Here is a 72,089-nt window from a genome sequence, read left to right on the forward strand (position 1 = left end):
AAGCCATAAACGTGGAGTTAAACTCTTTCAAGAAGAGAGGTGTTTTTTGGATCAATACTCCTAACACCACATAATCTAAAACCAGTGGAATACAAATGGGTCTTTGTGAGAAAGAGAAATGAGAATGGTGAAGTCGTGAGGTATAAAGCCCGAGTTATTGCACAAGGATTCTCACAGAGACCAGAAATCGATTATGAGGAGACTTATTCTCCCGTGGTGGATGCAACAACATTCAGATTCCTTATAAGTCTGGCCGTAAGAGAAAATCTTGATTTACGGTTAATGGATGTAGTAACCGCATATCTTTATGGACCACTGGACAATGACATATACATGAAAGTACCAGAAGGTATTGAAATACCTAAGAATGCTAAAGGTTCTCGAGAACAACATTGCATTAAGCTAAACAAAGCTTTGTATGGATTGAAACAATCTGGTTGAATGTGGTACAACAGATTGAGTGAGTACTTACTGAAAGAAGGCTACAAGAATGATTAAGTAAGCCCATGTATATTCATTAAGAAATCCGGCCAAGGCTATGTGATCATAGCCGTGTATGTTGATGACCTAAACATACTTGGAACGACCAAAGAGATTTCCCAAACAGTTGAGTATCTCAAGAAAGAATTTGAGAGGAAAGATTTGGGAAAGACTAAGTTTTGTCTGGGACTACAGATTGAACATCTTAAGGATGGAATCCTTGTGCACCAAAAGACCTATACAAAAAAGGTTCTTAAAAGGTTCAATATGGATAAGTGTCATCCACTTAGTAGTCCCATGGTTGTGAGATCCCTTGGTCTAGACACTGATCCGTTTAGACCCAAGGCCGAGGATGAAGAGGTACTTGGTCCAGAGTACCCTTACCTTAGTGCCATTGGCGCCTTGATGTACTTGACTACACATACTAGGCCGGACATATGTTTTGCTGTGAGCCTATTGTCCAGATTCAGTTCATGTCCGACCATGAGGCATTGGAATGGGATCAAACACATCCTAAGATACCTACAAGGAACTAAGGATGTAGGATTGTTTTATGCTAACCAAAACAAAGAGATTTGGTTGGTTTTGCTGATGCAGGTTACCAATCCGACCCACACAGTGCTAAGTCCCAAACCGGCTATGTTTTCACATATGGAGGCACGGCCATTTCATGGAGATCAGTCAAGCAGACTATATCAGCCACATCATCCAATCACTCGGAGATATTGGCGATCCATAAAGCAAGTAGGGAGTGTGTCTGGTTGAAACTCATGACAAATCACATTCGGACAGCATGTGGGATCACGGATGGTAAGGATGGGCCGACCATTCTTTATGAAGACAATGCGGCCTGCATAGCTCAGCTCAAGGATGGATACATCAAGGGTGACAAGACTAAGCACGTTCTCCCCAAGTTCTTCTTCACCCATGATCTACATAAGGAAGGAGAGGTCAAGGTACTCCAAGTCAGATCAAGCGAGAACTCAGCCGACCTCTTCACTAAGGCATTACCAACATGCACGCTCTGGAAGCTTATGCAGCAGATTGGTATGCGATCACTGAGAAGCCTTCAGTGATGTTCACTTCAGGGGGAGTAATGCGGCTGTACTCTTTTTCCTATCCATGGCTTCCCGTTTTTACCACATTGGGTTTTTGGGTTTACCATGGAAAGGTTTTAACGAGGCAGTATTCCAAAAGCATTACAAACTCTAGACGGTTATGGCATTACAATCTCGGTTTTAAACGAGATAGCATCTTACACGCATAATGGACATCAAGGGGAAGTGTTATGAATATTGTGTGATGTCTATTATGGAATGTTCTAGATTTACTTGTTCCCTACTCCAAGTTATTAGACTTTGTCTCCAAGCTATGTAATCCTATATAAGGAACTCATTACTCATGGAATAATATAACAATTCATTCATCTCTAAGCCATACGGCTCTCTCTCTCTCTCTCTTTAGTTCGATCTGTTCTAAGACAAGAACACTAGGATTAGAACACAATATAATTAAATCAAGATCTTTTTATGGATTTGCCCTTGATTTTTCTTGCCATATTACTTTTTATGCCATCAATTTGCTTTAAAAACTAAAATTCATTAAAGGTAATTTAGGTAATGAAAAAGTGACCAACATATTAACTTAATCGACTAATAAGAATACCTGTTATCTACCATTTATTATTTCTAACTAGATCCGAATTCCGCGTGATGCGCGGAAAATGTTTGATGTTTAATAGACATACAGTATATTGTTGTTTGTTTATTTTCTTTTTATATGAACACTAAATATTTTTAAAAAGTTGCATTTGACCTAACATCTTTTTAAAAAGTTGAATAGTCAATTTGGAATTATTATGTTGTTTGTTTACTGGCTTGAATAAAAAAACAAAATTATGTTATAAATAATTGTATGAGAAAAAAGTTTTTAATAACAGTTAAATTTAAATCATGAATTTAAAAATATTGTTGAATGTCTATTTAAGACTGAAACCATTTTGAATATGTTTAATACTACAATATTGAATTGAGTAAAACAAAATTTAATAATATATAACATAACATAAATTATCATAAAAAATATAATATATATTTCATGAACATATTTTTTTTTGTTATATTGCTCTTATTTGTTTTTTTTTCGTTTGTTACGTTTCTTTTAGAATGTTCAAAAAATATATATTCTAGACGTTGTTCTCACAATAAATGTATTGTTAATTATATGAAATTAATTATTTAGTTATGTTGAATTAATATGACATATAAATAATATTGTACTTTATCTATTTATCATGACTTATTGTTGTTTTGTTGATTTTATTTTTGGCTAAATGACCATCAAACAGAAATTATAAAAATTTAATCAGATCTTACATTCATGTATCTGTAAGCTCGTATCTTTGCCATCGTTCTTGAAGACTTAAATTTGAGAATGTCGTGGAATTTATGTTAGGTACGTATCCCTTAGTATGATAATTATAAAGCAGTGTTACTATAATACTTTATAGTTGATAAGAGACAATATCTTTAAACATATAATTTAGTGTAGAAGGTTATTGAAAATGTTAAAACTTAATTTTTTTGTCTAAATGTCAAATGTAAAAACTTAATTTATTTTTCTCATTGTTGTCTCCAGTAATATAAGCGTGAGAGGCTATGAGATCACTGATGAGGCTAAGCGACATGTGAAGCTAAGAATCTTAGCCAATAGAAAGCTCGAGACTGTATCCTAGGAGTTGGCTTGGCTCATGCGCAGACATTTTATCCCTAGCCACAATGCATCATGAACGTCACCGTTCACTTTCAATCGAATTCCCAAATGGCTCTAGACTGTTCATAAAGATTTGCTATAACACTGAGAGACCGGTTAATTTTGTTTTAGACCGGTTAATTATAATATATATATAATTTTAAAACATCATATCAAACATCGAGAGACCGGTTAATTTTGTTTTTAGAAACCAGTTTTCAAGATGAATTATAGTATATAATGCTACAGAACGAACCTGCCTTTGAGCTGCTTCCATAACAGAACCAGTGGAGGGATGGTTTTGCAGAACCAGTTTCTAAGCCGTGAATGACTGAAAAAGAAACAAAAACCCAGAAATATGGTAAAGATTGAAAAGTCTAAAATAGAGAAAGCATACTTAAGAAATTGTAAAATGATTAAAGCTTTGTGGGGTTGATGGTTTGATAGCTTTGAAATCTCACTTATGGGGGCGTTTATGTCTACCTTCTTTTACCCAACTGTAGCCGTGTTATAGGCAAAAGCAAAAGTGGATGCTTTCGCCACATTTCCGTTAACAATGAATAAGTAATATTTTCTCAAAAAGTTAATGATCGACGCCCACGGTTAATGGGCCACTCACGCCTGCTCTCTCGGCTAGTGGGTCCCATCCCATCCGACGGTCGGTCGTTAATTATTCCAAAGCCCGAAAGCATTGTTTACTGGCCCTAGAATCACCACATGACCTTTTTACCGTGCTTTGACCTCATGTCGCACGGTATCCGCAAATCATTTTTCGATAGGTCACCAATTCCTTTCACTATTCTAGTCCAAGCACGCTTAACACAGGAGTTTTTAACGGATGTGTGACGGAAAAAGTAAAACAACTTTGGTGACATAGGTAGCCAAATCAATTATTTTAAGCCTTTTCGTATATCACAACTCGGTATATTACACTTTGGGTCATGGAAATAAATGAATTATCTATGAAGTTTCACTGATTTTTTCTTATAATTACTTGGTATTTTCCTGCACCATGTGCAGAACGAATTTTTTTTTTAATTTAACTTATATTTAAAAAATTTTTTAATATTATATATTTCATTTTTTTTCTCACCAGTATTTAATATAGATTTGATTTAGTTAAATATTAAATTATATCTAAGAATATTATATATTATATATATATGTATATATTTAAATTATAATTATAGATAGACTTTTCTATCGATTTATAGAGAAATTGCCAAAAATACCATTTTCATAGTACCACTTTCATGTTTACACTAACCACTTTTACCATTACTTTTAATGAAGGGTTTAGATTTGAACGTTTAGGATTTAGGGTTTAGATTTTATGTTTTAGGGTTTAAATTTGATGTTTTAGGGTTTAGGGTATAAAGTTTAAGGTTTAGAGTTGAGGATTTAGGGTTATAGTTGAGGTTTCAGGGTTTAGGGTTTAGGATATTGAATTTAGGGTATATAGTTTAGGGTTTAGGGTTTAGAGTTGAAGATTTAGGGTTTAGGGTTTAGAATTGGGGGTTTAGGATTTAGAATTTTGGATTAAAATTTTGAAAATCATATAAAAACAAAGATATAAGGGTCTTTAACATTTTAATAAATAAGGTATTTTTGAAAATGTGTACTTAGTGGTGGTAAAGATGAATAATGGTACCTTCAAAGTGGTATTTTTGAAAATTCCCCCGATTTATATTGTTTAAATATATTAAATGAGATGCCATCTGCAAGAGACAGTATTATATGATCAATATATATCAGAGTCTCACTCAAGAAGGATGATAATCAGACACATCACAACCAACTGACTCGATATCAACACATATATGATCAACTAGGCCTTGGCATTCGGGTATGGATACTATCCATTCGGGTACCGGATTTTTTGGATTTTGAAAAATGGACCCATTCAGATATTACAAAAAACCGGGTCGGATTCGAGTCGGATCTTCCCGGATCCGGGTGAGTTCGTGTATATCCGAAGTAACCAAACTATCTGATTCGACTCGAATATTTTATATCCAAACTAAATTTATCCAAAATAACTTAAAAACCTGAAAATACACAATTTGTATAGTTCAAATTGGTTATTTTAATCCGAAAATAACCATATATATAATTTTATTTGAGCATTTTTATCCAAAACATCTTTTTATCTATAAATACCTAAAATACCTAATACGTTTGATTTAAAATTTTAATTTTAGGTATTAATACTATTATTAAATATAATTTAAAGTGATATTTTATATATATAGCTATATATTTGGATATGTTCGGATACTCATTCGGTTTTCGGTACGGGTCGGATTCGGTTTCAGTTTTTCGGATTTTTAGAAAATTATCCCATTCAGATATTTAGGCAGGATCCGACCGGATCGAGCATCCTATTTTTCGGGTCGGTTCGGGTAAATACTTCGGGTATGAATATTATGCCCAGCCCTATGATCAACGCTTGATGACTCACTACACATAATCTTACAATTATAAAATATGTTTAATTCTACAATCATCATAAAAGATTTATTCATCAAGCTTCAGTTCAATAATATTAAACTCATCTCAAGCATCACACTCAATTTACCAAACTAAATAATCATATAGCAGAAGCTTTCAATGTAAGTAAATGAATTATAAAACAAAAACGGTCGGTCATAAGACATGATTACAAATTAACCAAAGTCAACAGCATATGTTAGAGGAATCGAAGAAGACGAGAAAGTGAAAAATGATTATGTTATTCATTCTGTTACAGAGATGCTCTGTTTTATATAATTACAACGACCCGGTTTATTCCGGTACACTCGGTTTACACACAAACCGTTGGTTCACATAAACCATATACAAATTATATTCTTCTACTCTAATACCCCTCCTCAAGGTGGCATGTAGATCGAAGAGAAAGCCATCTTGCTTATGAGTGAATGAAAACTAGCAGGATATAATGGCTTCGTGAAAACGTCAGCAAGCTGATTAGCTGTACGTACATGTAATGTCTTGATCAAACCCTGTAAAATCTTCTCCCGAACTATGTGACAATCAATCTCCAAGCATTTGGTTCTCTCATGAAAGACAGCATTGTTAGCAATGTGTATTGCTGCAGTAGAGTCACAAAAGAAGGCCACAGGTTGTTTCTGATCGACAGTGAACTCTCGAAGTAGGTTGACAATCCAAACTATCTCACGAACTGCAACTTCCATAGCTCGATATTCGGATTCTACAGAAGAATGTGAGACTGTCGTCTGTTTCTTGGACTTCCAAACGATCAAAGATAGTCCAAGAAAGAGGCAGAATCTTGAAGTAGATCGTCTGGTATCTTTGCAAGATCCCCAGTCAGCATCAGTGAAGGCTTTAAGTATCAAATCAGATTCAGAACTGTAGAATAAGCCCTTCCCAATGGTTCCTTTCAGGTAGTGAAGTACCTTATAAGCAGCCTTCAAATGAGATTGTGTTGGAGCAGATGTGAATTGACATAACTTGTTCACCGCAAAGGTTATATCTGGACGCGTTATAGTCAAATACATCATCTTCCCAACCAATCTCCTATATAAACCCGGATCATCAAGAAGAGGCTCGCCATTCTCAGTACAGAGCTTAATGCTTGGATCCATTGGTATCGAAGAAGGTTTGCAAGCAAGAAGACCAGTTTCATCAAGCAACTCGAGGATGTACTTGCGCTGAGAAACTGAGATTCCTTGTTGTGCTCTCGCAATCTCAAGACCAAGGAAGTATCGAAGAGGTCAAGATCTCTGAGCTTAAAACTCTTCTTCAAGTTTTCCTTGAGTTGGTCCACCGCTTCATCATTGTTGCTAGCAATGCCTATGTCATCAACGTATACGAGAACCGCCACATATCTGCCCTTCACGTTACTGATGAACAGAGTGTGATCAGAGTGAGACGGTTTGAAGCCAAGTGAGATCAAAGTAGCACTGAACTTGAGGAACCACTGTCTAGAAGCTTGCTTTAGACCATATAGTGACTTTTTCAATCTGCAAACCGGATTTGGTGGCAGAGTAGCACCTTCCTTTGGAGTATAACCAGGCGGTATTGACATATAGATTTCCTCCGTTAAATCTCCATTTAGGAAAGCGTTGGAGATGTCAAGCTGAGTGAGACTCCATCTCTTTGCAGCAGAGACGGCTAACAAGGTCTTGACTGTGGTCATTTTAGCAACAGGAGAAAACGTGTCAACGAAGTCTATCCCCTCCTGCTGTGTATAACCGTTTGCGACTAGCCGAGCCTTGTAGCGTTCCAAAGTCCCATCGGCGTTTAACTTGACCTTGTAAACCCATTTGCATCCTATAGCCCTTTTTCCATCCGGTAGAGAGCAAACTTCCCATGTATATGTACTCTCTAAGGCTATTAACTCTTCATTCATGGCTTTGATCCACTCATCAAATTTCTTTGCCTGATTGAATGAAGTGGGTTCAACGTGTTTAGTAACTGCACAGACGTAAGCTTTATAACACTCTGTCAACTTCTCATAAGACAAATGAGCCGCAAGAGGATAGGGGATGTCAGTTGCAGTCATGTTGCAGTAGTAGTCTTCTAGGTAAGCTGGTTGTTTAGAAGAACGTTTATTTGTCTTCTTTAAAACTGTAGGGATTTGACTATCAACTACAGATTCCTCGTTCTCAACCGTATGTTCTGTGTTAACAGAAACGGGAACACTCTCAGAAACTGTATGAGTCTTATCCACAACTACATGTTCAGTATTTGGATAGAGGTCATGATGAAGATCCGCTTCAGGGCAGATGAATGGAAAAATATCCTCATGAAAGACGATGTTTCTTGATACAGAGATGACATTAGTATCAAGATCAATGACCTTATACCCTTTAAACCCAGCTGGATAACCCAAGAAGAGAGATGGTCTTGATCGAGGTTGAAACTTATGTCTGTTCTTCGATGAAGTTGACACATAACATAAGCAACCGAAGACTCTTATCTCTGAATAATCAGGTTTCTTCTTGTGAAGCAACTGATACGGAGATTTGTCTTGAAGTAGTGGAGAAGGCAGTTGATTTATCAGGAAGACTGCAGTAAGCACACAGTCTGACCAAAACTGCAGAGAAAGCTTCGCTTGAAACATCAAAGCTCTAGCAACATTTAAGATATGTTGATGTTTTCTTTCCACCACTGAGTTCTGTTGAGGAGTCTCCGGACAGGAATGAAAAGATCTGATTCCTTTTGCATTATAAAGCTCAGTAAACATCAGTTCCTTCGCGTTATCTGAACGTACTCCTCTGACCTTAGCTTTGTACTGAGTTTCTACCATCGTAATTAACTCAGGAAATACTCTAAGGACTTCATCTTTGGTACGCAAGAGATAAACCCATGTTACTCTTGTATGATCGTCAACAATTGTCAGAAAATACTTGTATCCTTCAACTGATGGCACTGAGAACGGTCCCCATGTGTCTATATGGAGTAGTTCAAAAGCTTCAGTACACATGTTGTTATGTGATATAAAGGGAAAGTGTTTCTGTTTGGAAAGAGGACAGATTGCACAATGAGAAGGCATTTTATTTCTTTGAGATAATCCTAATACATTCGCTATACAATCAAGCTTTTTTATTGAAGGATGGCCTAATCTGTGATGCCAAAGAGTTGCGTCTACAACAATGTTTGTATAGAAGTGAGACTGAATAGGAGTAGAAGCTCCAAGTGAAGCTCTGTCGAGGACATACAGGTTCAATATTTCTTCACCCTGACCAATGGTCAACCCCTTGGTATGATCCTGAATCACACAAGAATCACCATCAAACGCAACTCTGTAGCCAAGATCTTTAGTCAACTGGCTGACACTGAGAAGATTCATCCGGAAGTCAGGGATATACAGAACATTGTTTAGAGTCATGGACTCATTTAATACACCTGTCCAATGCCAATGATCTGTATTCCTAAACCAGTCGGTAAGCTTACTGACTTATTCACAGTGTTAGATAGAGTTGAGAATAAACTCTTATCATGACACACATGGTGAGTTGCTCCACTATCTATAATCCATGATTCTGAAGACAGAACTTGACCTGTTTTTCTCAATATTCCAGCAAAATATAGGGTCTTAGAAGAGAAGGCCATACCGGGCAATGCGGTTATGGTTCTATGGTTCCACCCGAAGTTGAAGGAATATCAGGTACTGGATTAGAGATTTGCATCTGAGCATTGAAGTACTCGATTACTCCTTGAATCTGGTCCTTGGTTAGACTATTCATGAAACCTGTAGAATTCAAATCATTAGTATGATTTTCATTCACGGACATGTTAGCTACCAAGGGTTTTGCTTCAGAGATTTGTTCCTCTGTTCGCTTGGATTTGAATCCAGGAGGATAGCCATGAACTTTGCAGCATTTGTCCACGGTGTGACCAGAATATCCACAATGAGAACACAATGGTCTCGCTTGTCTCTGATTGTGGTGAGAGGCTTGATGCATAGCATTGATCGAAGCCTGAGAAGTAGCAGGAACATCAGCTACATTGTAAGCAGAAGCATTTGTAACTGGCATGATGCTTCGCTGACTGTAATCTTGGTCTAGCAAGTTGTATACTTCAGCAAGATCTGGGATGTGTTTCTTCATGATGATCTGACTACGAGCATTTGAATATGACTCGTTGAGACCCGCAAGAAACTTGATGATCTTCGTATGCTCCATCTTGGTGTGAGTAGCCTTGCAGCAGTCACAGTTCTGACACGTCTTAACATAATCCGCTCCATCAAGCTCATCCCAAAGAATCTTTAGTTGGGTGTAATATGCAGAGAGATCCATTGAGCCTTGTTGAAGATACCAGATTTGTTGCGTGAGATGATATGATCTTGGAAGGTTTGTGATCCTGAACCTCGTCATTAAGTCCTTCCAGATCTCCGAAGCATCATTGAAACGAAGTATACTCCCATAAATCTGCTTAGTAACAGAGTTTAACAACCAAGATTTGACCATACTATTGCATCTTGACCATATTCTATAGTGTGGATGAGTCTCAGGTGGTCTAGGTAGAGATCCATCAACAAAAGAAAGTTTGTTCTTGGCATCCAATGCAATAGTTATGGCGAGATTCCAGGTATTGTAGTTTGTACAGTCAAGCGTCTCAGAGATGATCGAAGCTCCAGGATTGTCACCATTCGTCAAGTAATATGGCGAGTACTGGATCCCGTCGAAGTTGAATGACTCTGTAGAAGATAATCCAGGAACTTGTAAATTGGTCATCGGAATAGATGTAACCGTTGGAATCGTCGGAAACGTCATCGGAACTAACGATGTATAGATCGGAGCAGGATCCACCGGAATAGATGAATCAGGAACAGACGACGTCGGAATAGATCGTTGAGCTGTTCGTCGAGCTGGATTGGTCGCCATCGTCACCGGAGTGGATACACGAGCTCCACGGCGAGTCGAACGGCGAAGAGTAACCATATCGAACGCAAAGAAACTTGATCTAATGGAATGATTAGATTCAAGTGAGAAGAAAGTAATCAATCGGAGTAGATCCAATCGATTTGAGGTCAATGAATGCGGAAGATGAAGATCGAGAACTGAGTTTCGAGCTCAGCGCTCTGATACCATGTTAGAGGAATCGAAGAAGACGAGAAAGTGAAAAATGTTTCTATTATTCATTCTGTTACCGAGATACTCTATTTTATATAATTACAACGACCCGGTTTACTCCGGTACACTCGGTTTACACACAAACCGTTGGTTCACATAAACCAGATACAAATTATATTCTTCTACTCTAATAGCATAAGCTTCTAAAAACGATTTGTGGCAGCTTAAGAACTTTCAACCAAAGTGAAGATAAGAAACAACGATGAACAATCTTTAAAGAAAAACAGAAGTTAGATTTATCGAGTCTTAAGAGTAATAAAAAAAACATGCATTAAGATTAATCAAAATCACGAGACTTAACCCAAAACCCTCAACATAAGAAAACTGAATACATCCGATTGAGTATTTGCTGATTTAGGAGACAGTTTGGTTTATAAGTTTTGAGGAACCACATAGAGATTTATATAGGAAATAGTATATAGGGTTTCAAATCTCAATCGACGATGGGAATCAGTGAAGATATTTAATTACGGGGTTAAGGAAAAGATATAGGAAACAAGATTAAGGGATGATGAGATTTCGGAAAGGTTATAGAGAGGATTTCACAGAGAATTTCGGTATTAGGTTGTGTAATCGAAATGAAAATGGAAAGGGATTAGGGGTAGGGTTAATGGATTTCGGGTTTCGGGTGGAACCAATTGGATCTCGGGTTTTACCCGACCCGAACCAACATTCATTGTACCAAGAAAACGTGATCCAGTCGGTTTATTTGTAGGATCCAGAACCTACCCGGACCGGTTTTGTCAGACCGGGTTCGGTTTGGATTTTCAGATCCGGACTTATTGCCCAGGCCTAGTGTCAATACGGAAGTTCCACCTCTCCAAGACTTCACCAGTAGCTTCGCTCATTATCACCAACACTACTCTCTGCAACTTCCCAGCTTCAAGCCACTCTTTATAAACATCACACAACAGTATATGATCAGTCTCTCTATAAGACTCATAGACAAAAAAAAAGAATATTTTTTTAATTACCGGAGATCTGTGAAGTAAGATTGGATAAGAAAGATTTGACGGATTTCTCTAGAGTAAGCAACATGGGAAGACCTTATTTCTTCACTTTCACAAAGCTTTCCTCTAGGTATACTGCTCGATTGTACTGTATACTATATACACACAAACAACTATATCAAATTCAATTTCATTTTTAATTTGGAAAGCCCCAGAATCGATTCGTAGTCTCTCTCACCTGTTGCCAGCGTAGCAGAAGAACTCGATGACGATGGCGGCAGATCTGTGCAGAGTGATGATTCTTTAGCAGCCGCGGTTTTGAAAGCCATGGTAGCGTTTTGGAGATGAATTGATTCAACAAAAGATATGTGGTTTTAAATTTGGAAGCGTCGACTGGACTTTTGATTGAGAAAAAAAAATAGCAGGATTCAATAGATCTTGTCCTTAGATCGCTTTGAAAGACGTGGAGAACCATTGTGAAAGCTACGCAGGTGAATCGGCGGAGAAGATAACATAGTGATTTATGATTGATTTTCTCGGATGAGAAGGAAGAAGAAGTAGAACGGGTCGAGAGTGGATGACGTGGACAAAAATCATGGGATTACTTGAAAGTGGAGCTGACATGTCAATTTTTTACTGGTTGATTTTTGAGTCTGACGTGGACACCTTAAACAAAAATCATGGGATTTTTTTTTTTTAAATGTTTGCTTTATTGTATGGATCATTTATGACATATTCATCCCTTTTTTTTTGACAACAATACTCTAAACTACGAGAAATTCCCGACCGGATCGGCGAGCCAAACCGAAGAAGAAGAATCGACAGAAACCATAGCTGAAGGAGAACTCCTCGCACCTCGTGCAAGCTTGTCTGCCATAGTGTTTTGTGCTCTTGGAATTTGTACGATCGAGAATATAGGGAAGAAAGTCTTACTGCGTCGAAATTCCTCCAAGTGCGTAGTAAATGCTGGCCACTCTCCAGGTGTCGACACCATCTTCACCAACTGAGAACAGTCTGTTGCAAACACTACATCTGAGAACGGCAAGGTCTTCATACACCCCATAACCCAAATTAACGCTTCACGTTCGGCAAGTAAAGGTGACAAGCTTCTTCGGAGATTCATCGCACCTAACATCTGCTCAGTCGAGTCTCTGGTTCTACAGAACTAACCCTGACCCGTCCATTTATCACCCTCCCGCCACGCCCCATCAATATAGAAAATTCTAGTGTGGCCTAGATTCTGTATACCAATGGGCGGACTAATAGATTGTTGTTGTAGGTTCACCGAGGCTTGTACCTCAGACCAAAACGTTCCTTCTATTACCGCTGTACGCAAAATTTCCTGAGGATCTCCATTTTTATTCCTGAATAATTTATCATTTCTATTTTTTCAAATGTACCAAAGAATCCATGGGAAATAACCAAAATCATAATCTTTGGGAAGTCTCCAGAAGAGAAAATCCATATTTGTAAACGTAGATAATGAAGGAAAAATTCCTGGAGGGGATGGGATCATTGAGAGAGCCCATACCTGTAAGGCTGGTGGGTATTCAAAGAGAACATGATTTACAGTTTCCTTATCTGCACCACATAAGCTACATCTTAAATCACAATCCATACCCCTAGACTTCAAATTCTTCGAAATTGGAAGAGTTCCAGACATAATTTACCAAACAAAATGTTTCAATTTCGGATTGCACTTCAATTTCCATAAGTACGCATATAATGGTTTTATATCTGGACCATAAACAACCAGTCGGGTATCATTATCGGGGAATAAAGTCTCCGTTTTGTATCCCGATTCAACAGAGTATTTACCTGATTCCGTGAGACTCCAACCATATGAGTCTGGTCGTTTTATATCTACTAATCGCCAGACCTCTAATAATTTTTACATCTTCTGGCTGGAAATAATCATTAAGCAAATCCACATTCCACGAGAATGTATCCTGATTTATTAAATGTTCAACCTTGAGAGAAGGATTTAAGAATTGATGATTGTGTTTTGGTAGTGCTAATTAACCTCGGGCGAGGAGCAGGGATCCATGGATCATTCCATACGAATATAGTTTGTCATGTTCCTACTCTTTTGATTAGCCTTTTTTAACCAGAGTTCTAGTTGAACAAATGCTCCTCCATCCAAAAGAAGATGAGTAAGATTTGTGTTGATCCATAGGATCTGAATTCTTAAAATACCTGCCTTTAAATACCCTCGAAAAAGACAGGTTGAGTTATCTATTAACCGCCATAATTGTTTCGTCAACAATGCTGTATTAAAATCCTGAAGATTCCTGAAACTTAAACCTCCATCCTCTTTATGTTTGCACACTTTATCCCATAAAAACCAATAAATCCCTTTTTTATTTCTTCCCCCTCCCCACCAAAAATGTGCCGATGTGCTTGTAATTTTCTTAGTTATCCCTTTTGGAAGTCGGAAACATGACATAACATGATTTTGCATTGAAGATGATACTGATTTAATCAGAACTTCTTTACCTCCTCTCGTGAGAAATCGAACTGTCCAGATATTAACTTTAGAATTCACACTCTCACTTAAAAAACCAAAAACTTGGATTTTGGATCCACCAAAACATTCAGGGATGCCCAAATAATTACCAATTCCTCCCAAATTAGTAATTCCTAATTGGTTTTGGAGCTGATGCCGCATTTCATCAGGGACCTTATGACCAAATTGGATTGAAGATTTGGAAAAGTTTATTTGTTGACCCGAAGCCACCTCATAATTCCGAAGCAGTTTCATAATAACATTACACTCTTCCACCGTAGCCTTACAGAAAAATAAACTATCATCTGCGAACAATAAGTGTGAAATCGCTGGGCTTCCCCGCACTATTTTCAAACCAGTAACCGTTTTTCCCTCTCTTCCTTCTTGATATTAGCAATTAGAGCCTATGTACATAAAATAAAGAGATAAGGAGATAAGGGATCTCCCTGTCTTAGACCACGTTCGGAACAATCAAACCTTTGGGTTGCCCATTTAATAGAACCTTATAACTGACCAATGATATATATTGCATCATTAGGGTCACCCAATCCCCTGAGAATCCCATTTTTAACAGTAACCGCTGTAAGAAGAACCATTCAACTCTATCATATGCTTTTCTCATATCTGTTTTTATGGGCATAATTTTTTCACGAATTGTTAGTCCTTAACCCATGGAACTTTTTCTGAGCAATAAGGATATTATCAGAAATTAATCTCCCAGAGACGAAAGATGGCTGTGTTTCTGAAATCAACTTTGGTAGTAAACCTTTAAGTCTTTGACATAACACTTTTAAAATTATCTTATACCCAACCGTACATAGGCTAATTGGTCTTAGCTCTGTCATTTAGGTCTGACCGTTTTGGGGATAAGATAGATATTTGTTAAATTAATCATGTCATCAAAAACCCCAGAAGTAATAAAATTATTAACCATGTTAACGATATCATCCTTAATAATCGACCAAGACTGTTGGTAGAACAGTGCAGTCATCCCATCTGGTCCCGGAGTTTTCTCTGGATGCATCATAACTAAAGCTTTCCTCACTTCTTCTTCTGATGCCCGATCCAGAAGCATAACATTTTGGTCCTCTGTGACCAAAGTGGGAATTTCTTCGAGAAAATCATCAAACTCTGCTGGTGATGATGACTTAAAAAAGTCCTGAAAATATTTAATAGCAACTCCCTCCACCTCAGATTCTGAGTTTACCCAATCCCCAGCTTCATTATACAAACCAATAATCTTATTCTGAGTCCGTCTTTGTTTTGTAAAAGCGTGAATTTTTTTTGTATTTCTATCTCCATACACTACAAAAAGTTGCTATTCATAGCACATTGTTATAACTCGTTTTACCGAACTGCTGTCGTTGATGAGGGTAATATTTTTTAATTATAGAACAGCATTAGATAAATGCTATGATAGAGTTTTAGTAAGTGGGAACCTAAAATTAGCTTTTCCGCGAAACACTTAGTGAAAATTAGCTTTTCCCTCACTCTCATCGGGGTTCCCTCTCATCTCTCTCATTTTTCCCTCTTTCTCTATTGAACCCTAAATGAAATTCCCATTGATTCTCTCTCGAAAAAGAAATCTGGAAACCAATTAGCTCGGGAACCAATCTCTATCAACCTCCATCTCGAAAACCCTAAACGAAATCCGCCTCATTTCCCATCTCGAAACCAATCTCCATCCTCTCAAACCATCCTCGCCGCTTCTCCCAGCCGCCACAGTTCTTCGATTCAGCTCTGGTTGTACATCTCGAAGGTATTGGAAGTCCTAATTTTGAGTTGAAATCGATTAACATAATCTCTAATTTATTATTTTACTTTTTGAGTTCTTGGTTACTTTGAGTTCTTATTTGCTTTGAATTCTTATTTGCTTTGAGTTCTTATCTGCTTTGAGTTCTTGGTTGCTTTGAGTTCTTGTTTGGTATTGTTATATGCTCTGAATTATTTTGATGATTTTTGATATTTTATGTATCGTTATATGCTCTGAGGACAATTTGACATCACATTTATGTTACAAAAAGCTTTCAACTTAGGTTCGAACACAGTACAATGGACAAAGCTTGGGTACATCTAAGCAGGTACTGATCTTAAGCATATATATTTTAGTTTTCATTTGGTGCATCTCACTAACATGTTTCTTTTGTTTTCATTTTGATTGTTAATGGAAGAGTTGATCCTGGATATGAGAGAGGGGCTTCACAGTTTGTCCGGGATGTGGCTTCAGCTATGGGAGGGATTGATATGATTATATGCTCGTGCATAGACTGCCGTAACATTGATCATCATTCAGCAAGTGTTGTAGTTCACCATCTAGTTACCAGGGGAATGGAGGAGGGTTATAAGATGCGGAGTGATTGGTATCTACATGGAGAAGTGAACTCAGAGGTTGCAGGTGAAAGTAGAGCAACTGAATGGAATGATGAGATCTTTGGGCTGTACAGAGCTGCTGAGCTTTTTGATGAAGAGTTAGCTGAGACGGGGGATTTATCTGAAGCTGCAGAGGGAGACGACAAGAAAGATGATGAGTTTTTGGCAAAGTTAGCTGAGGCTGAAACACCCCTGTATCCGAGCTGTGTCAACCATAGTAAGCTCTCTGCAATTGTTTCATTATTTCGACTAAAGAGTCAGAATGGGTGGTCTGACAAGAGCTTCAATGATCTGCTAGAGACATTGCCGGAGATGTTACCAGAGGAAAATGTGCTTCACACATCACTGTATGACGTGAAGAAATTCTTGAAATCCTTCGACATGGGTTATGAGAAGATTCATGCATGTATTAATGACTGCTGTCTGTTCAGAAAGAGGTTCGAGAAGCTTGAGAAGTGTCCAAAGTGTAAGGCTTCGAGATGGAAGACAAATATGCATACTGGTGAGAAGAAGAGGGGCGTCCCACAGAAGGTATTACGTTATTTTCCTATAATTCCTAGACTGAAGAGAATATTCCGTTCGGAGGAAATGGCTAAGCATTTATGGTGGCACTCTATGAACAAAAGCAGTGATGGTAAGCTTCGTCACCCTGTTGATTCAGTGACATGGGATCAGATGGATGCTAAATACCCAACGTTTGCAGCTGAAGCAAGGAACATTAGGCTTGGACTTTCAACAGATGGATTCAATCCATTCAACATGAAGAACTCGATGTACAGTTTCTGGCCTGTTTTACTGGTAAAACTACAACTTGCCACTTGACATATGCATGAAGAAGAAGAACATCATGCTCTCATTGTTGATTCTTGGTCCACAGCAGCCTGGTAATAGTATAAATGTATACTTAGAACCCCTCATCGAGGATCTGAAAAGCCTGTGGAGCATTGGGAAGTTAACATTCGATGCTCTGACTCGATCAACATTTACTCTTAAGGTAGCACTGCTCTGGACAATCAGTAATTTTCCGGGTTACGGGAATCTTGAAGGCTGCAAAGTAAAGGGTAAAATGGGGTGTCCGTTATGTGAGAAAAAGGCAGATAGCATGTGGCTAAAGTTCAGCAGAAAACATGTGTACATGTGCCATAGGAAGGATCTCCCACAAGGTCATCATTTCCGGGGAAAGAAAAGATGGTTTGATGGCAAAAGCTGAACAAGGAAGAAGAGGAAGAATACAGACTGGGCGTGACATTTCTCAACACCTTAGAAATTTCAAGAATGATTTTGGAAATTTCAAAGGATCTGCAAGAAAGAGAAAAAGGGTTCAGTGTGCTGATAATAAAGGCTCTGATAGTGAGGCTTTATCGAGTGAATCAGAGGAGGAAGAAGAAGAAGAAGAATAAGTAGAAGTAGATGAAGATGAGTTATCTAGATGGAAGAAGAGGTCAATCTTCTTCAAGCTACCTTACTGGGAGGTAAGAAACTTATCTCTTTTCCTTAAATGGTTTTCTATTCCAACTGCCTTTTGATTAATTTTTTTTTGTCTTTGGTTTATGGTTGAGTATGAACTTCCGGTGAGGCACAACTTAGATGTTATGCATGTGGAGAGAAATGTGGCTGCGAGTTTAGTGTCAACTTTGTTGCACTGTGGTAAATCAAAGGATGGTCTTGCAGCTCGTAAAGATCTCGAGGAGCTAGGTATTAGGCCAGAGTTGCACCCTATAGTTCAGGGTAAACGCACATATCTTCCTCCAGCACCGTGGTCGTTGTCCAAGGCAGAGAAGAAGATCTTTTGCAGGCGTCTATTCGACTTCAAAGGGCCAGATGGATATTGTTCTAACATCTCAAGAGGTGTCTCATTAGATGAGTGTAAAGTCACAGGGTTGAAATCACATGACTACCATGTGTTGATGCAGCAACTTCTGCCCATTGCACTGAAAGGTTTGTTACAAAAAGAACCGAGGCTTGCAGTGTTTAGGTTATGCACATTCTTCAATCTGTTGTGTCAGAGAGTGATTGATAAGGAGAAGCTTTTGGTCATGGAAGCTGAGATTGTTGAGACTCTGTGCTTGTTCGAAAGATTCTTTCCTCCAAGCTTCTTTGATATTATGCTCCATTTGACTGTCCATCTTGGAAGAGAAGCCCGGCTTGGTAGACCAGTACATTTTAGATGGATGTACCCATTTGAAAGGTATGATAGATATGACTAATTTTAACAAATAACTTTCTTTTGAATTGAGTTTCTATCTGCTCTGAATTTTGTCACTTGTTTCAGGTATATGAAAGTCCTTAAAGACTTTGTAAGGAATCCTGCAAGACCAGAGGGATGCATTGCTGAGTGCTATCTAGCTGAGGAATGTATCAGGTTTTGTAATGAATTTTTGAAGAAGACTACAAATGTCCAACAGAAAGTAGATAGAAACATGGAGTTCAAGAACAATTATGTCTTAGAGGGTCGTCCAATATCCGGAGGCACTTCAGTTATTCTCAGTGAAACAGAAAAAAAGATTGCTCATCTTGCTATCATCCAAAACATGGCTTTCGTCAAACCTTATGTAGAGTAAGTACAATATTTTACTCTTTCATTAATTCGTTGACAGTAACTAACATTTTTTTGTTTTCAATATTGAAGTGAACATCTACAACATTTGCAAAACAGTGATGGAAGATGCCGTCGAGATGCATCAACCTTATGGAGTATGCATACAAAGAATTTTGCAATTTGGCTAAAAGAACAGGTACTGATTTATACTGAAGATTCTTGTTCTTAATTTACTGTATTGGTGTTTGACTTGTTTTTAATTTATCAGGAGCCTCTTGATTCTACAGCACATGATGAAACACTTAAGTGGATAGCTTATGGCCCAAGATGTACTGCAAGGTCATATACATGATTCATACTTAATGGGCAGAGATTTCACACTATATATGTTGATAGGAAGAGTCAAAACAGTGGGGTCTATTACGAGGCAACAGCAGTTTGTAGATCAAGTGTCAAAGATACATCACAGGTCGTTGATTTGGTTTCCTACTACGGCAGAGTAACTGACATCATTTTGGTGGACTATAACATCGTCTATGTTCCTCTGTTCCGGTGTCAATGGGCCGTAAAGGGTAATGGAGTGAAGATTAAAGATGGTTTTACACTAGTTAACATGAATCATAGTCAAGCCTCCTTTACAAGTGACCCGTACATACTAGCATCTCAAGCGAAGCAAGTCTTCTACTCTAGGGAAGATGAGTCTTCGAATTGGTATATAGTCACGAGAGGTCCTTCCAGAAGATACAGTAAGGAAGAGACTCAAGAGGGAACTGCAGACACTGGACCATTGCCATCAAATATAGACATGATTGCTGAGATTGATGAAGCTGAGAATGCCAGAAGTTATGCTGAAGGCATTTATGTGTAACATGTATCCTTATTGTTCGTGTGTGTCATGTTTGCTTGGTCATTGAGTCGTTGTTGGTTTGTGGTCTGTTTGCTTGGTCCTTGTGTCTTTGTTGGTGTGTCTTGTATGGTTTCTGTTTATGTAAAGAGTGAACTCATGAATTTTAATATTTTGTTTCAGGTAAATTGAGGTGGGGCGTCCAAAGGGCAGCAAACGCGGAAGGAAACCAACAATCAAGAAGAAGAAAAAAGATGACGAGGTTGAGTTCGTGTGTACTGTAAAAGCCGGGAACAAGACCAAGCTCCAGCCCATGTAGAGGAACAAGACGAGGAATAAGTCGGGGAACAAGACCAAGCTCCAGCCCATGTAGAGGAACAAGATCAATCTAAGGAACATGAAACTCAACAAGAGCATACCGATGGACATGAATCTGAACAAGAGCAATCCGAGGAACATGTATTGGAACAAGAGAAAGCTGCTGATGTGCTAGAAGCAGAGCATGATGCTGATGTGCCTCAAGGTGAGATCGAACATACTGAGGAACCAATAGCTTCAAGTTCTCGTAAGAGAAAGCGTGGACCAACAATGATGAGAGACCTAGCTAAAGATCCAAATAGCAGAGTTCATGTGGATTTCACATTCATGGGAGAAGCATATGGTCCTGGATCAGTCAAGTTGTCTTCATATTTAAGTCCATTGGTTTGGGAGCACGTGCCTGTTACTTTAGAAAGTTGGAAACATCTCACTGAAGAAGTGAGGACAGTGCTCTGGAAATCAGTCCAGGTAACATTTTCTTGATAATGTGAACACGTATCTATCTAGCCTTTCACAGAATAAAGCTTAATTATTTGCTTACTATGTGAGTGCAGGCAAGGTTTGAGGTTGATGAGGACTACCAAAGGGTTTCAGTTCTAAAGCAGATGGGAGGATTATGGAGAGCATCCAAGTCATGCCTAGTTACACAAATTAATCAATCAACCAACAGAGGATTGAGCTGAGGCCTAAGAATGTTCCTCCTATTGAGTGGCGCAAATTTGTTAAACTGAAAACTAGCAAAGAATTCAAGGTATGCAATTCAACTAAGGCCTAAGAATGTTCTCTAAACATGCATTTGATTACACATTTGATTACCATATTGTCAACCATTTGATAGGTTCTGAGTGATAGCGACAAGGATAGGAGACGCAAACAGATTCCTCACACGTGTAGTCGGAAGGGAATGGTTAGACTAGCAGAAGAGATGGTAATTAAACATACTACATATTTTTTTGGCATTCTACATATTAATTAGACAAGTCTGTTGACATATTATTTTGCCATAGAAAAATAGTTCTGAAGACCCGTCTGAAGTGTCAAGACTTAAAGTCTGGGTGAAGTCACGTACAAGGAAAGATCGAACACCAGTCAACACAAATGCCGCTGAGAAGATTGTGAGTTTAACCCATTTTCTGATCCTATAAAAACAAAATAATAATTTCCCTGATCTTTTTGTTAATGTTCTCTATAGCAAAACGCAGCTGAAATAGTTAATGGTGCTAATCAGACTGCTAAAAATGTAGATGAAGATACACTCATCCAGGTCTTAGGATCTGATAATCCTGTTCGAATGAGAGCAATGGGGCGAAATATTAGTAAGACGAAATTAGCTTGCTTCAATGTTAACCACAAGTTTATCTCTGAGATGCAAGAGAAGCAAATTCAGCTTATGCAAAAGGTAAACGAGTTACGGTCTGAACTTGCGAAAGTGAAAAGCCAGGTTAGATACATCTTGTAGAATTCATAAAGATAAGTAGTTATGCAATAATTTTAAGCTTTGGAATGGATTTATGTTACAGAGAGAAGACAATGAAGTGGGGGAAAACTCTGCTGCAAAAGTAAGTCATATATATATGAGATCAATGGTTTTTTAATTTATTTTACACTAGGATTTTTACTCTTGACCACTTGACAGAGTGTGAACAAGAGATTACAAAAGAAATGTCTTCTGATTGATTGGGCTGATGAAGATGGGAACGTTGCTGAGGGCCGTATCCTTGCTTCTGACCCAGATGACATAGTGAATGACAGTCGCCTAGGACCTAAGGATGCAAATGTCTTAGTTGAAACTGCTACTAAACCGGAAGCATTCCTCTGGAGACCTGCGAGTAACATGTGCACAATTAAGGAAGCCGTTGGTCAAATCATTGCATGGCCGAAGAATAAATGTGTCGAACTAGGTATGGGCCTTGGATCAGAAGACATTGCACCACTGGTAAATACTATTTCTCTTGCATTCACATAGTAATTAAGGTCAAGATTTCGTCTATGATGAGTTTAATATCTGAATATTTTTGACAGGGTTCGAGAGCAAATTCTCTCAACAAATGCAAAATACTGGATTTGTCTGATGATAGTGTAGTTGTCGGTGAAGGGCGTTGGCAGACACAAGAACCAAAGGCACTGGTTAATGGCATTCCTCTCGGACCTAAAGCTGTTAAAGTATTTCTGGATGTTGTGCTTCACGAGGGAACATATTTATGGAGGCCTACGATGGATCTTGCATACCTTGACGACTGTTTAAACTCTTTTATATCATGGCCTGCTCGGAAAGTTGTCTTTGAAAACACACCAGGATCAACAAGACAACATTCTCCTTCTCCAAACACTGTCCTTTCATCAGTACGACATGGAAGAGAAACTGGTAGCAAAGATACATCGGGAGGTTCACCCGCTGGAAAAGGTGTTTGATATACCATGGATTTCACCCATTTTTACCCATGGTATATAAGTGTTTTATATACTATTTATTATGTATTGGAGTCTATTTAGAGTATTTACAGGTTCAGGGACGATTTGGAGATATATGGTGATTTTGGTGCCTTTTGGAGTCTTTCGCAGTGCAGGACTGCACAGATGCTTCAGATGTTTAGCTCTCAATGGAGACCTGTCCACTGTTTGATTTATCTAATCTTTTGACACAAGATAGAGCTTTGAGTTAGCTTTCCAATGCCACCGGTTTGAGATCAATCCAACGGTTAGATCGGAAGTTATGCCCGTTTTACTGAATAGTGGTCAGTCTGCCTCGCGAGAGAAGGCTGTCGAGAAGAGGATTGTATGTCGATCGACACAGCACACTGCATGTCGATTGACAGGGACATCAGAACGTGGGCTGAGTATAATTCATGACCGACTGAAGCCCAGGAGTCACCACAAAGTTACCAAAATACCCTTGACGACTAGAAACCCTATTTATGTTAATTCTAAGCCATGTTGACGGCTACGCTTTAGACGCTTTCTACGCTATCTTATTTTCATTGTTTCTCTTAGGAGAGAAGGGAGGAACTCCTTGAGAGTCCTCCTGGAACTCTTTTGGTTTTGGTTTTATTTATCTATTGCATTTCTATTTATTTATCTATGATTTCTGTGACAAACTTCATGTCTGAATAGATCCACCTGTTAGATCTAAGGTTCAGATAGGTTTGTGGGATTAGCCCCAAACTATACTTCCTAAGTTGTGATATTCATCAAATGGATTGAACTCTATGCTTGTTCTAGATTAGCTAACTAGAACATAGATCACTAGGATCTTAGATTATCTTGAATTATCCATTTGAGCGATGCCTGTCTCCCGTTGAGAAGAACGACAGTTCCTCCTTGAGACCTTGTGGTCATATTCAGCTCGCGCCTAGGCAGATCTAGAAGCCGTCGATCGATATCCCGACAGGTGAATCAATCGGCGCCGCGAAAGGTGTATCGCTCTATATCTCAAAAGGATATCGACCGACTCTTTTTCTGTGTCATCATGCGAAAGGTGTGGCCAGAGATCTAGATATTTTAACCAGTGATTCATTCACATATGTTAAGCGGCTGAGATCTATAGTATCATGCAAGCAACTTATTAAAGCATTTATAGAGATTATAATATCCATTCCTGAATAGAAGCCCTAGATCTAGCTACCATCCTTCCATCAAACAGCTCCTTGCCAAGCTGAACAATTATATTGTTCATCTTGTTTACTGTTTTATTTACTGCTTTACCATATTCATTTACTGCTTTATAATTTATTTACTGTTAGCCTACCTTAATCATAATTATTAGATCTAGTGTGTGCCTTAGCTCCTTGTGGATTCGATCCCTAAGTATTAGAACTTGACCTCTTTTGATGAGAGTAATTCACTCCTTAGGGTAATTTGAGTGATATCAAATTTGGCGCCGTTGCCGGGGAGCTTCGATCGCCATTAGATCTTGTTTAGTTAGATTTTGTTTAGGTTTTATAATTGTTCAAAAATCTCATAAAATTTTTTCTTCTGTTTCAGGTACATACCAGAAGCAACAATGAAGAAAGGATTTTTAGCTTATTCAAAGAAGCAACCTGCTGGTTTATGCACGATCCGTAAGTCTACGAGGGATGTAACGATCGACACCCTCCAAGCAGCATCGATCGATAGCATACACCACAAATCGATCGACATCGTCCATCACGAATCGATCGACACCATGCAAGAACCGGTGATCGACAGAGTACACAAATCGTCAAACGACACTGTTCACGCGAACACTGTTCACATGGATAATGTTCACCGAGGTACTGTTCATCGTGGTACTATTCATGCGGGTACTGTTCATCCAGGTACTATTCATCCGATTACTATTCATCCGATTACTGTTCATCCCGGTACGATTCATCGGAATACTGTTCACGAAAACACTGTTCATCCGAACACTGTTCATCCGAAATCGATCGACACTATTCATTCCGTGTCGATCGATACTGTTCATCGTGATACTGTTCATCTGACGTCGATCGACACTGTTCATCCCGTGTCGATCGATACTGTTCACTTCAGCACTGTTCACCGAAACACTGTTCATCGCGGTACTGTTCATCACGATATTGTTCATCAAAACACTGTTCACCACGACACTGTTCATTCGGGTACTGTTCATCCGGACACTGTTCATCCGACGCCAAAAAATTTTGTTCATCAAGAGTCGACCGACACCACTTGCGGAAAGACACATGAGGTCAAAGCGCTCATACTTAAGATTGATAAGAGAGGTATCTGGCGAGACGAAGAAGGTCGCCCTTGCAACCATAGAGGACAATTGATTAATGCAGACGGTGATTTAATCCCTGATGTGATTGATGTTGTTGAGATAAACGACTTTGCTTTGACAAGCCAATGGTATGATTTGGGAAGCGAGGACCCTTTCAAAGGTCTTCCTTTTGAAAATCCCAAAGATCTTATCAAGACACTCGAGGAGTTAGCCTCATCAGCCTTCTCATCAGCAAGCCCGCAGAATGAGGTACCTATAGAGCACATTATGTGCAAGATCTTCCCCTATTTTTTATCTGGAGATGCTTTTAGCTGGTTCAGTAAGTTGCAGCCAAGATCTCTAACCTGTTGGGAAGACATCAAAAGCGCCTTCTTAGATAATTTTTCAGTGAAGCTGTAGCAATTCGCAGTAAAAGGTTTGACTACATGATTGAGAAGATGACTGAAGATCATGAGAAAGGAATAATGACTAGTATCAACCAGATTCTTGATTATGTCTACAGCGAGCAGAATGGATGTTGGGATCAAAATCGTTCAAGAGGAAATCGATGTCCGAAAGTCTCGGAAAAACATGAAAGATGTTAGAGCAACCTCGAGAGACTAATTGTTAATCGACAAACCTTGGAAAAATATTAAGTTCGAGATTAATCATCTCGAAATCAACGGCTAGAAACGTTTTCTAGCCGAGGAAAAACCTACGGAAAACTAAAAAGAACGCAAAAACACGCACAAGCCGAAGGAACCGAGCAGCCGACTAGGATCGCAGCTGTGGCCGCCGGGCGGCTAGCCCCCGTGCTGGCCGTAGCCGCCGGCGGCTAGCCCCCGTGCTGGCCGTAGCCGCCGGCGGCTAGCGCCCGTGCTGGCCGTGGCCGCCGGGCGGCTAGCCCCCGTGCTGGCCGTGGCCGCCGGCGTCCAGCGCCCGTGCTGGCCGTGGCCGCCGGGCGGCTAGCCCCCGTGCTGGCCGTGGCCGCCGCCGGCTAGCGCCGGTGCTGGCCGTGGCCGGCGGCGGCTAGCGCCCGTGCCGGCCGTGGCCGCCGGCGGCTAGCGCCCGTGCCGGCCGTGGCCGCCGGCGGCTAGCGCCGGTGCTGGCCGTGGCCGCCGGCGGCTAGCGCTCGTGCCGGCCGTGGTCGCCGGGCGGCTAGCCCTGTGCTGGCTCGGGTCGTCGGACGGCTAGTCTTCGTGCGTAAGTTCTAGGCCCCGGGTCGCCAGAAATCCGTGTATCGCGACTTTCCGAGATCCCGCAAAAAAAAACTTCTTTTCCTGCTCCAATATTTCGGAGAACCCGCAAGACGTGAACGGACAGAAAGACTTTATATAAAACGGTGATGGTTATCTTAAAGCACCATTCACCTCAGCAATGGATCGAAGATCTTCCGAAAGACTCGACATCCAAGTAGGAGCATTATTTCAAAGAAATCGTAGAAAACAACGGAAGTTCGGAAGACGGCCCAAAAGGGACCAAACCCGATCGGACGGCCCATTTACGATTTTCTAAAAGATAGATACGACGGTTTACAATTATCTTCCGAAAGGATAAATGTCAAATTTCGGAAAGGATAAATGTCAACTTTCCCGATAAACACGGAGGACGACGAAAATGGAAAAAGCCCAGCTCGCGGCAGACTCAGCCCATCAAGAATAGACCGTCATATGGGAGTATATTAGCAAGGCTAGGAGCCGAGGAAGGGGGATCCGAAATCAGAAGAAAGAAACCACTCTAGAGCAACTTAGAACTTAGGCTTTTATTTCCTTTTTAGCGAGCTGCGACTCAACTAGGTTAGATCTAGGTTTTGAGACTAGTGATGATCGACAGCTCTTGCGGCCAAGATCTCGACCTGTTGTTCAAACGCTCTCCGCGAATTCGGAAATAAGATTCTTTCTTTTGCTCTCTTTATTTTACGCATTTATTCCCAAACTAAACTCGTATTAACTTTGTCGTGCGTGGCCCAGCAGATAGCCGGGATCCTCGGGGAAAACTAGGTCAACTTAGTTTTCCTACGTTTAAACTTAACTAAAATCGACAGTGCGAATTTCGGTTCCCACAGTTTGGCGCTAGAAGGAGGGGGATACACGGATTTATCTTTCTCGCAACTACGCACGCCCAGTTAAGCATGTCTGCTAACGCGGAAAAAGATAAGCAAACGCACGACGGACCAGCCGCCGATGCCAACGCTGAGAAGACTCCTGCCGGAAACGTATCGACGGTCACTGCCGAGGCAAACACCGCGATGCTGGACCAGGTGAAGGAACTGTTCGCCACCGCCCAGAAACGGTCGGAAGAACAAGAGAAACTAATGGCTTCACTCGCTAAACAGGTCAATACCTTAACAGCGAAAAGCAAACTCCCGCGCGGATCCACCAAGGTGAGGCGTGTCAGGAGGCTCGACTTCGGAACTGCCGGAGACCAAGAAAAAGATGCCCCGAGAAAATCCCCGGAACTCATCCCTGACGATACCACTCCGGCGGGGCAGAAGAAAACGACGGATAACCTCCCACCTCCCGCAAGGGAAAACGAAGGAGACGACGTCGAAAGAATCAATCTGGATATCAGCGATCAATCGGATCCGTCCGACGAAGACGCCGACATCCACCACAGAAGGACCCGAAGTCAGTCAGCTCGACTGGCGGCAGCCTTCGAAAAACCCATGACAGAAGAGGAAGAAGACCTCTACTGGTCAGAGCAAGAGAGGTTGGCTGAAGACCAGACTCGGACCTATCGCAGCCAACGTAGACAAAGGAGCGCGAACGGCGCCAACGAGATCCATGATTTGCGCGAGTACATCGCAAAAACTGCAGCCGAGGTGAAAGCGGTAAAATCGCAGATTCACCACGCAACCAGCACTGCCCCCGAGATCGACCTGCTCCTCGAGGAATCGAGAAAGACTCCGTTCACCTCTCGAATCACAGACGCACGAGTCTCAGATCCCGGGAAAATAAAGCTTCCCACCTACGACGGAACCACAGATCCGAAGGCACATCTGCAGTCCTTCCAGATTGCGATGGCGAGGTCTAAACTTCCGGAGCGGGAAAAGGACGTCGGCTGCTGTCTCCTATTCGTCGAGAACCTCAGAGGTGCTGCGCTCGAGTGGTTCTCACACTTGAAAAGAAACTCCATCGGAAGTTTCCGCCAGCTTGCTTCAGCTTTTCTGAAGCAATTCTCCATGTTCATGGACAGGGAAACTTCCGACGTAGACCTTTGGAGTCTAATTCAAAAGGAAGATGAACCGCTCCGCGACTACATAAGGAGGTTCAAACTCGTGATGTCCAGGGTAACAGGCCTCAGCGACAGAGTCGCCATCGACGCCCTGAGAAAAAACCTCTGGTACAAATCGAAATTCCGAAAGTGGATTTCTTTGGAGAGGCCACGCACCATCCAGGACACTCTCCACAAGGCGACGGATTTCATCATCATGGAAGAAGAGATGAAAGTCCTAGCGCAAAAGCATGGACCGCAGAAAGCGTCCGGCAAGAAGAAAACCTCTCGTAACGACAAGTACGTCCATCACGAAGGGGAAGACGTCCAAGGCGAACATAACTACGCCGTCAATTCCGAACAAGGAAGGACCGCCGGAAACACTTGGACGCGGAACTCGTACAAGGACAATTCCAGCTGCGAGTTCCATCAGACGAGAGGTCACTCCACCGCCAACTGCAAAGTCCTCGGCGCTAGACTCATTACGAAGCTGCTTGCCGGCGAACTAGCAACGGTCAGGAGCGTGAAAGACCTGCTCCTAGATTCTGACCGTCCGCCGAAGACCGACGGAGCCAATCCCGAGAATAACGCTCCTGGAACTCAATCGGGCGAAAAACGCGGACGGAGACAAGACGGCGAAGGAAACAACAACAACCGCCAAAGGATCAACATGATCATCGGAGGATCGCATTTTTACCAGGACTCCGTTTCGTCGATCAAAGCCTACGGACGGAGGGCCGAAACAAGCCCCGGATGGTGTCCAGAGGACGACGTTCCCAATCACGCAATCATCTTCGAGGAACAGGATACGGCCGGACTCGATAAACCCCACTACGATCCCTGGTCATCGACTTGGTGATTCAGGATCTCGAAGTCGGCCGCATCCTCATCGACACAGGAAGCACGGTCAACATCATGTTCCGCGACACTCTGCAGAGGATGAACATACCCCTCGGAGAAGTCATCCCAGAACCAAGACCGTTGACTGGATTCTCGGGCGTCACGTCCATGACCCTCGGAAAAATCAGACTCCCGGTCATGGCTAAAGAAGTCACGAAGATCGTCGAATTCGCGGTAGTGGATAACCCGGCTATCTATAACGCCATAATGGGAACTCCTTGGATAAACGCCATGAAGGCAGTCCCGTCCACTTACCATCTCAGCGTCAAGTTTCCAACACCGACTGGAACAGCGGTAATCTGGGGAAGCCAAAAACAGTCGCGACTCTGCTTCCTGGCCGAACATAAATTGCGCAGCAATCGGAACGCCCCAGTAGCTAACCCGAAGCGAACTAAGAAGCATCTGAGTATCTCCGAGAACTCAGCAAAGAACAGCTCGGATTTGTCCGAACAGGCCACAACTCAGGATAGCGGAAAATCCTCGAGTCCATCGCCGAAAGAACGGATGACCTAACTCCCAACGCGACCACCGACTTAGCTGAAACAGTCAAGGCGCCGGAAATCGTGGAGTAATAGCAACCGCGATAGAAACAGAACTACGAGATGGCTTGATCCTCGCAAGAGGTACGTAGGCAGCTCGTCGCAACCCGACGAGTTCAGCTATCCCCCTCACCAAAAAGGGGGGGGGAAGATGGGGACAAACATCCTTGTACTCCCGCAAAAATACTTTTCACATGTACCTACATTATAAAGTCTTTAATTCAAATGCTTACTCAACGCATAAACATTACGGAAAACGAAAATCATATCTTTGAGGAACGCGAGACGTCGTTAGTTCCCGAAAAGTCTTGATTCTCCATTCTCCTCCAAACAGTCCATCCGCGACTCTAAAAAACTCTATCAAACAGTCTGTCCGCGACTCTAAAGTTCATTTCCGTCGATTGGCCCCGACGGAAAAACATAGAAACGTTTCACTCAATCAAATTCGTAGTCTGGCTTCTAACGAAGTCCTCTTGCATCCGACAAGGATACCATAGCGCGCTATACAAAAAAATCCAAATTTTGGTTAGCTCTTCGTAAAGGAAGTAGCTCGACTCGTATCCAAACGAATCATATAAGCCGATAAGCACTTCGCAGATTCTAAAACGGTACGAGTCAGGTCGAAATCGCAAACAGGCAAAACGAAAGCCGATTTGTCATCGCACAGCTTCAGTCCGAAAGTAGACCTAGGTCTTGCCCTAAACCCGGCCTTGCTGGTATCTAAGACATCTCATAGGCATAAGTATCCAGAATACGAGATTCCAAAATTTGCCTCTTATCGCTTACAAACCTAACGTTCGCTACAAAGTAACCTACGGATCAAGCGACAAAAAAAGAGATTGAATACGAAGTGACTGCACGTATTCAAACCCTCTACACTTGACGAAAGTATAAATCAAAACGCAGAATTCATAAAAGCATTCATAGCAGGGATTCAAAAGCCACCAACGGCCAATCCCGAGAAACACAAAGTCACGCGACCTCCTAAGGGTCGCAACACATACATACAAACAGCCACACTTGGCCTATCACAAATTATAATCGAATGCATAACAATCGGTTAGAGATATTCCAAACGAGGAGTCGGGCTGGTCGACCTCTTCACCCCCGTCGCCTGCATTCAAACCCGCGCCTACATCCGCCGTATCTTCCGAGACTTGGATAGGATTCCACAACTCTCGAATTCTCCCTTCGATCGGAGGAACAAAGAATTCGGCGTTAGCGCATATTCTCATCGAGCCATCCATCGCGGCAAGTTCGCCGGAAAGAGAGAAACCCTCACGCTGCATCTTGTGTAGAGTACCGACCGAACCACGACACTCGCGAAAATCGCCTACAAAGTCCTGAGCCTCTTTGTACGCTTCGAATTCGGTAAAGAAAATTTCGGCCCTTCGGTTCAGCTCGGCGGCAGCTCTTCTCCGCCCGCTCCTTTCCGCACGAACGAGGGCTCGAGCCTGGACCTCGGCTTGCCGGCGTTTTTGCTCCTCCACCTCCAACCGATACTTGGCGAATTCCCTTTCCGTTTCCTCCGCTTTGAAACGGGCCAGCCGGGCAGTACGGAAACTTCATCGATCGATGCGTTCCACACTCTCACGGCCTGCAAAGAAGTCGAGGTCAAATAAAAAGAAAAGGGGATTTACTCAAGTTTCGAAAACAAACCTCGTTGACCAAGCGAGCACCCTCCGCAGTCACCTTGTCCCTCTCCTCGTTGTTCAAAGACTCGTCGCGGGAAAACACCGGAGGGAGTTCATCAAAGAAGTCACCCGGGGAGGAACACCCTGATTCTCTGTAGTGAAGTCAGGATCGTATCTCGGCAGCTCACCATTTCCCGACGAGGCCTCGAAAGCAATCCCTTTATCCTTCCGAGATCTCCGCCTCCGCCTTGAAGGGGAAAAACGTAGGATCCATCATTGACACAGGGCCGCGTACCGCCTCGCGATCGGTGAAGCGCGACCGCCCCTCGAATCCGGTCAAGAGTAAAGGAGTTCCAGGAACAAGGCATTGTCCTAAAAATGTCTCTCTTGGTCGAAAGATCGGAAGGAACATGCGCGAGACACCTGTTCTCAGAACAAAAAAAAAAAACACACACACGTTTAGTACTCGCTTTTCGGATTCTAAGAAAGGGGATGCGACAATCTTACCTCGTTGGTACAACCAGTCCGTCGGGAATAGGTGGAGAAAGCCTTCCTCGACAGACTCTCCATCTATCCTCACGAAAAAGAAACGGTCAATGTAATCCTTGGCGTGCGAGGTGACTCCATGGATTACCGAAAAATTGGTCCTCGCCTTCATGGAGTATACTCCATTGATGCTCGTCGTCTTGGAGTTCCACAATCCTTGAAGTCAGCAGGGCTAAGGTCCATCCCTAACTCGTAACTCAAAATCACAACGCCAAGCCAGCTTTCCAAAGCCGGCACGTTCAGCTGGCTGATTACGATTCCGAAACGGTCGAGAGCCTGAACAATGACCCCAGGGATCGGGAACCACAGTCGGCATTGCGTCAGGAACGCCTCGTAGCAAGTAAAGTAACCCTTCGGAGGATGCTCCGAACTCTCATTCCCACGAGGAATGCGAAACATGACTCCCTTCGGAACCTCATAAAACTCTCGAAGAGTTCCGAGATATTCAGGGGATACTTCGCTCGGCGAGTCAGTTTCCTTACGCGCCCTCAGAGGTCGCCGGGGAATCGGGATCACGGGAAGGGGAGCATCAGAACCGAAGACGGCGTCGCAATACGCACTCCTGTCAATCTCTGGAACCTCGGGTTTGGAACTTTCTCCTCGGCATGGAAACTATCCGAAGACGGGTGAGACTGCCTCCTCGAGGATTTTGATCTTGAAGTCATTCTTTTCTTAAAGGTAGAGAGAGAATTTGCAAGAGAGAGATTAACTTAAGATTCTTGGGTGAAATAAGAATGGTAAAGAATTCACAAGTCTATATAGGCAAGGATTTGACTATTCACCCCGACCTTCGACACGATTTCGTCTCCATACTTTCCTCACGAAACATACCGCAAGCTAGGACCTACAAACCCTACGGCTCCTAGCTAGCTGGGGGGCTAACTGTTGGGGTCAAAATCGGTCAAGACGAAATCGATGTCCGAAGGTCTCGGAAAAACATGAAAGATGTTAGAGCAACCTCGAGAGACTAATTGTTAATCGAGAAACCTTGGAAAAATATTAAGTTCGAGATTAATCATCTCGAAATCAACGGCTAGAAATGTTTTCTAGCCGAGGAAAAACCTAGGAAAACTAAAAAGAACGCAAAAACACGCACAAGCCGAAGGAACCGAGCAGCCGACTCCGGTCGCGGCCGTGGACGCCGGGCGGCTAGCCCCCGTGCTGGCCGTAGCCGCCGCCTGCTAGCGCCCGTGCTGGCCGTGGCCGCCGGGCGGCTAGCCCCCGTGCTGGCCGTGGCCGCCGCCGGCTAGCGCCCGTGCTGGCCGTGGTCGCCGGGCGGCTAGCCCCCGTGCTGGCCGTGGCCGCCGGGCGGCTAGCCCCCGTGCTGGCCGTGGCCGCCGGGCGGCTAGCCCCCGTGCTGGCCGTGGCCGCCGGCGGCTAGCTCCCGTGCTGGCCGTGGCCGCCGGGCGGCTAGCCCCCGTGCTGGCCGTAGCCGCCGGCGGCTAGCGCCCGTGCCGGCCGTGGTCGCCGGGCGGCTAGCCCCGTGCTGGCTCGGGTCGTCGGACGGCTAGTCTTCGTGCGTAAGTTCTAGGCCCCTGGGTCGCCAGAAATCCGTGTATCGCGACTTTCCGAGATCCCGCAAACAAAACTCCTTTTCCTGCTCCAAGATTTCGGAGAACCCGTAAGACGTCAACGGACAGAAAGACTTCGTATAAAACGGTGATAGTTATCTTAAAACACCATTCGCCTCAGCAATGGATCGAAGATCTTCCGAAAGACTCGACATCCAAGTAGGAGCATTCTTTCAAAGAAATCGTAGAAAACAACGGAAGTTCGGAAGACGGCCCGAAAGGGACCAAACCCGATCGAACGGCCCATTTACGATTTTCTAAAAGATAGATACGACGATTTACAATTATCTTCATATAACAAGATAAATGTTAAACTTCCGAAAGGATAAATGTCAAATTTCCGAAAGGATAAATGTCAACTTTCCCGATAAACACGGAGGCCGACGAAAATGGAAAAAGCCCAGCTCGCGGCAGACTCAGCCCATCAAGAATAGAGCGTCATATGGGAGTATATAAGCAAGGCTAGGAGCAGAGGAAGGGGGATCCGAAATCAGAAGAAAGAAACCACTCTAGAGCAACTTAGAACTTAGGCTTTTATTTCTTTTTAGCGAGCTGCGACTCAACTAGGTTAGATCTAGGTTTTGAGACTAGTGACGATCGACAGCTCTTGCGGCCAAGATCTCGACATGTTGTTCAAACGCTCTCCGCGAATTCGGAAATAAGATTCTTTCTTTTGCTCTCTTTATTTTACGCATTTATTCCCAAACTAAACTCGTATTAACTTTGTCGTGCGTGGCCCAGCAGATAGCCGGGATCCTCGGGGAAAACTAGGTCAACTTAGTTTTCCTACGTTTAAACTTGACTAAAATCGACAGTGCGAATTTCGGTTTCCCACAATGGAGATCCCGAGACCCCCAACAACTCACGTCAAGCAGCCAGACATTCAAGATCAACATGCTTATGAGGATACCCAGAGGGATGAACTGAACAGAGGACAGCTGGTCAACCATGGTACGGTTGAGGATGATGAACAAGATGGATCTGGAGAGCCGAGCACAGTAGAAAAAGTTGATACAAGTGATTCGATTTCAGCATCGATCGATATCATCACTTCAGAAATGATCGATACAGACTTGTCTCATCGATCGATACCTCTCGAAATCCATGATGCTACTGCTGTGAATGCTGGGACAGAACGACAAAGAGCACTCAGAGACTACAACAGTCCTGAGGATTTCTATGCTAAAAGGTCTGCATTGCGTCGTTCAACATTCCAGAGTTCCATCCGTGAGCTACCTACTGCATATATCTCTCTTGTGGGTCAGACTCCTTTTCATGGTCTTCATTATGAAGATGCCACTAACCACTTAGAGGCATTCGAAGATTTAGCTTCGACCATCAAATGCAATGGAGTTCCTGAAGACTACTACTTCTGCAAATTATTCTCATATTCTCTTGCTGGAGAAGCAGCATGTTGGTTCAGGAAGTTGCCACAAGGATCTGTTACTACCTGGAAAGACATCACAAACGCCTTCCTCAACAACTTCCGATGTGATGCTGCAACAAATCTAGAGATTGAGAAGAGAGCTATGCTGGAATATATGGTAGAGGGTGATGAACAACATGAATTTGGAGAGCTGAGCAGAGTAGAAGAAGCCGATATTTGTAACACAAGCTCAGCATCGATCGACCCCGCGACCCCAACATCAATCGACACTATCATTTCAGCATCAATCGACACCAGCATCTCAACATCGATCGACAGAGACGTTTGTCACAGATCGACACCACCCGAAATCCTTGAAAGATCGAGTTGTCCTCAGGACACTACAGACTCGACACTGGAGTACAATGATGTATCAAGTGGTTATCCTAACCAAGATGTAGAAAAAGAAATCACCATGGAAGATTTCTTGGAGCTAGAAGAATTTTTGGAGTTAGAGGGTGGAGAACAACTTGGAGACTTGGATTCGAGTGTAGAAGTCACTATGGAAGATTTCATAGAGCTGGAGGAATGGCTTGAGTCGGAACAGAAGCTTGATGACGAGCGGAACGCTATGAGAAAAGATTTAGAGACTTCGTCAAAGGCTAGAATCGATCGATACCAACATGATGAGATCGATCGTTGCCCACCATTCATCATCGATCTACACCTACCCGAGTACATTGATCGACACACATCGTTTGATGAGCTACCAGGAGGATGCACAGTTAAGCTGGAACCGATTGAAGAGAGAATGCACAAGTCTGAGACCTCATATCTTGATGTCCCTGAACACCTAAGACCCATATGCGCAGAAGAAGCTGCTGGGATTTGCAAAAGAGTGAAGAGGATACATGACCCTGTGAAGATTGTGGTTCCCTGTACCGTGTTTGAAGCTGAATCTCCTATACCACCAGATAGAGGTCTACGTCTTGATTCCTACAATGGAGTATTTAATGATCATCAGCATGTAGTAGCTTCTCAGAGAGAGATGAGGTGTAGAACTGAAGTCGACAAAGCCCTCAGAGACGAAGCCTAGATCGACACTGTTCAGAAAACATCGATCGATAATATCACTCCACCATTGATCGACATCTACCGGATACCACCAATCGACATCATCAATCTGTCATTGATCGACACTACCACTGGTTCATCGATCGATACCAGACGCGAATCAGAGCAGAATGAGTATGAAGTGTGTGGAAATATTTTTGATGGAGATACAACCACGCGTTCAGACAAGTCTGGGGGAAAGATGATGATGAATTGGAGGAAGAGGAAAAGAACCAAAAAGGATTCCCAGTTATCATTGATTCCTCGCTTCTCCGATGATGTCAGGAAATTTGGAGTGAGACTACACAAGTCTGTGGAAAAGAAGAGGAGAAATAGGAAGAAGCGGAAACGAACCAAGAGAGGTTCTCAGTTACCATTGACTCCTTACTTTTCAGATTATGTCGAGACATCAAGAGTGCGCAACAGAAACTTCTCACACCCGTTTGCAAAGCCTCGAGCACTGCTTATTGCTGAGATGATAGACAAAGGAGAAAAGTCTATGGAGGAGGCTTTCACACAAGAATGATACAACCTCAAAGATTGGACATTGAGATTTGTTTTGGAGCATATTCTCATTCTCATCCGGACCAAATCAGATCTCCAAAAGTCAAGCTCATGACTAAAAATAAGCGTTGAGTGGGAGGCAACCCACTGTTAGGTTTGTTTTAAATTTGGTTTTATTTTCATATACTACTGATTTTTGTTTTTAATTATTGCAGGTAAAAAAAAAAAATTTGTTTTATATTTATCTTTTACTGGTTTTTAGTGTTTTATATATGTTAAGTAAAAATCAGGAGTTATAATCAAGGAAGATGAGTTTCCACAAGAATCGACGATGACTGCGCAGCATTGGTCGACAGAGCATCAATAGCATCGATCGATCGCCACTTAATTGTGTTGATCGATAGAGCATCAAGAGTATCGATCGCCACTTAACTGTGTTGGTCAATATTCACACCAAAGTTAGGTATACTGTTTTTCCTTGTTAATTATTGTCCTTATGATTTATTCTTCCACCAATCTTAGACTGTATAATACTGGTAAAAGTGTTGTTTAAGTCTAGGGGATGTCGTACTAATATTATAATTTAGATTAGCTATTTAGAAAAGGGACCCGAGTAAACGATTGCCTTAGTATCGACCGACGAGAAGAAGTCGATATCGATCGACATAACCAAATATGCCACGACCGATGACAACACATTTACATCGATCAACATCTATTCCGGTCAGGTATTTCGTTCTAACTCGTTAAATTGAGTACTTATGGTTTATTTCTCACCAACCTCCGACTTGATAACAACATTATAGTGTTATTTAAGTCTGGAGGAGGTTCTACTGATATTGTGTTTTAGTTAGTGAAAAAAAAAAAAAAAAAAAAAAACCAGATCCAAGTGTAGACGATTGCTTAGCACATCGCCCGATGAGACCAGCTCGATATCGATCTCCAGCGCTTCATATCAAACGATCGATTGTCTCTTCATTGTGTCAAACGATCTCTCTAACCATCGACCGATGAGACCATGTCGATATCGTTCGACAGCGCTTCATCTTCAACGATCGATTGATACTTCATTGTGTCGATCGACAGACATCAGCGAGCGGTATATCGTTCTTACTTGTTAATTTTGTGCCATTGCTTTATTATTTTCACCTTACCACCGACTGTGTTACACTGGGGACAGTGTAATTTAAGTCTGGGGGGATTACTAATGGTTATTTACTTTATTTGTCTTATTTAAAGTGTTTTCAAAAAGTTTTTATTGAGTCAAGAAGGGGATGATAATCTTAATCGATTTACTACTTGTCATCTAACCACTCTTTAGACCAGTCTTAGATTTACTGACTGCAGAAGTACTAGAGATACTAAAGTGGATCAACCTGTCAACTATGTTTGCACTTGCTGAAATTGTTTGAAGGAACCAAAGCTGACCTCCAACCTAATACTGACTTGATTTGCTTGTCTTGGGGCTTGGTATACATTGGATCGGAATCCTCCTACGAGTCTGGAAGGTAAAAAGTCTGTGTGTTTCTGGTTCCCTTCCTTCTCTCTCTTCGGCATCTCAAGATCTAAGTTTATAAAGAAAAAATTGATATGATTTCTTGAGAGGCAGAGGGATAGGTAAATTACCTGCGACCCCATTATTCTAAATCTCGAGGATGATCACACATTGTGGAAACGAGGGATAGGTAAATTACATGAGACCCCATTATTCGCTACACTTTGTCAAAATATATGAGTTACAAATGCAAATGTCAATAAGATAGACTAGATGACCTGTGTTGGCATCAAAACCTATTGAAATTGAAACTAATAAGAGATCCAGAGAAGAGAGATGAGGGGAGAAAGGGATCAGAGAAGACTACCTGTGTGTTCAGAAACTTGTTTGAGTTGAATCCATGTGTCCTTTGATCGATACTCCCAAGGTAAAGCCTACACTTTTATTTTTATGCAAGAAATGAGGTTAGTAGAGGGGATTGTCAGACAGGATCTGTTAAGTTGTGGAACTAGTGGAATTTGGTTGCTATACTAGGATATTGTATAATGTGCTTCTAAGGTTATGATGTTTAATGATTTGGTTTGCACTACTAGAGAGAAGATGAACTGAGTTTTTAAAATCATTTGAGTCCATGCTGCTTTCAAACCTCTTTCAGAGAGACTGCCTGTTCGTTTTGCTTGAGGACAAGCAAAAGGGTAAGTCTGGGGGAGTTGATATACCATGGATTTCACCCATTTTTACCCATGGATAAGGGTTTTATATACTATTTATTACGTATTGGAGTCTATTTAGAGTATTTACAGGTTCAGGGACGATTTGGAGATATATGGTGATTTTGGTGCCTTTTGGAGTCTTTCGCAGTGCAGGACTGCACAGATGCTTCAGATGTTTAGCTCTCGATGGAGACCTTACTACTGTTTGATTTATCTAAACTTTTGACACAAGATAGATCTTTGAGTTAGCTTTCCAATGCCACCGGTTTGAGATCAATCCAACGGTTAGATCGGAAGTTATGCATGTTTTACTGAATAGTTGTCAGTCTGCCTCGCGAGAGAAGGCTGTCGAGAAGAGGATTGTATGTCGATCGACACAGCACACTGCATGTCGATCGACAGGGACATCAGAACGTGGGCTGAGTATATTTCATGACCGACTGAAGCCCAGGAGTCACCACAAAGTTACCAAAATACCCTTGACGACCAGAAACCTTATTTATGTTAATTCTAAGCCATGTTGACGGCTACGCTTTAGACGCTTTCTACGCTATCTTATTTTCATTGTTTCTCTTAGGAGAGAAGGGAGGAACTCCTTGAGAGTCCTCCTGGAACTGCTTTGGTTTTGGTTTTATTTATCTATTGCATTTCTATCTATTCATCTATGATTTCTGTGACAAACTTCATGTCTGAATAGATCCACCTGTTAGATCTAAGGTTCAGATAGGTTTGTGGGATTAGCCCCAAACTATACTTGCTAAGTTGTGATATTCATCAAATGGATTGAACTCTATGCTTGTTCTAGATTAGCTAACTAGAACATAGATCACTAGGATCTTAGATTATCTTGAATTATCCATTTGAGCGATGCCTGTCTCCCGTTGAGAAGAACGACAGTTCCTCCTTGAGACCTTGTGGTCATATTCAGCTCGCGCATAGGCAGATCTAGAAGCCGTCGATCGATATCCCGACAGGTGAATCGATCGGCGCTGCGAAAGGTGTATCGCTCGATATCTCAAAAGGATATCGACCGACTCTTTTTCTGTGTCATCATGCGAAAGGTGTGGTCAGAGATCTAGATATTTTAACCAGTGATTCATTCACATATGTTAAGCGGCTGAGATCTATATTATCATGCAAGCAACTTATTAAAGCATTTATAGAGATTATAATCTCCATTCCTGAATAGAAGCCCTAGATCTAGCTACCATCCTTCCATCAAACAGCTCCTTGCCAAGCTGAACAATTATATTGTTCATCTTGTTTACTGTTTTATTTACTGCTTTACCATATTCATTTACTGCTTTATAATTTATTTACTGTTAGCCTACCTTAATCATAACTATCAGATCTAGTGTGTGCCTTAGCTCCTTGTGGATTCGATCCCTAAGTATTACAACTTGACCTCTTTTGATGAGAGTAATTCACTCCTTAGGGTAATTTGAGTGATATCAGTGTTACCAAAGGTGCAAAATCAGGTGCAACAATGTCTTCTCCTACTGAGAATTCTCCACCAACTGATCAGGTATTTTTTTTTACTCATTTTGCTTTCATCTGATTTATATTAGTCTTAGTTTGAAGTTGTGCTCATGTATATTGTAAAGTGTCAGATGAAGCTTGGATCTCAAGCTGTGAAACCGAATCAGAAGTGAAAACTGATGGACGTTGGTGTGAATAAACAAGTTGTTGCTGAAGGACGTGTGCATTCAACAGACCCAGCTTAAATGGTCCACTTTGTACGCTTCGGTCCGAAAGCAGCTAGAGTTTGGGTAGATGTTGTGCTCGTAGATGATGCAGAAGTTTGGAGGAAATCAGATGAGATTGAGTGTTTGAAAGATGCACATGGTTCATCAATTGCTTGGCCAATTGATAAATTGGTCATCTTTTAAGCTGCTGTAAGTGTTATATTTTTTGTTATAACCCTGCATATGTAATTGCTTTGTTGGTGATCAGAGTTTATCTCATCTCAGGGAGCAGGGTGAATGAAGAACTTAGGTCCAGATTAGCTAGTTTTAAGCTAGACTAATGAATTCCATGTATGATATTATTTCTTATGACTTTGGTATCAGTTTTCAAACGACATCAGTAACACTTATGTGTAATGACTTATGTAGTTGGAACTTATTTTATGAATGAATTTGTTTGGATTTGAATTTCTGTTTTGGTGAAAAAAATTACGTATTAAGCAAATCATAGCTCTTAGACACAAAAACAATAGCTAAAAAAAACTGTTGTCATTACAAATCATAGCATTCCAAATTACATATAATTTAAACTATCATGATATATTTCGAAGCTATTACACCCTTTTGTATAGCACTTAATAACTGCAATTACCAGAATGAGCTTTTGCTATTGTAGAAGTCTCTATAATTGCACGAAATATGTATCGTAATTGATTTGTAACAGAAAATAAACGTGTCATAGATTAGTTAATAACATCACCCAGTTAGTGCTATTGTAAATTAACATTTCGTAGCATCACAGAAAAACAATATCCTAGGGGGGGTACCTATGATTGCTGCCGTATACATATCATTTGGTAAAACGCTATCAAACCCCTAACATAGCATAAAACTCGCGCTAACAATGGACATATTTCTTGTAGTGTATATACGCCAATTGGTTCTATTTTTTTGTTCCTAATATTCCTCCTCATCTCGATAAGCTTCTTTTAAACTCCGTGTAACCTCCATGACTTCCTCTTGGGATTTTGATAAATCATTCTGGACCCCTTCAGGTGCTTTTGTAAATTATTAATCCGATCTTTTCCATATGGAGGATTCTCCTTCCTCCAAGCTGATATTGCGTGCCGGCGATTATGAATACGATCCAAAAAAATTAACTCCTGGCCTCTACGGTTTAATTTCCATCCCCATGAAATTGCTTTCATAAGACCATCTGTCCCAATCCACCTTTTATCAAACCAAAAATGTTTCTTAAATTTAATAACTTTTTCTTTAATAACTGCTACTATCGGCCGATGATCCGAGCCCACCATAGGCAAATATTCAACTTTGATTAGGTTCTCCGTATACAATAAAAATCCTTTTACCCTTATATTCCATTTCGACGTCAATTATCCTAATACACGTTAGCTTTAAACTCATGAGACCAGTAAAGCATTACCAATATCCTAGACTTATGCCGTAAGGTTTGTCTCCTAATGCACCAATTCCATTCCATTAGGCCTCTTCTCACTATACATCTATTTTTAACATCATCTTTCAAGCCATGAGTCAATATATGTTTGACCATCTTAACTGGCCACTTTGGCCACCAGTGTACTAAACTGTTATCATATAAAACATCTGAAAGAAAGGATTTAGAAACTTGTACCTTCTGTACATAATTCCAGAACTGGTAAGATAAGGCCAATACATTTGCTCTTAAAGGAATATGGGCACCACCCTTAACCAGCGACATTCCATCTGAACTGAGAGAAACCCCTACTCCCTTTATAATAACCAACTTGGAAAAATCACAACCATGTTTTATTCATATAGTCGACCACTAGAGATACAAGTAAGACCAAACAACTGAAAGAAAGAACCTTGATATCCCGAAGGATAGAGAACAACAAAAACCGCAAAAAAAGATCCAAACAATAACTAAAAGGGATTTCATAAGTGAATCCAACATTTTTGAACCGAAAAAATAAATGAAAAGGTCAGCTTACTCTGCACCTTTAGATGCGTTAGACGAGACCTTCTTGGCTGGTCCGATTCCCTTCCCTTCCAGCTTGGTCACTGCCTTTGCAAGGAGCTTCTTGCGAGGAGATAAGATACTCTGAGCCGTACGTTTTCCCCCTTTTTGTGCCTTCTTCTTCGGGTCCTTCTCCTGGTACTTCTCCTTGTCCTTAGCATCTTCACTCTGCTCTTCCAAAATCTCATCCACAGCACTCCCTTCGTTTGAAGCTCCCCCCTCTAGCTCCTCCTGAAATGCAGCCATCTGGCCTTGCTCCCACTCCTGGAGTTCATCAGTATCCACCAGGAGATCAGAGTCAGAAAACTCCCCCTCCTCCATAGTCAGGTCCTCACTCTGAAGAGCCTCAGTGTACGGAGCCGGTTCTTCTAAAGTCGAATCAGCTTCATTCCCCTTCTTCTCTGAAATGTCTTTCAGCTCTGTAGGCATAGTATCAGTTTTGCATTCTGCATCAGGAACTTCCTGGTCTTAGATGCTGTGTCCAAAACTTCATTCACTTTTGAGCCCCCGCTCGCCTTTGGAGAAATCTCCACAACTTTAAAAGCGTCCAACATTAGCTTCTCCGGGATCAGTGGAAGCCCTTCTTCCCCACCTCTCAGATGTTGGATGCCTCGAGACTGAGTTGCAGGACGCCTCTCTTGCTCCCTTGGCCCATGATAACCAGACTGCCTCCCTTGTAATGAAGAGCCTTCACCATTGCCCCGATAGTACATGTCCTTATTCTTGTACTTCGGTGCCTCAAATCTAGCAGTCCCAGCTCTTTCATGTGCTACCCCTTTTCCTTTGTTACCATATTTGCCATTCCAGTTCCTCTGCTGATGTCCCTCTCGCCCGTCTCCACCTTCCTCCCTACCATTTACCACCGCACCTCTGTAACTATTAGCATTTGCACCCTGCTCAGCCTGATGTAAAATATTGCTTCTTTTTGCCTAAATCTCCTTGTGTAAGCGAGGGCATTGTGACTAATTATGAGTCATACAAAAGCACTCACTGCAAAACCCAACTAGCTTCTCATATCTCAAAGACACTGGTAACTCTACGCCCTCATCAAAGTTAATCGTCATGGAGAAAATCAGCGGCTTAAAGCCATCAACCTCCACCCTCACCCTGCCTTCCGTGATATCAACCTCCCCCTGCACCTTCCCGAGAGCATCACCCACACTCCTGAACGTCTGAGCAGCCCAGAAGTGAAGTGGAATATCAAGAACATAAACCCTGAAAATGATCGTATAGGGGTAGTTGACCTCCACAACCGGCTTCCACCTAACCAGCGAAATCATCCAAGCATCAAAGTGAAAAGGCCCCATGTTAAGAACCTCCTCTATGTCCTCCTCTAAATAAAAAGCAAACTGGAATCTTCCAAGACCAAGTAGGTTCCAACCACTCTTCCCTCCACTCCCCAGATCCGTGGCAACATGAAGAGTATCATCTTCATCACTTGTTTCGGAGGGTTCATGCACCTTTCAATTAGTGTTTTGGCATAACTCGCAATGAGACCCGAATTGTCAAACCGTGGCACCGAGATTCTCAGCCCTGGCTTAGGTCCCTCGAGCAATTTTCCTCCAGACTTAGTAATCCACTGACCTTGCGTCATTGATAACCACAAAGAAAAACCAAACAAACTAAAATCCAAATGAGAACAAATATTAAGAGAGTATTACAAATATGAATTGATGTATGAAAACTAAGTCCTGAGTCCTAAATATATAGTAAAAAACTAGACAAGAGAAAAACCAGACGTACCTTGCTTGATCATATCCTTTATTTCCTTTTATAGCCAAAGCTATTGGGATCCGAATCCTTCTCCATAAAACACCAAATATCTCCAGCAAAGTTAGATCTCCGCAGATCTTATTTTGATTCCAGCTTACAACCATGTCGCACCACTCGTTTACCCATGAACCCTCACGACCCATCTTTATCTGACCTAGATCGAATTTAGATCGTACATTAGGAAAACTCTCAATTTTCATCGCCTATCGCCTTCCACGTGAAAATATTCAAAATCTTAAAAGAAATATTCCACTACAATTGTGATGAAAAATGAATTAAATAAATTTATTTAAATTACTTTTAATGCAGATCTTCCTTTTTAATGTTTATTATTAGTATTTTATTATGATTCACATTTTATAAAAAAAAAATTATGTGGCTGGATCTGTTTATTATATGCTAATATTCAGGGCCGTCTCAAACTTTAGACGGACCCTGTTCAAAATAAAAAAGATAACACATTTTTAACAATCTGAAATAATTTTGTTTTTGTACAAAATATTAGTATAATATAAAATAAATCTATCAATTTAATTATTTTATATCTAAATAACACTATTTTCTAGTTTAATGCAAAATCATTGATCAAATCATCGAACATGATTATTTGGCATTTTTCAATGCAAAATCATCGATCAAATCATCAAATTTGATCATTCTTCTAACTTTTTCATTTTTTATGTTTATTATTTTCATAATCAAAAATCATAATCTATAAATATAGCAGAAAAACAAAATTTGAATAGCAAGCTATATACTTTTTGATTGGACAAATCACTTTTTTTTCTTGTCAACAGAAGTTGTAGGCTAGTTTTTTTTTCTTTGTGTTTGCTATTTCTAATTAAAAATGGTGAAAATATATTTTGTTATCCGTATTTATAATCACTAATTAATAATGGTTTCCAAAATATAATCAATTAGAATGTTAACTTTATATACTACCATTGAATATTTAAACACACATTAACAACAATTTCTTACTTTTCAAAATATATAATTGATATAAATATTAGTTACATCCTAATTTATTGCATTTTTGGTTGGTTATATAAAAAAAATTAAAAATTGTAATTTACAATTATTGGTTATAAATACTGAACCTAAATTCAAATATAGTTATTCTGATTTTTTTAATAAAAATATGATTTTAAATTTATAACTATTAATAAAACAAAAAGAAATTATGGACCTCCAAAATTTTGGACCCTGTTCGACCGCTCCATTTGCACGTGCTAAAAGACGGCCCTGCTAATATTGTATCATATTATTAAATGTGTGTGATGAAAAACAGTGAAAAACGCATGAAAGTTATGGTAATATAGTCTTATAGTGGAATTTATATTGATAATATATCATAGTACAGTGGCTTCTGGATATGATCCATTATTTCCCGTCTCCCTCTCCACTACGGTTCAACCCCAGTCAGCCTCATGTTTTGTTTAAAAAAGTTTTTTTTATAATTTAATGAAACAGTGTCATTTTGTATAAACACATATTTTAAACTGATTTATATGACACGTCAATGCCACGTCACCGTTAATAGACGGCTAAACCACAGATCTCGGGTCAATGTTAGTCAATGTATGTAAAAACCGATTTTTATGAATTGATGTATGAAATTCAAATAATTTTTGAGTTAATGTATGTTTTAGCACATGTGACTAGTATATATACTGATCGGGACCGCATAGTTGTGTTGAAGTAGGAATTTTGTATAAACACATATTTTAATCTGATTTATATGACACGTCAATGCCACGTCATCGTTAATAGACGGCTAAATCACAGATCTCGGATCAATGTTAGTCAATGCATGTAAAAACCGAATTTTATGAATTGATGTATGAAATTCAAATAACTTTTGAGTTAATGTATGTTTTAGCACATGTGACTAGTATATATACTGATCGGGACCGCAGAGTTGTGTTGAAGTAGGAATTGGCAGTTCCCCCTCCCCCCCCCCCGCATGATTTTGCGAGAAATCATCATGGACTAAGAATATTTGGGCCTCTATAAGAGATACAAGAAACAAACTTGGACTTTTCTGACAAATAAGGCAGCGTTGTGAGCAGAACCAAATGGAACCTTTGCTATTTGTTTTATTAATTTTTCCGAGGATAAAGTTTGATTATACAAAAAAGTAACAAATATAGATAGGTGAAAGAGGTGTGCTGGTATAGTGGTAATAGGAACTGATTGCATTACCATTCCAGAAGGAAAGTTGTGGAAATATGTATTTCCAGCACAGCATTTCCAACACCGCTTGAAGCTTGACACGTTGGATCGGGAAAGTGGCAAACAACCTACCTCCCAAACAAAAGTGGACGTCGTTTTATGTCATTAACGACATGCTGTCTTCAGGACCCACTTGTTTTAGTTAACGCTATTTCACCTACTATACACACACACGCACGTATTCCTCTTCTTACATTTCATAGTTTTTCACTTTTTCTGTAATATCCTGCGGCAACTCTAGAAGACTTCTAGCATCAATAATATAAAGTAAGAAAATAGAAAAAGAATAGTGAGAGCCAGAGGAATTCTCAACTGAGAAATTTTAAGAAATCTATTAGAATTTTATTTCACAGATGTCACTTCTCTATTAATGTATTGTTCTTATTTTGCAACTAAATTTTTGAGTCAATTGGTTTATAATACAAAAAACATAGATATTAGCAATCTGAAATTTTGGTGCGTAGCAATCAAGACAACATCCTCTGAGATTTAGAATATTTGTTTAATTACAGAGAAAATTTTGTGTACAGAGTGTAACTTCTCCAAATTTTAATCACATAATGATATTATCGAATAATATCTCCAAATAAATATCTCAAAGTTTTTATATTGACATTATATTGTAGTTTTATTAAAAATATATATTTTATTTATTTAACTTGAATCATTCATATATCACATTTAGCGTGGTACTTTCTAATAAGTTTCTAAAAACATTTGGGTAGAGATAATTTCTCTTTTTATTTCTGTAACTTTTTTTAGTCTTTATCGTAGAACCTAAAATCTATATTAAGTATTTGATAGTGTTTGTAGAGTAAATTGGAGACTAACAAAAGATGTAAGTAACGATATCATTTGAACACAACGATGTAATCGGAAATCGGTTGACAAAATGGACTTTTATTGAATAAAAGATCGATTACAAGGAATGACAACGAGATCGACTATAACAAAGAGATCAAACAATATCAAACTTACGACAAGGTAAAAGAGGTCGAAATGTGTGATGTGCTCTCTCTCTCTAGGGTTTTCGCTGTCTGATTGAGTGTTGATCTATCTCTCCTTTTATAGCCTTGATTCCGCCTTCTTTGTAACTGCCTCCGTGATCTCCGGTCTTTCCTTCGACTTCGTCTTCAGGTCGAGCTCTTCTTGTGGGCTTTTATCCTACAGCCCGTTATTCTTAGGATATGTCCATTAGCCTGATTGTCCAAAATTGGGTCCAATACTTATTACTAATGAGAATACTTATTTTAAGACTAACGATAGAACTGCTCTTAAAATATTAATATTATTTGCTTAAGAACCTTAGAGAGTTTTTTATTGATAAGTGAAGAGATTAAACAAGTGTTTACAACTGAAACAAACGGTTGTATTACAAACTATTTCTTCGAAGCGGATCTTGATTGCACCATGCATGTACTGTAAAGTGCAAAGATGACACCATAATAGTACTGCAGAAAGTAAACCGAGAGACAAAACAATACAAGCAAACAACAATGTTATATTAGAATTTCTTTAAACAATCTATTATAAGATCTGCTTAATTCAGCTTTTACATGTCAAGTGTTATCACCCTAACACACGCTACTGAAAGATTCCTAAACTACCCGCTTATATCTTTCTACCGTCAAGTACTTCAGTCACTGCTTTAGCACGACCCAGAACACTTTCAAGAGCTTCTCTCTCTCTCTCTCTCTCTATAAGATCAGCCTATGTGTCTATGTCTCTCTACAGACGACCTCATAGCTATCTTATATTATTTTCCATGTTCTTGAAATCCTAGTCTCCAAGGAACCCACAATATGGACATCTTCTATAACATTAAGTGCAACTTTTCTTTTCTTGGAATGCACGTATTCCTCTTTCCTTTAGTCATAAACTTGCTCCTCGAGTTTATTCATCTTTTTCTTTTCTCCAAGATACACGCTTGCTCTCCAAGTCCACAAGACTCCAGCTCAGCATCTTGACTCCTCATGGTCTTCACCACTCAACACGACGTCTGCTCTAGCAACTACGTCAGCGACTACTTCATGGCGGACATCTTACATTAACAATCTCCCCTTTTTAACTTTGTGTGCCAGTCAAGCACAATAACCCTCTGGTTCAACAACCATGTTTCCCACCTAAAAACTTCCACGCTAAATGTGCTATTCTCCCCCACGAGATATGCACCACACCATGCTTTTCTCCCCAATGAGATATATACTCCTTTGAACTTCTCGTGACCAAAACATCATCATTCCCCCCCCCCCCCCGCTTGATTGCATACTAAGCTAAAATAGATGAGATGTCAAGCCTTACAGACAAAACCGTCTGCTACTCCATGCGTAATCATGATACAGTCCCTGCTGCAGCGGAATAGATTATAAGTACTGCATCACGATCTGACGTACCTGTCGAGTTACCTCTCGACCCACTTCTATTGAGGACCTAGCTTCCTTTATGTGTCGTCTCCTTGACCATGAGCCCCTCCTCATCCACACCGAGTGCACTATGCACTCGTTGCTATAGCCTTGGAGTGATTTCGCTATCACCCTCTTGAAGATCATCTCGCATCACTTCCTGACACACTTTGATCCCCTTCCCCTTTGTGTCACGAACAACTCCTTGTTCTGACTCCACACTTGATGCATCTTGATCTTCCTCAAGATCACTCCTACCAGAGCTGCATCTATCTTCTGGTGTCTCTTCCTTGATCTCATCAAGTAAGCCACTCTTGACTACAAACACCTCTTTAACCCTCTTGGGTTTAGTGAACGTCTTGTTCAGCTTCTTGGCCATGGTTCTGCACTTCTCACGAGCACACTCCACCTTCTTGTGTCCAACCTTTCCACAGAACCAACAGCACCTCCGACGTTGTTTTTTGCTTGGCCTTGTTGAGTTATGGAGTTGATTAATAAAGAGTAGAGGAGTTTATGGAGTAAGGAAAAGCTAAGGAGGAGTTGTGCATAAACAGGGAAGGTTGTACAGATGGCTAAGGCACTGTACAATAGGGTTATTACAGTGGAGAAGACAAGTGATGAGTATGGAAGTGAGATGATCAAAGACACTTAGTGTGAAAGAAGCTTTGAGTATGCAAAGAATCTGAACAGGAAGGAGGGTCTTGGATCAGACCGTTGGAGAGGATAAGGCGCGCTGAGCAAGCTGTAAAGTAAAAGTGAGCAGCTGGTTTAAACACTATTGCACCAAGCGTGTAAAGCATCTCCTCCATACATTCAAACGAAGCGCTCCATCCCTTCTTGAATCCACATGATTACAATAGTGTCTTATGACTTACTTTATGTCGAAAACCCTTAATTAGCTCAGCCTATATATTGTAAACTCTCTAATGAATAAGATCAGACAGTTCATATCATATTCTCACTTAAACTCTTATTCTCTTCACAACGATTATCCATTAGTCTCCTAATCTCTTCTAATCTCTCATTTCTATTCTCTTATATACTCAGATTAATCTAAACTACTCAAAATAATATGGTATCAGAGCCAGGTTCATGAGAATCTGAGCTTGTGTGTGTCGTTTGTTTGAAGACTAAAGGAGAGAGCTTTGAAGAGTCCTTTGAAGAATCTAGCCTCAAGTCTTCTTCTTTTTGTGTTGCGGTTTCAAGTCTGGTTTGTTGCGTGTGATTACAAGTGTCTGGTGTGTTATTAGCTACGAGTGTGTGTTGCCTCAAGTTCAAGTCTTGGTAGAAGATGGATGAAGGGATGAGCATGAACATGAAGGTTGATGTGACCTTTAAGGTAAGCAACTACTTGGTGTGGTCTCAGATGGTGAAGACTACCGTGGGAAGTAAGGGTTTGTGGAAGCATATCACAACCGGTGAAGCTCCTCCACTACTCATTACTCAAGGGGAAGATATGGAGGAGGTCTCCAATGAGGAAGCTGTAGAGAAATGGTAGCAAAGAGACATGTTGGTAGTGTCGGTTCTTCATGCCTCTTTGGATCCGGCTATCCTTGATGCCTATAGCTATTGTGAGCCAGCCAAGGAGCTATGGGATACCTTGAAGAAGGTATATGGGAACACTTCAAACCTCAGCCGAGTCTTTGAAGTGAAGCAAGCAATCAACAACCTTGTTCAAGATGAAATGGAGTTCATAAAGCATCTAGGCAAGTTCAGACCACTCTGGTCAGAGTTAGAGATGTTGAGGCCAAGCACTGTTGATCCAAGTGAGCTAAACAAGCAGCGTGAGCAAGAAAAAGTGTTTGGGTTGCTCTTGACCTTGAACCCGGCGTACAAGAGCCTTATCCAACACTTGTTGAGAGAGGATGATCTACCTGATCACCTGGAGGAGGGTATGTGCTAGGATCCAAAAGGAGCAAGGCTCCATTGGCTTGTTTGGAAAGAAAGGAGAGATGCCATTGGTGAATCAAGCGGCTGAAGGTGACTCGGGTGAAGCGGTTCAAGCTAACAAGGCTCATGGGAAGTATGAGGAAAAGAAGTTCAGTGGGACGTGTGATCATTGCAAGAAGCAAGGGCATAAAAAAGAGCCAATGCTGGATCCTACATCCTCACTTGAAGCCGACCAAGTTCATGAAAGATAGAGAGGCTAAAGCCAATGCGGGAGAAGGTTCAAGTGATGGTGGATCAACAAGCAGTAACAATGATGGGGAAGGGCGCGAGAGTGAGAGCAAGGCACTGGTGACTTAAACAGGCAATCCGAGGGGCAATGATCAAGACTTCATCAGGAGATCAGACCTTGATGCCCTCATGAAAATGCTAAAGGATAATGGTAACATCTTTGGTTATTCCTTTGGTGCATCTATGTTGGCAAAGGGTGTTGAAAGCTCTTGTTATGATATGCCTAGAATTATCATACATATAAAGAAACTTGCATCACTTGTCCTAAGACTCAAAACATGCCTAGGTCCTTGCCCCTGTTATAAAACGCGGCCGCCGTGACCGGATTTGCTGCGGTTAAGCGCTCGGCAGTCTGTGGCCGCGGCGATTGGCTCCAACTCGGCGACCTATGCGGCTGGTACAAAAAGCCTTCGTTTTTCGTCACTCTGATACCCAAAATCGGCTAATATATAGCTAATCTATAAATCTGAAGTGTTAATTGTGATTATAACGCAAAAATAATGAAGATTAGAAGAAGAAAATCAATGGTGGCCACAAAATATGTTTCAGAAACCGTGAAACCCTAAAAAAGATTTGAGGAAGACGATGAGTTAATTACATAAATGCCACTCATTTAAAAAAAATAAAGATAATTGTGTCCGAGGGGAGTCGAACCTCTAGTGGGAAGGCACTGAATCTCATCATAACCACCAGACCACGCATACATTCAGTGTTTTACATACATAATGTAACACATGCTTAAAAAATCGGCGATTTATTTCCGCATACACCCCGCTTTTGTCATTAGGCGCTAGGCCCGACCCGAGCGCCCGACTAACGCCTAGCGTAGTTTTGAACATAGGTCCTTTCTAGTTAAAAGTCCTAGTAATAAATGCTAGAACTGATCATGTATTGCAAATGCCTAGTCTCACTTGTCATAGTGCTAGAAATGCATCTAAACCTTTGATAGTTGATTCTGGTGCATCTCATCATATGATTAGTGATACAAGTTTGATTAAAGATATAGAACATGCCCATGGTCATGTAATGATTGCAAATGGAGATAAAATCCCAATAAAGGGAGTAGGAAACTTGAAATTGTTTGATAAGCATACTAAAGCTTTCTATATGCCTGAATTCACCTCAAATTTACTATATGTTAAGAAGTGCACTACTGATTTACATTGAAATGTTATCTTTAGTCTTAATGATGTGAAGTTTCAGGATATTGAGAGCAGTATACTGATTGGAAAAGGAGGCATAAGAGGAGATCTCTATATGCTTGAAGACTTAGCTCCTATTTCTGATTATAGTTGCTCATTTACTTTTGCTTCTAGTTTGAATAAAAATGCATTGTGGCATGCTAGACTAGGTCATCCTCATGGTAGAGCTTTAAACTTAATGTTACGAGGTGTTGTTTTTGAAAATAAGATTGCGAAGCTTGCATTTTAGGCAAGTATTGTAAGACTGTTTTTAAAAATTCATCTACTGTCTATGAAAAGTGCTTTGATTTAATTCATACTGATGTTTGGACTGCACCTTGTTTATCTAGAGAAAATCATAAGTACTTTGTCACATTCATAGATGAAAAATCGAAATACACCTGGTTAACAATGATTCCATCAAAAGATAGGGTGCTAGATGCATTTAAGAATTTTCAAGCATATGTGACTAACCATTATCTTGCTAAGATTAAAATTTTGAAATCAGATAATGGAGGGGAGTACACAAGACATGCTTTCAGATATCATCTAGCTCACCATGGGATTCTTCATCAAACTAGCTGTCCATACACTCTTCAACAAAATGGTATAGCTGAGAGAAAGAATAGACATCTTATGGAGGTTGCTAGGTCTATGATGTTTCAAGCAAATGTCCCCAAGAGATATTGGAGTGATGCTGTGGCTACAGCTTGTTACTTGATCAACCGTATACCTACAAGAGTACTGGATGGAAAGTCACCATTTGATGTGCTGAACAAGCGCAAGCCATCAGTTGATCGTTTGAGAGTATTTGGGTGCCTTTGCTATGTGCTTGTTCCTAGAGAGATGAGAAATAAGCTGGAGGCAAGAAGTGTCAAGGCTATCTTCATAGGATGCTCACCTACTCAAAAGGGCCACAAATGTTATGATCTGGAAGCTAGAAGAGTCATCATCTCCCGTGATGTGAAGTTCATTGAAGCTAGAGGGTATTATGAGGGAAATAATCAAGAAGGCTTGAGGGATCTCACATCTGATAAAGCAGGAGTATTGCGGTTGATTCTAGAGGGTCTAGGAATCAACATGTCCCAAAATTTGAACTCTTGTAGTAGAGAACAATCAAGGAGTGTCCCAGCACCAAGAGAAGCTGTATCAACCCCTCACCTTGACCATGAGGGGGGAAATACTAATATTATTTGTTTAAGAATCTTAGAGAGTTTTTTTTATTGATAAGTAAAGAGATTAAATAAGTGTTTACAACTGAAACAAACGGTTGTATTACAAACTATTTCTACGAAGCGGATCTTGATTGCACAATGCATGTACTGTAAAGTGTAAAGATGACACCACAATAGTACTGTAGAAAGTAAACCGAGAGACAAAACAATACAAACAAACACCAATGCTTTATTAGAATCTCCTTAAATAATATATTACAAGCTCTGCTTAATTCATTTTTTACACGTCTAATGTTATCACCCTAACACAAGCTACTGAAAGATTCCTAAGATACCCGCTTATGTCTCTGTACCGTCAAATACTTCAGCTACTGCTTTTGCACGACCCGGAACACTTTCAAGAGCTTCTCTCTCTTTATAAGATCAGACTCGGTGTTTCTGTGTCTCTACAGATAACCCATAGGTATCTTATATTAGTCTCCACGTTTCTGAAACCCTAGTCTCCAAGGAACTCACAATATGGACATGTTCCATAACATTAAGTGTAACTTTCATTTTCTTGGAATGCACTTATTCCTCTTTTATTTAGTCATAAATTTGCTCATCGAGTTTATTTCTCTTTGTCTTTTCTCCAAGATACATGCTTGTTCTTCAAGTTCACACGACTCCAGCTCAGCATCTTGACTGCTTCAGCAACTATGTCAGTGACTACTTTAGGACATCTTACATCAACATATACAACTTTAGTTGCCAATAAATCAAAAACAAAAATCATATACAAATAAAGTTGATAACATAAAAGCAGAAAAAAAGAAACATTCGTTCACAAACACATTTTGCACATACCGCACTGTTTGATTATACAAATCATCATCATATGATAGACGCATACATATATATTCAGTGGTTGTCATTTTGCTCTAGCTTTCTTTGGTGGGCTCTCCACTTTAATGTCACAAGATTAAGTGCCTTTGTAGAAGACCCATCATCATTCAGCACCAGACTAGCTCCTTCCTTCACTTCCTTAATCTTGTTCCTCATACTTTTACCTTCTTCACCTTCCATTAATTCCTTAACCACTCTAGCCACCTCTTCTCTTCTCACCATCCCATCCTCCCCTGCATGCGCCCTAAGCGCAACATGGATATCTTCTACCAACAAAACCGCATTCATCCTCTGCTCAGCGTATAATGGCCATGCTATGAGTGGAACGCCACTTACTATACTTTCTAGAGTTGAGTTCCATCCACAATGAGTTAAGAACCCTCCAGTAGATGGATGTGCTAGAATTTGGGCTTGTGGAGCCCATGAAGGGATCACAAAACTTTTACCTTTAGTCCGTTCTAAAAATCCTAGTGGTAAAAATGTTAATGGATCATTTTGGCTATGCGGATTGAAAAACGAAGCATCAGCGATTTGACTTGGACTCCGTATGACCCAAAGAAACCGCTGATCGCTGTCTGCAAGACCATGAGCGAGCTCATCGAACTGCTCGCATGTGAGTGCACCACCACTACCAAACGACACAAACAAAACCGAACCGAGCGGTTGGTTATCTAACCACTTTAAACATTCGGACTCTTCTTGGATCCCGCAACTACTCTCTTGCTTACCACCAATGTTAACCAACGGTCCAATTGGATAAACCGGTGGTTTATCAAGACCCGGTTCCTGCAAAGCCTTTATAGCATTTGGCTCTAGCTCAAGAAAAGTATTCACAAGAATTCCTTCGGCTTCTTTGTACCTCTTGGTGTTGTGGAGAAGCCATTTGTACGCGTCATCGTTCCAGTCTTGAGCCGGATCAAGAACATCTTTCCCGGAGACCGGTACACACCCGGGGAGATTAACCAGTTCAGTTAATTCGCTGAACGGACACGATATCGTTTCATTAAGTTTAGGGAAATGAAGAAAAAACGACAAGACGTTTGCCGTTGTCGGGAAGAAAATATAGGGCAACACGTTGAACTCGGTGGCGACGTCAAAAGCGTCTGTACCAAATAGGTCAACGAAGAGCGCCGTCGGCAAACGACCTTTCGCCGCGAACGAGTCAAAGACTCTCCGGAGTTCCGGGTTCGAACGAGTCACGGTGAGGGAGATCCGAGTTTCGATGCGAGTCGTCTGAGGGAGGTCCGTGAGGTCGGCGGGAGGGAGAAAGACGGAGGAGATAGAAGAAGGAAGAGAGTCAAGGACAGTTCTCTGAGCTTTTGTCGGTGGACCATCACCGACGACGACAAAGGTTATGGTTACGCAGTGGCGGAGAACGAGTCGTTTAGCAAATTGGACGAGTGGGATGAGGTGACCCATTCCAGGGCTCGGAATGATCGCAACGTGAGGCGCTTTTGATTCCTCCATTGATGCAAAGTTTCAAGAATGTATTTTCTTTTCTTTGGTTCTTTACTTCTGTAGTAGTAGTTTTAAAATTTTTAAACTTTTCTTTCTTTATTTATTTCTTTCTGTAATTGATTAGGTATTGAGTAATGGCTTTATATAGAGAGCTCGTGTAGGTATCATCAACTGGAAAAAAATAGATTATCTTCTATTTATTTATTTTTAGCGTTTGTAGAATGTTTCGTTGTTGCGGCCATGATCTACTATAAATTATTTGGCCGATAGTTAGAAGGAAAATGGTGAACTAAAAATTGTTAATTTTCATGTATATAAGGTTTTTGCATATTTAGTAGATTTATAAGTTAATTTATAAATGATTTCTTCAAAAAAGCTACTACTGTCTATTTTATCTTTATACTTTTTTTGTTTAGATTTCAGTTTCTAACTTTATTTGTATTGATTTATTCTAGATTAAATTTCTGTTTTGTTATAAAAACTCTGATATTAATATATTAATTTCCTGGAAAATATATAGAATATATTTTTTAGTTATCAAAATTCTCATAATCTTTGTGAAACCATTGCAAGTCTGCAAAACCACCAAAATAAGTGATTGTATCAAAAACATAACATGTTCAATTATGGGAGGATGGTTGGAAATTTGTTGAAAATCTGTGACGACTAGCCTTTTGTGATTGTGGGTCAAAATAAGTGTGCGTGTGAAATGCCTTGGGAGGTCGGGTGAGATGTGATGACATGCACACGTAATGCTTCTGCAATGATTTTCCTCCTTTTTTCCACGAGTATGATTTATTTTATTTTTCTTTTGCTCCTATTTTTTCATTATTGTTTGCTTTTAATATCCTCTGCAATTGTGTTCTCCTCTTTGCCAAACATTTATTCTACACTTCTTCAAATATTCTGGGACATCGTGGCGACGATTAAAAGGCATATTAATCATTCATTGGACTAGGACTTTAGCGTGTTTTTGAGTGAAAAAGGTGAAAGTGGGAATTATCTCAAAGTCCTAAATTGTACTCCCATAATGCTTTAGAAAAAATACTGTTTCAAATTATATGATATATTGGAAACTGGTGGTAGCGGCTTAGTAGCGCTTGAGGGAAATTAAAAGCCCAATACGGCGAGTCCGGGTTCAAATCCCATCGGTCACCCGGATATGTGCTATTATTTTCGGCTCATTTGAATGCCCAGGAGAGGGTCTATCCGTGGACTGTACCTCTATCGGGGGTTAGGTCTCTGTCTTTAATAGACCTGGGTTTAACCCTTTTATTTTAAAAAAAAAATTACATGATATAAATTCTTACTGTTATACTATATAAATCTATATATTGCGCAGTTCGATTTCTATTGGTTGAATTGTGGTTAGTTAGATAATTAATAAAACTTTATTTTAAAAATGTATAAACTACAGATTCCTTTAATATGTGTGCATCAACAAGTTACATTGAGTACCACTGCTATTTGCATAAGATTTATTTTTATTTGTATTTTTGGGTATTATAATTTGTTTAATATATGAATTATATTCACCTCAATTTAGGCAGATTTTATCCAGATCTGAACCATTTGCTAAAATTGTTAAGATTCTTAGAAACATGTGTATCATTTGCATTAATTTAGGTAGGTTATAGGCCTGGAATTAAAATCCGGATCCGCGATCCGATTCGGTATCCAGTCCGATCTGATCTAAAAAAGGATATCCGGGGAGCCCGGATCCGGATTCAGGTATGTTTTTACGGATCCGCGGGATTCGGATACGGATCCGGGTAATGAAATTTTAGGTCCGGATACCCGGATCCGGACCTATTGTATATTTAAAATATTTAAAATATAATTATATTTATATATGTACATCATATATAATTTATATATAAAATAACTAAATTTTAATTTTATTAAATTTTAATAATTTTTCAATTTTATTTCTTTTTAAATAATTTTAAATAGACTAAATAAATGGTTAATTAGTTAAACTTTAATTTAATTTAATTTTTTAAAATGTTCGGATCCGGGTATCCGCGGGTATTCGGATTTTAGTTTGGATATCCGAACCTCGGATACCCGGAAGGCACGAATCCGGATCCGGGCAGTAACTTTAAAGATCCGACGGGTCCAAATCCGGATCCGGGTATCCTAATATACCCCGGATACCCGGTCCGTCCCACCCCTAGGTTATTCGATATATAACAAATCTGCATAGATCCTAACCATTTTAGAAAAGATGATATCAGTATACTGACTAAAATTTGAGCATATTCTATTTGTATGAAAATCTAGTATTTCCAAATTTCAAAATTTTACAGCTATTAGTTACCAAATATAACCTAATTGTTTTTTGTATTTAGATTAAAATCTCAGTATATGAATTTCTGAAATTATAATTTAAAAATGTATCTATATTATTAAAACTGAACTACAAATTAAGTTTGTTTGGAAACATGAATAGCAGTTTTTCTTAAATGTTTTTTTTTGGAAATACGGATAACAGTTTAAAAAAATAGGTTTGTTTGTAAACATGAATAACCGTTTTTAAAAAATGTTTGGTTGGAAATATGGATAACAATTTTTAAAAAGACATTTGTTTGTAAACATGAATAGCAGTATAAAAATATAATGTTATTTAGAAACATGTATAACAGTTTATTAAGGAAAACAAAGAATGGGTTTATGTTAATAATAAAAATTGAAAATCTATTATATTATGAAAAACAATCTATTTGAGTCAGCTTTAAAATATAAAAAATGAACTTATCTAAAAACATTTTTTGTCTAAAATAATCATAAAATAAAATTTAAAATTTATATACATGTTTGAAATCAAAATAATAAATTAAAGTTTATTAATATCAAAAACTGATTTAAAATATGCATATATTAAAAAAAAAAAAATTACTAAATATTTTTCCAATAACCATTATTAAAAAATGTTTTCAATATATATAAGAAAAATACAATAAAATCATACACCAACTTAAATTATCGTTTTTATATTTCACATTAAATTTTAAAAATATTATATATAAATATTTATATGATGGTACATATAAAATACTATTAATTATATGATTACTTATATGAAGGTACAAATGAAATACAATTAGTTATACGATGACATATATATATATATACATATATATATATATATATATATATATATATATATATATATATATATATATATATATATATATATATATATGACATATAATAGTGATTAGGGGTGGGCTTTCGGTATCCATTCAGGTTCGGTTCGAATCTGTTTAGGTTTCGGGTTTCCGGGGACAAATATTTCAGCCTTATCATTCAGATATTTCTAAATTTTGGTTCGAATTCTACTCGGATCTTTGCGGGTTCGTTTCAGGTTTGATAACAATTAGAATTATCTTTAAAATTTTAAAATTCATTATATACTTTAAATTTTCCAAAATCCATAAACAAAATAATATACTACATATAAATTTGAATAACATATGTCAGAATACCTAAAATTAACATATAAATTGGTTATATTTAAATATTTGGATCGGAATCAATAATTATTTTAAGTATTTTTAGTGTTTTGAGTATACTTTAACTATTTTAGAAATTTATCTTTGACTATTTGTACATATTTTCAAGTATTTAAACCAACTTAAAAGTATCATATATATTCTGGATGTTTTTATATACATTAAATCTAAAAATAATTAATATATATAAGTATATAAATCTTTTTCAGATAAATTTGGGTATCTGAAATACTTCGGTTCGGATCCGGTCTCGGTTCTCTAAATATCAAAATTTTGAATAATTTGGATATTTAATCAATTTTGGTTTGTGTTTGGTACTGCTCTTCTGGATTGGGATCGGTTATTTCTTCAGATTTAGTTTTTTTTATCCGGTCATAATATTTGACATGAAAAATAATTAGCAACATATTCTTAAAAATACATCTGCGCGGGCAGGTAGATCAAATCTAGTATATTCTTATGAAAGCATACTAACTTTGCCAAAGAAAACACTATATAAGATAGTTATGAAACCTAACACTGTACATAAACATAATGCTATACAATGGGTGGTAACATGCGCCTTGCGCATGATGAATTAACTAAAGAAAATTATAACGTTTAATTTAATAGATATTAGAAAGTTAAAAGTCATAGTCGAATGAAGGTTACGTGTTAGATATGTAACTTAGCTTCAAGGCAGAGATGAAACCGATATCACTCATAGTCTGTGTGTGTTTTGAAGTTTATAAATTGTGATATGGTAGATAAAAATTTACTCCGATATAAAATTTACTCCGGCAGAAACAAATTTAGGGTATAATAATTGAATCAATCAATATATTGCATCGTGATAGTAATGACAAAAAATCCCTACAATTTTGTGTATAAATTTTTATTGGTCATGAGAATTTAAATAAATTAATAATAATTTTCCTATATTTTCCGAAACCATAATGGCTTATGAAGATTGTGTATATCAGTTTCCTATTTTATGGTATTGAATAAATTACTTATATGATATATATATATATATATAGTAATAAATAATAGAATTTAGGCCACAATAATTGAATCAATCAATTATATTAATTGCGAATATCTATTTATGTATATATCAATTACATTAATTCAGGCCACAATAATTGTTATATCAGTTTCCTATTTTTGGCTATTGCATAAATTACTTAAATGATATATATATATATAGGATTTCGGCCACAATAATTGAATCAATCAATTATATTACATTGCGAGATTAATGACAAACAAATCCTTACAATTACCTATGTAATTTCTAACTGATTATAAGAATTTAAGTAAATTAGTAGTAAATTTCGTATATTAACCGAAACCAGAATGCATTATAAAGATTGCGTATACTAGTTTCCAATTTTTTGGCTACCGCATAAATTACGGTGAAGCTTAAAATTAGCAGAAGGAATCAAGTAAATATATAAAAATATCAAAATCCAATAATATTATTTTCCTATATTTACTTCGTCATTTTTGCTAATTTTTACGTTTAATTGATTTATTAATCATGATATTTGACTATAAACTTATCTATTTTGAATTTTTCAAATTGACTCATAATTTGTCTATAACCATTTATGATGATTTCCTAATTACAAATTTAATATGCTTAAATTAAGAGATTGATTGAGTCTTTATATGAATTTTCCTTTTTGAATGAAATTGGAGAATAAGTCTCTATTTTGTGGAAACATATTCTAACCAAAACGATTATATCCCCTTTGTACGATATATATCATGAAACAATACGACATATATCATGAAACAAATAATATTGTTCAGTTTTCAAGGATTGTGATATATATCATGAAACAATACGACATATATCATGAAACAAATAATATTGTTCAGTTTTCAAGGATTGTGACGTATCTAATAAAATCAAATAAAACCAATAATATATTAAGCGGAATAAATGATATGTATATATAAATCATATAAAAGAACATGAATAAGGACATTTTATATTTGTTTAGTATAATCGACTGATAATATTGCCAATAAACAAAACTTCTCATCCTCACACAAAAAATTTGGTATCATTTACTAATTGTTTTGTATAATCGACCTATAATGTTGCCGATAAAAAAAATCTGATATCTATCTTATTAAAATAGAAACATTTTGTTGGACCTAACATTTATTTTGTAAGTTTTTAAATTAAATACACCTTTATACTTTATAGTTAAACATACATTTAATCACTAATGTTCCTTTCTTTATACTACTATCCATGTTTCCAAACAATATATTTATTTCTTTATACTACTATCAATGTTTCCAAACAATATACTTATTTCTATATACTACTATCAATGTTTTCAAACAATATATTTTTATACTACCATCAATGTTTCCAAATAATACAATAATTAATCTTAGTTATTTTATATCTATCATTTTTTCTTTAAAATTTTGTAGAAACGTCGTAATTTCATAAATTGCAAAACAGTGAACTTTAAAATTTCGATTATAAGATTACAAAAACTATTACAATTTAAATCCAATTAGATTACATATCGGTCATCCATCAGTTCAATCGGTTAGTCTCGGATTTTAGTGATTTTTTAATATGAATATTTTAAAAACATAAATTGAATTGTCAGATCTCCGGATTAACCGGTATAATCACAATGGGGTTAAATTTAAAAATACTGATTTAAATGAAAAAATATTTTAAATACACACTCTTTAAAAATTACCAAAATATTTGTTAAATTATTAGTGAAATTTTTCATCGTAAAATATTCCGCGCTTCAAAAGCGCGGATCAAAATCTAGTTCACATATTAAATTTGGTATCATTTACTATACAACAAACGACCGACAATATCATTTACTATACAACAAAAAAAACGGCTGACTATATATTTAATATGTAATGGCATAATAGTGTAAATACTTTAGTAATTTTTGTCTATTTTTATAAAAGGATTGAGAATGAATGTGAGTCCACCACGTGAGTAATAACAATTCTATTAATCACACATGAAAGCAAGATTAGTTTTTAAAAATGTCTCTTCTTTAATACATAAGGGATTGCAAAAACATAACACTATATGGAAACTATACAAATTAATATATATATATATATATATATATAGAAAAATGCCAACTGAAACGAATAAAAACCATATAAAATCAAGCGAAAAAATTAAAATAGCACCAAACCAAGTTTTTGTCACAAAAATAACATCAGAAGGAGGAAAATGACCAAAAGAAGTTTTATTGAATGATAAATATGCATTTATAACCTTTGGATTAATTAATATAAGACTTAGGATTTAGAGTTAAGGAGTGGGGTTTTAGGAATGTGTTCAAATATTTAAAAATAAAAAATAAATATTAAATTTTTCAAAACAAAAAGATAATTTTTTGGTCATTTTATTTTTTGAGTGCTATTTTTGTGACAAAAACTTAAAAAGTGTTATTTGAGAAAATTGCCCTAAAATCAAAGGCTGGTACAGAAACACTATATAAATGCTTTCTAGACACTTATTATAAGAATTTATAGTGTCTGAAGTAAAATATTTCGTATAAAAATATTTAAAAGTTCATATATTGAAAATATATGCACATAACTTAAATATATTGTGAATGAAAAGCTTCAGTTATGTCAAGTGTTAACTGAAATCAATATATTCTGATAACCAAATCTTTAGTAACTGAATTATAATAAATGAATTTCTTGACATCAATAAATGTATTTCTAATGCTCCTATTATTATTATATTGTCTTGTTGGACTATTTAAAATTTAAATGATAACCATCTAACAATAGATACACATATGACTTTAAATTAATAGAATATATCATTCAAAAACTATAACTTTATTGGGAATGTAAGAAAATACTAAAAAAAGCATTTTGCAAAACTAAAATTATGTTTTCAAAACATTATGTTATTTATAGAAGATGTTTCAATACTTCCAAATATTTTTGCTTCTGAATATCCGTTGACTATTTAATATAGCTTAGGTTTGAAGGAGTATAGGTAGCACTAACTTTTTTTTTTGACTAAAGATAGCACTAACTTGGAAAAACAAATATCTAAGCTTTTCTTTTTTTTTGTAAAAGAGCAAGTCTCCAAGCTGTCGCATCAATACAGCATTGAAGGTGATATGTTTAATTTTATATGTAAATATAATATCATGATTTATATATTCATTTGAACGTCATATGATAATTTGGAATCATTCAGTTGTTATAGATAGCTACGGCGAGAGCCAGATAAATATTTAATCAATACTAATAGAAACCGAATAAAACGATAATTAATTATTATAATATTATGCATTATTTGTTCAGATATCTGCCAAAAGATTCTAAAGAACCGAATGTTTGTCGTATGCCATATGTCATTCGTGACGGACGACTGACGACGAGAGATACCAACTAGGTAACTAGCTACCTGCGAACAGCGAGACAGCGTCGGCTGATGTAGCCGAACGACACAGTGTTTTAGCACGCCATTAGCCTTATAATACAAAAGGACCTTCGGAAGGCCCCCAACAGTTAGGCGTTAAAACCCATTTTTTACATGACATAGAAGCTATGCCACCAGTGGCGAATCTAGGAAATTTTTTGTAGTCGGTGTATAACTTAAAATATATAAATAAAATGACAAAATTAAGATCAAACATGAGACAATAATGGGTGCACATAGCTAAGTCTTTATCAATTTATATACTAAATTTTAAAAATTTGATAATTCTATGGGTGCACGTGTCCTTTTAGTTGTGGCCCTGCCTTCGCCCCTGTATGCCACACTGTATTTTTGTATGACCATTATGAACCGGAAAATCCGAAACTAACTACAAATAGTGGTATATCTCTTTTCAGTCCAGGCGCCTGTTTTCAACATGTTATCACGTCTATGTCATTTCTGGTTACGCATGGTCTCAACATAGTCAGTTATATTAGATCATAGATCGTATGTGTCATGCTTACTTCTTACTTAACCGAGGCGGTTTGTATTTACATTGTCTTCAATCACAATAAACACTTAATTTGTCAACTACTGCGAATCTTATTCCCAAGTATCAAATCCAAATATCTTACAAAGTAGTAAAATAAATAGGTGTTGGATAATTCCAATTAACTTAAGAGAAAATTAACTTATTTAAAAGGAAGTTTAGTAGGTTAACGAAAGGAAAACATCGAGCTTAGAAATGTTTCCATATTATTATTAGAAAAAAATGTAGCTTCTTCCTATATAAAGAGTTGCAGAGATGTTGCAATCCTTATCATAAGAAACACATTGATTTAGTTTTGAGAGAGTTTCTAAATCTAATAAGAAGTGTTAGTTGTTATATTTTTGTGTTCTCTTGCAACTTTAATTGGTATCATAGTTCCAGGTTTCGAAAATCGTTTACAAGAGGAGTTGTAATTCGATCAAAATATGGGAGACGGTGTCATTTCTCAAGCACGTGATAAAGGTCTTGAGATGAAGAAGGACATACGATGTCCGATGCTAACATCGACCAATTACACCGTATGGTCGATGCACATGAAAGTGATGCTTCGTTTATACGAAGTTTGGGATACAATTGATCCATGGAGCGATGACGCAATGAAGAACAATATGGCGATTGCTTTAATCTTTCAATCAGTCCCGGAGGCGCTGATACTTCAGATAGGAGAACATGATACATCAAAGAAGATTTGAGAAGCTATCAAATCCCCTAACCTAAGTGCTGATAGTGTGAGAGAAGCGAGGTTACAGATTTTGATGTCTGAGTTTGACAAGCTGAAGATGACAGAAATAGACACGGTGGATGACTACGCAGGAAAACTTTCAGGCTTAGCATCGAGAACAGCCGCGTTAGGAGAGATAATGGAAGAATAGAAGATGGTAAAGAAGTTTCTGAAGGGACTTCCAAGAACGAAGTTCATTCACATCGTAGCTTCGTTAGAACAAGTGTTGGATCTAAATTCAACGGGGTTTGAAGATATTGTTGGGAGATTGAAGGCTTTCGAAGAACGCATAAAAGAAGAAACCCAAAATGAAGATCAATCGATGCTAATGTTTGTGAAGAATGATGCACAAGGTCGTGGAAGCCATAATAACTCGCGAGGAAGAGGCAGAGGTAGAGGTTATGGTGGAAGAGGAGGACGAGGAAGGTCTAATGGTTCTGATGGTCATAACAAAGGAGGAGAAACTTCGGACAAGACCAAGAAGGACTACTGTAAGATTAAATGCTGGAAAAGAAGCTAACCTAACGGAAACATAAGAAGCAGATGCATTATATATGCACGAAGTAGTATTCCTCAACGAAGAGAGAGTGTTTCCTAAAAGGTTTGATGTATGTGATGGAAATACGAGTATATGGTATCTTGACAATGGTGCAAGTAACCATATGACAGGCAAGAGAGAGTTCTTCTCAAACCTAGATGAGAGCATCAAAGGCAAAGTCAAATTCAGTGATGGATCAAACGTCGAGATTATTGGGAAAGGTTCAATCACGTTCATCGGAAAAACAGGGGAGAGAAAAGCACTCAAAGACATCTACTACATTCCTAGTCTAAAACACAACATCATAAGTCTTGGACAAGCAACCGAGAAGGGTTGTGAGGTTAACATGAAAGGAGACTTGCTAATGCTAAGTGACCCCCGTGGAAGTCTATTAGTACAAGTTTCGAGATCACCAAATCGATTGTACAAGACGCCAATGGAGATTGAATAACCAAAGTGTCTTCAAATACAGGAAACTGATGTTACATCGACGTGGCATGCGCGGCTCGGATATGTGAGCATTGGAGTCATGAATAATATGGTAGACAAGGAGATGTAGTAGGGATGCCTCAGATGATACACGAGAACGATGTTTGCAGCGCTTGCTTAGTTGGGAAGCAAACTCGGAAATATTTCCCGCCTAAAGAAAAGTATCAAGCATAACACGCATTGGAGTTGGTACATGGTGACTTGTGCAGACCGATATCACCACCAACACCAGCAAACAATCGATATTTATTCGTCCTAATCGATGACTACTCCAGATACATGTGGACGATGCTGCTAAGAGAGAAGAGTGAAGCGTTCAATCGGTTCAAAAAGTTCAAGGAGTACGTGGAGCTTCTAACGAAGCTAAAACTCAAGACTTTTCGCACCGAGAGGAGGAGAGTTCACATCTTCTGAGTTCATTCGTTTTTGTGAAGAAAACAGTGTAACTAAACATCTTACCGCACCGTATACACCGTAACAAAACGGTGTGGTCGAGAGAAGAAATAAAACACTAATGGAGATGACAAGGATCTTGATGAAAGCGATGAAGATTCCTAATCAACCATGGGGTGAAACAGTACGTACCTCAACATATCTCATAAACTGCATTGCTACAAAGGCATTGGAAAATAAAACTCCATATGAAGGCTTTTTTGTTAAGAAACCGAATATTGAGCATCTAAGGATCTTCGGGTGCATCGCTTTTGCAAAGATCAATGCTCCACATCTCAGAAAGCTAGATGATCGATCAAGGATGATGATCAATCTCGGGACAGAACCTGGTTCAAAAGCTTACAGGCTCTATGATCCTGTCACAACGAAGCTTATTGTTAGTAGAGACGTAATCTTCGATGAGAAGAAGAGTTGGAATTGGTCTACACTATCAACAAACTTGGACAAAGAACCAAGATCATTCAAGCTTCCTCATATTGATGTTACAGAAGAAGGAGATGGTGATGATCATCATAATGTTATTGATGAAGGAGATGGTGATGAGCATCACGATCACCAACACCAAGAAGAAGCTGTAGACGCAGGTGAACAAGAGCAAGTAGCAGAGAACAAAAATGCAAACCAAGATCAGCATGTAACATCAAGATATGGCCGTAACATCAAAAAGCCAAAGAAATTTGATGATTACATCCTACTCGCTGAAGTTAAAGGTGGTAGACTATTGCTCACCATCGATGGTGAACCAGAAAGTCACATCGAAGCTGCAGCGATACAAGCATAGATCGATGCAATGATGGCAGAGATCGAATCTATCATCAAAAACAAGACTTGGAAGCTTGTAAGAAGCCGACAGGTGTGAACCGATAGGTTTCAAGTGGGTCTTCAAGATTAGGGATGAAGCATCACCGGCAGAAGGAGTTAAGTATAAAGCTCGGGTTATTGCAAGAAGTTTCAGTCAGAGAGAGGAAGTAGACTACAATGAGATATTCTCATCGATGGTCAGACATACTTCCATTAGAGTGTTGCTAGCACTGATAGCACATCACGACATGGAGCTTAAGCAATTTGATGTGAAGATGGTGTTTTACGAGAGAAGCAAAAACATACTCTCAAAGTACCATTTCATTCGTGAGTGTTTAGAAGATGATCACATCGAAGTAATGCAAGGAGCTGATGGCATTCAAATCAACCAAGGAGGATATACGAAAGGTATACTCGTTAACATGGATATGGACTCATGCAATAAAACTCATGTTTCGATGCATACAATTTTGAAAATGTCGAAGGCAAAGGAAGAGTCTGAGATTGATGCAACATCGTATCGAAGCAGCACATGGTTGATCAGAGTTGAAGAAATCAACAAGCCCAAAATTCAAGTTGGAATTAAGGGGGATAATGTTGGATAATTCCAATTAACTTAAGAGAAAGTTAACTTATTAAAAAAGAAGTTTAGTAGGTTAACGAAAAGGAAAAAACATATCGAGCTTAGGAATGTTTCCATATTATTATTAGGAAAAAGATGTAGCTTCTTCCTATATAAGGAGTTGCAGAGATGTTGCATCTCTTATCATGAGAAATACATTGATTTAGTTTTGAGAGAGTTTCTAAATCTAATAAGAAGTGCTAGTTCTTATATTTTTGTGTTTTCTTGCAACTTTAATAGGAAAAATGTGCTGACAAAAAAATACGAAAAATGTGCTGACAAAAAATAGGAAAAATGTTTAAAATACAGTTATCAAGTCTTAAATTGAAATATCATAAAGAAAACCCAACACCTGAAAAGCCAAAACCGTACCGAGACGACTACTCATGCACTTCCTCAAACTCACTTGAAAAAAAGGAGGGCCGAGTATTTCGACAAATACTCAGTGAAGAAATCTTTAAAAACCCTGAAATCTATCATCAACAATCATAATACAAAATAGCATAAGTATCTAACTTAAATTTCCAGAAAAACAAAAACAATCAACAAGAAACGAGGATAAACCCCATTGGTGCCAACACAAGACCACACCACAACACAATGTCTCCACGCCTCTCATGTTATCTCGTGAGAACTCACCACATCACACAATATGCCTTCACGCGATCATGACACATCACACAGTCTCCATATGATCTGCGCCACAACATTCACACGTTCACGTCACATCATGTTGTCTCTAAGACATCACAATGTCTCCACTTGAACCGTGCTACCACATTCTTAACATCACACAGGCACGCACACCGCATGCCCGTTCCGGCGATGAATCATGTCATCTCACGCGGACGCCACATGATCCAGTAAAAAAACTATGCAACTCCCGAGATGTACGTACCTTCGCCACGTTGCACGGGCACAAATAGACCTTACATGTTTCTGTAACTCATATACACCGCCCACATATATGCCATAACCCCCAATCAATTCAATCATCACATACAATCCTTAAACATCATTCAGCCATCGTTTAACAACCTAGCATTAAATCTATATCTGTCACACATCAAACATCAATATATATATATATCATATGTATAACTATATATATAAATCTACATAAAAAACTACATGCTACATATAAATGTGGGGATGAATTATCAACAAAAACACTTCTACCATGATTAGATAATGATATAAAGAGATAAAGATTGCAACAAACCCTTACTTTGACCTAGATCTGCAGATTGTGAGGTGAAACGAAGTAGATATGCTGATATAGCATATTTTTACCAGTTTTTAGCCATGGTATATAAGTTTTTTATAATCTATTTCTTATGTTTTAAAGTCTTTTATATTATTACAGGTTCATGCATGTTTTGGAGTAATGTGGTGATTTGGAACATTTTCTACAGAGCTTTGTGTTGGGACTCCAGTTTTTCTACCTTATTTTATCTATGTAGTTTATTCAGATTATTGCTATGCTTTGTTTTGCTATGTCTGACTAATTCACTTGTTAGATTTAATGTTTAATTAAGGTCATTAAGGATTAGCCAAGACAATAGAACTGCTACGTAGTCCTGGGAAGCGGGTCGGATCCGCCCCGCCCGACCCGCCCCGCTGCGGGTATACCTCATTTTTGAAAATAAAAAGATTATCCGCCCGATCCGCCCCGCCCGACCCGCTTACAGTTGGACTGGAAACCCGCACCCGCCCCGCATTAAACAAGCGGGTCAGGCCGGTACCCGCAAAAAAAACTCAAAAAAATTATAACACATACATTCTAAACCAAATATAAGTTTTAAGTCTCAACAAACATAAAACATACAACATATATTCAAATTTCAATAACACCCAACGCATAAGTTATGGTCCAAACTGAAACCAAAATTATAAATCAAATAGCATAGAGCTCCTCCTTCTTCTTCTTGCCACGAACAGAAGTTTCTCTGAGTACCTAAATGGTTAAGAACATAGTAAATGACAAGGAAATAAATGAAAAGAAGGTAAATGACAAATTAACTATTACTTACATTGCATGTCTACGCAAAGGATTCAAAACGTAGGTAAGCTCTCATCTTGATCACAGCCTCTGTTTCTGTCCAAGAACATAAATGAGAGTAAGTACAACATAAGAACACCACTGTAAAGGAAATAACATAAAACTCACCTTTGTCATATGGTTCAAACCCGCGAAGCCAGAGCAGAAATCACTACCAACACTCAGATTTGTTTTTGTTTTCCCACCATCGACTCCATTTTGTTTCTCAGATTCCATGTCAGTACCTGTAAAAAGACAAGAAGAGAGGATGAGAAATCAATAACGAAAAAGACAAACTCAGAGAGAGATAGAGAGACAGAGAGATAAAAACTCTGAGAAACAAATTAGAGAAAGACAGACAGACAAACTGGAGAAAGACATACAGACAAACTAGTGAGATACAGAGAGTCATGAGATAGATAAGAGAGCAAAACTAGAGAGAGACAGGGAGACAGAGAGTTGAGAGAGCGACATATACCTTGTTATCTAGCGAGATTCAACCGTGAGAGAGACAGAGAGTCGAGACATAGCGACGAGACTCGGAAGAGACTCGACAGTTAACGGGTTTGATCTGCAGAGAGCCAAGGAGTGAGGTTCGATTTAGGTCACGGGAGTCGGCAAAGAGAACTGAAAACTAGAAATTAGGGCTTTCAGATTTATTTTATACCCCAACAACCTAAAACACAAAAACGGCACAAACGGAAACTAAAAAAACCACATGTCTTTCAACATATGCGGGTACCCGCTAACCCGCTTATAAAATTATCAAGACCCGCACCCGCCCCGCTTTTTATTTGTCTGATCCGCTTGACCCGCGAAATTAAAAATTGTGTTTTGGTTTGGCCCGCACCAGCCCCGCAGCGGGCCTAATGGGCCGGGCCCCGCGGGTTTAGAACCAAATTCCCAGCGCTACTGCTAAGGTGATAGATTTCTTTGAAGGAATTGATTGCAGTGCATGTGTTCTAGAGTAGCTATCTAGACCTTGATTTTAGGATTATGGACAATTACGACAATAGGTTCTGCACCATAATAGATTCCCTTCAGGTAGGATTGCTAAAAACAAGAGACATCTGATTTAGTTAAGACTAGTGAACTTATCGATCAACTCGCTAAAACTTGCCTAAGTGAACATCAATCGATGCTCATACCATAGCATCAATCGATGTTCGATCCATATCAACAAGCAACAAATGAGATATCGCAGCTTAGTCAATAGGATTGATTCACATGCGAAAGCTGAAATACTTTATTATAAGAATTCGATTTCTAGGATTGCCAACCTAAGTATTCTATATCACTATTGTTTTCATAGTTTACCTGGCCTAATCACCACTGATTAAGATCTATTGTGTGTCTTAGCTTCTTGTGGATTCGTTCTTTTAGTACTACAACTGAATATCTTATTTGAGAGAGTAAAGTCACTCCTTAAAATAATTTGAGCGATATCTTCTGCATCTATGATCCTCACAAACCAGATCTAAAATACAAGGGTTGGTTTCCACCCAAACCCTAGATCAGAGATCTCGAAGAAGAAAAATGCAAGGAATAACAAATAGAGAAGGATTAAGGTTTCCTTACCCCCCACCCCCACCCATAATTGGATCTAGAAGAAAAAGAGCAGAGGCTCAAGAAAGCGACGCAAAGGGATCGAGACACAGCAAGCTCTGTTCTCCGTTGAGGCTATACGATGGTCGATGGAGCTCTGATGGTAGGCAGCTGATTTCTCCATTTGGGTAGGACTTCATTGTGTTTTCTTTCTTTAGAGAAATATGTAAGGATTGTCTCCTTTAAATAAAAGAGGAAGGAAAAAACTCTAAAATTTTCTCTATATAAGCAACATCATGGGTCTACTCATTAACAATTGGACCATAGCCCGGGATATGATAGCATGATCTTCCCAGTTATTAAAAATATTTTTTAATTAACATTAATGTAAAAATATTTATAACTTCCTAATTTTCATATACAGTCCTAGAATTTTGATATACCATGGACTTTACCCGTTTTTAACCATGATATACTAGTATTTTATTACATATTTAATCTGTTTTCTAGCCTGTTAGGTATGTTTTCAGGTTCAGGAGCATTTCGTGAGAAAGTAATGTTTTTGGAGCATTTTGGAGTACAAGAGATGATATACCCGAGTTGACCATTCAAGACCAAGTCGGAAGTCAACATTGCGATTATAATCGATCGATACTCATCCAGAGTTGTCGATCGATGTAGCTGAGAAGATCCACGTACTAGAAGATTATAATCGATCGATACACA

At 39.0% G+C, this 72,089-nt stretch overlaps 3 protein-coding genes and 1 long non-coding RNA gene across 5 annotated transcripts; 1 reads left to right on the forward strand and 3 right to left on the reverse strand.

Moving 5' to 3' along the window:
* The first annotated feature begins 16,340 nt into the window (after positions 1 to 16,340).
* LOC108831196 (uncharacterized) lies at positions 16,341 to 18,058 on the forward strand. The gene is made up of 4 exons (XM_057004107.1): positions 16,341 to 16,369; positions 16,460 to 17,456; positions 17,536 to 17,719; positions 17,805 to 18,058. The coding sequence occupies exons 1-4, from the start codon at positions 16,341 to 16,343 to the stop codon at positions 18,056 to 18,058; spliced, it is 1,464 nt and encodes a 487-aa protein (XP_056860087.1).
* A 24,054-nt stretch (positions 18,059 to 42,112) lies between these two features.
* LOC130498887 (uncharacterized) lies at positions 42,113 to 44,344 on the reverse strand. 2 transcript variants are annotated; one of them, XM_056992655.1, is made up of 2 exons: positions 44,104 to 44,344; positions 42,113 to 43,939 (listed from the first exon to the last, which is right to left on the reverse strand). In XM_056992655.1, exon 2 carries the CDS (start codon positions 42,787 to 42,789, stop codon positions 42,331 to 42,333), a length of 459 nt encoding a protein of 152 aa, XP_056848635.1. In that variant the 5' UTR covers positions 42,790 to 43,939; positions 44,104 to 44,344; the 3' UTR covers positions 42,113 to 42,330. The 2 variants fall into 2 exon arrangements, with proteins under 2 accessions (XP_056848635.1, XP_056848628.1); XM_056992648.1 differs by having other exon boundaries at positions 42,115 to 43,982.
* Positions 44,345 to 54,027: 9,683 nt separating this feature from the next.
* On the reverse strand, positions 54,028 to 55,755 carry LOC108819459 (UDP-glycosyltransferase 72B1-like). Its single transcript, XM_018592505.2, has one exon. It carries the CDS (start codon positions 55,654 to 55,656, stop codon positions 54,205 to 54,207), a length of 1,452 nt encoding a protein of 483 aa, XP_018448007.2. The 5' UTR covers positions 55,657 to 55,755; the 3' UTR covers positions 54,028 to 54,204.
* Positions 55,756 to 69,531: 13,776 nt separating this feature from the next.
* Positions 69,532 to 70,441, reverse strand: LOC130507872 (uncharacterized). The gene is made up of 4 exons (XR_008942483.1): positions 70,297 to 70,441; positions 69,948 to 70,063; positions 69,811 to 69,875; positions 69,532 to 69,734 (listed from the first exon to the last, which is right to left on the reverse strand). It is a non-coding gene; the product is annotated as an uncharacterized LOC130507872 (long non-coding RNA).
* Between the last annotated feature and the right edge of the window lie 1,648 nt (positions 70,442 to 72,089).

Source organism: Raphanus sativus, chromosome 2 (genome assembly GCF_000801105.2).
Source record: "Raphanus sativus cultivar WK10039 chromosome 2, ASM80110v3, whole genome shotgun sequence".
NCBI classification, from domain to species: Eukaryota; Viridiplantae; Streptophyta; class Magnoliopsida; order Brassicales; family Brassicaceae; genus Raphanus; species Raphanus sativus.

What these genes read in the sequence shown, in the direction of transcription:
- LOC108831196 (XM_057004107.1), top strand. Translation starts at nt 16,341, where the DNA reads ATGGACAAAGCTTGGGTACATCTAAGCAG. An exon ending in GTTTCTGGCCTGTTTTACTG is followed by an intron (nt 17,457 to 17,535) that starts GTAAAACTACAA and finishes CTTGGTCCACAG; the next exon opens with CAGCCTGGTAATAGTATAAA. An exon ending in TGAAGGCTGCAAAGTAAAGG is followed by an intron (nt 17,720 to 17,804) that starts GTAAAATGGGGT and finishes CATGTGCCATAG; the next exon opens with GAAGGATCTCCCACAAGGTC.
- LOC108819459 (XM_018592505.2), bottom strand. Translation starts at nt 55,656, where the DNA reads ATGGAGGAATCAAAAGCGCCTCACGTTGCGATCATTCCGAGCCCTGGA.
- LOC130498887 (XM_056992648.1), bottom strand. Translation starts at nt 44,333, where the DNA reads ATGAAAATTGAGAGTTTTCCTAATGTACGATCTAAATTCGATCTAGGT. An exon ending in AAAGGATATGATCAAGCAAG is followed by an intron (nt 43,983 to 44,103) that starts GTACGTCTGGTT and finishes TTTGGATTTTAG; the next exon opens with TTTGTTTGGTTTTTCTTTGT.